This window comes from Spinacia oleracea, chromosome 4 (genome assembly GCF_020520425.1).
Source record: "Spinacia oleracea cultivar Varoflay chromosome 4, BTI_SOV_V1, whole genome shotgun sequence".
NCBI lineage: Eukaryota > Viridiplantae > Streptophyta > Magnoliopsida > Caryophyllales > Amaranthaceae > Spinacia > Spinacia oleracea.
The window spans coordinates 9,055,150-9,121,412 of NC_079490.1; the positions used below are offsets into that span (position 1 = coordinate 9,055,150).

The following is a 66,263-nucleotide window of genomic DNA, read 5'->3' on the forward strand; positions in this document are numbered from 1 at the left end:
CCCTCCCCAACCAAACGCCCCCTTAAAATTTTCTACGTACTTTTGAGAAGAATAAAATTGAGGTGAGGTCAAATTTTATACTTTGTACATAGCCACATAGGTCACATCCCTTCTTGAAATAGGCTTTGACCAAAACCATAACATTCATGACGGTTTATTATGGAATACTTGTGTTATTATTATTACCATAATTATTACTCCACACGTTCCATAATGATGTCCCAATTTTAAAGTTTGACACTGTTTACAATTGAAAAGAATCTACTAAATTATTTCCAATATATAAGCAAAAATATATTCATGTGAGGTCTAGTTTTATTAGTCACAATAAGTACTTCAATAATATTAAAATTTTATATTTTTTTCCAATGTATAAATAGAAATAAAAGTGATGCAAAGTGTGCGTAAAAAGTAGGAATTCGAACATCAGTATGGAACGGATGAAGTAGTAATGTAATATCATTACTATTCATATTATTTATTGTTCATTGTTCATTTATTATTTATAATTAATCTTTATTCTTATTCATTATTTACATGGGAAAATAAGATCCTTCAAAAAAATGCGAAATATCATTCTAAAAAAAACCACAAAAACAACGAAGAGAAGATGAAAAAGAAATTAAATAATATATCACATTACAAGAAATTGTACCATTAACGACGGAAAATCCCGTCGTTAAAGGCCATTATATTAATGGTGGGATTTTCTATCGCGAACCCATCATAAAAGGGGGCCGTCATTGATGGAAAATCTTGTCGTTAACCCGTCGTAAAACGCATTTACGACGGTGTTTTCCGTCTTTATTTGATTGTTAGCCCCGTCGCAAAAGGATTTTGTAACGAGATTTTTGACACGTCATTAGTAAGTTTTATTAATGATGCAAATTCTTGTAAAGAGAAAACTGGACATATCAGAGAGAAAGCAGGAGATGTCTGATGATCTTCTTAGCTTTGGCCACAAGATTATTCCAATGCTTGTCTATCATATGGGTGCGAGGTGCTTTTTCCCGAAAAATATCCTTTAAATTTTGGCAAATTTGCCAAAAAAGATCTTTTATAACTTAAATTTTGCGAGAAAGGACCTTATATAATTTTTTTTTTTTTTTGTGAAAACACACCTTAAAGTAATTTTTTTTGCGAGAAAGGACCTAAGAGAAGTTTCCGGCATTGACTGAGCTTTTCCGGCCATTGACTTGCACAGTTGCATGTGAGCAGCACGTGTGGCTTACGTTGGCTAAAGACACTGATTTTCCCGACTCTTGAATTTTCAAACTTGATTTTATTTCGATTTTTTTTCAACTTTAGGTTTTAAATCTTAGAATTTTGGAGGAAAATTGGGTGTGATTAGCAAAATAAAGCCACACGTGCTTCTCATGTGCAAGTCAATGGCCGGAAAAACTCAGTCAATGCCGGAAATTTACTTTTGATTGTCTTTCACAAAAAAAAATTACATTAATGTGTGATTTCACAAAAAAATAATTATATATGGTCCTTTCTCATAAAATTTGGGTTCTAAAAAGTCATTTTTAACAAATTTGCCTTAAATTTTTGATAAGGAGATATTTTTTTTCAACCGTTACTCTATGATAATAGTGCGGTAGTGCCCCATCTTCATTTTTTAACATTCTTTTTAGATTATGAGTGATACATTTTAAAAAATACTCCCTCTGTCCCGGAATACTCGACCCGGTTTTACCGGCACAGAGTTTAAGGGACTTGAAGTGACTTATTTAATTTAATAGGTAGTAGTTGATAGTGGGGTATTATTTTAATGTAGTTAGTGGGAGGTGGGTTAAGAGGTGGGGTTGGGGGAGAGTAGAGGTTGAATTTTTAATTATTTTTTGTATGGAGTAGGGGGTAGGTGGGTTAATAGGGGTGGAGTGAGAAATAATATAATATTGTTAGAATATTTCCATTTTTAGAAACAGGTCAAGTATTAAGGGACGACCCGATAAGGAAAACAGGTCAAATATTCCGGGACTGAGGGAGTAATTCATAATCAATTTGAAATTGTGTTGTTCAATTGACTAAATATAAAATTAATATCGTAGGAAGAAAATCCCTGTAAATTACACACTTTTTATGCTCACTAGAATAATGTCTTTTACTCGTATACTCTGTATATTAGGAACTACCTGTATTATATTTATGTCACCCCTAATCTAAAATTCTGGATCCACTACTGTGACGAGTCACAAAGAGAATTTTTCACATATCTTAGCTCCGCCATTAAGATATTATTAGTTTTTTTTGAGAGAAATGATATTATTAGTTCATACGAAGTACTATTTTATTCTTATTCTTTTCATCAATATTTCTAAAGTTTCCCAAAATAAGGAATATTACTTTCCAAAAGTATCAAACTAGTAATGGCAAAAGCTTACCAACTAACGAAAGCAATGTGTAAACAAAAACGCAAGGTACTACGTAAGTGCTTAAAATATGCATATTGCATGCACATTTCCGTTTCTCAGTGCTGCCTACGTACGTACGTACTAGTCTAAAGATGGCCGTGGTCCGACCCGACATGGGCTCAAAAAAAGCACGACCTGATACGAGCATTAAGTCGTGGGCCGGATCTGGGCCGCTTTTTTGTAGAAAAAAGCATGACAGATACGACCAAACATGCTAAATTTTATAAAATTAGGCTTAGGTACGACAGCCAGTGGACCCTGTTTTGAACTTTTCAGTCCCACCCAACTCGGTGGAGAGTGGGTCTGACGTGGGTCCGACCCGGCCCGATCCACAACAATCTTTATACGTACTGTATGAGTTTCTCTCGATCTCGAATTAAGTTTTGCTTTCTTAAAAAGTTAGGCTCTAATTGTATCATAATGCTATATTGATTAAATTTAATTTATGCCTATCATTTCGACTTAAGAAAAGCTTTGTATGATTTCAACTTGAAATGCTAACTCTAAAATTGTACACACTCAATTAATTCCTAGTTGTATCTTATAGGATTAACAAACTCCATATTGTCTAATGTCGCTAATTTTACTTGAAAATAAACTCTACATTGTAGGGTAATTCGTACTTAAGATGGACCTATATATTAATAATTTTAGTCATGAACACGCATGACTCGATTGAACCCAAAAATCCCACGAAGACGGCCCGAATGACTACAATTTTGATCAAATTTTAACCCGGCCCGGTCCTAGCCCATAAGCTAGGGATCATACGCATTTTAAAGTTGATGAAAGAAAGAATAACATTAACTTCAACTTATTTCTATTCACCAATCATTACATCATTAAGATAGTGGGACGTCAAAAAAAAAAAACGATAGTGGAGAAGCATGTTTTAGATGTTATCCCAAAAAAGAGGCATGGATGCTTTACAATCTTATTACATGAATCACATGCATGATTCTCCTTGTAAAATTGCACATGGGAATTTAAACGAATTATTTGAAGAATATTTACTAATTTACAGGGAATAGGAATTGATTCAATGGATCAAAATGAAGCTTCAAAAGGAACCAAAATGAGCAATTAAGTTGACCACCTCATAACCATATGATGTTGGAATGTTGACATGAGCACTAAAGAATATTAAGGGGACCAAAAATAAAGTAGAGGTGTATAAGATTAGGGTTTACTTAGATTTGTCAATTTTCATATAAATATTCTTAAATTTGGAAAGAACATATAGGCAAGGGTATAATTACACGGGCGAATTTTTGTCCGGGTTTGAGGGCCAAACTTCAACATAAAATTTGCCAGTGAATTATTAATATGTTCCCCGAGTTAAAGTGTAAGATTTACAACTTCTGTAAGTATGTGTATTAAAGTCGTTTGACAAAGTTCAAACAAAAATCAAATCCATACTCTAATTTAAAAACCAACTTCTTTATTTTCTAGCAGCTTAGTTACTCAGGCGGGCGAAAAGATGAAACTGGTTTATTTTTACGCGCTCACACGTACAAGTGTGTACATTTTGTTTGAATGACGACTATGATGACAAAAAACTGTAAACTGGCAACACGCCGCTGTGTGTCCATGCATCTATATGATAATATTGAGACATACTCCGTACTAATGCAATGTTAATACGAGTACGTACTTCATAATAAGAACAATGAACACAATTTAGATAATTGGAGACATAAAAGTCTATGTTTGCGGCATGGCATATACAAAGGAGAATGAAACATGGAATAGTTTCTGCATGGCATGAGCCAAACAAACAAGGGAACACAAGCGAAATAGCACATGCGCGGGTAGTAAGCAAAAATGTGCAACCGACCAAAATTAAAGCCACATGAGAGTATGATATGGGGGAATTGAATAACTTCCATTCTTTCATTGTTTCCTAGAAACATGCATGGTCTTTTATGGAGTATAAGTGTATAACAAATCTGTAAACACTTGTCACAAAAAAAATGTCAATTTTTTTTTCATCAATAATTAACTGCTTGTTCAAAACTTTTACGGAATAATTAACTTTCTGTAAGCAAATCCTTTTTTAATTTTTTATCACAATTAAAGTTGCTTTAATTAATACCAATTGCTTGTTGGTTTAGTGGTGATTGAGGTTGAACCTGGTGAGAAGAATCGTGTTCGATCCCCCGCAACAACAATTGGGAGGGGACTGAAACCTATCCATCTAGAACTTGCCCCGAATTCGAATTAGCCCTATTGGTGAACTGGGTGCTAACACCAAAAATAAAAATAAAAATTGCTCTAACTAATGAGATCTTGGCCTAGTGATAAAACAAGAATTTGTGTAATGTACAATAAATACGGAAAGGTCACAAATTTAAATCGCTCTTCTCATATTTGTAATGCCTTTGTTAGAATAATGCCTTGAATCAGTCGAGCCCCTTACTGCAGCGCCCCAACACGGAGACCACTTTACAGTATATGTTGTTCAGGACTAAGGTTATCTGTTTTGGGACTATTTTATAGGTTTTTCTGCATCTGTATATAGAGTACTTTATAAACTCTCTAGGTTTTAACCCAATTGTATTCTGTAATTTGTACTTCTCAAGATTAATAAAACTTTCCTCCTTTCTACGTGTGGACGTAGTTAACACATTGTTAGAGAACCACATTAAATCTCAATATTATTTATTTACGTTATTTAATATTTCTTTACTTCCAACGGCTTTTGTAGCAAGCTCGTTTAAAAAAAAAAAAAACGAAATGTATGGAGTAGTAATGTAGTATGCTTTCGACTATTTCTTTACTATTCCGTACTTTTTTTTTCTTTCTGACAGCCACTTTGACTATTTTAGTAACTCGTACGAATAGTTAATTTCGTACACTTGCCAGCCATTTTTGACTATTTTTTCTAAATAAATTGGAAAATAAAATAACGGTCACAGAATCACAAGAAACATCTATTTTAATTTTGTACGTTGGATGATTGTCCGAATGAATCACGACTTACAATCTTTCTTATGTAGATGAGTAGATCCATCATATATTCATCAAGTTTAACCAGTAGATTAGCAAATCATTTACGTATAAAATGACAACTGAGTATTATGTACTTCCTTCGTCTTTTAATATTCGCAACGTTTGTTAGTTTCACGCATGCCAATGCACAACTTTGATCATTTATATCTTAAATTCTCTTTATGCAAAAATTATAAAAAGTTGATATTTTGAAAATACACATTGAGACAAATCTAACAAGATCCCACATGACTATGTTTTATCTTATATAAAAAGCACTAAGAATAGTCAAAGTAGATTATATGAATAGTGGCAAAAGTCCAAACGTTGCGAGTATTAAAAGACGGAGGAAGTACTTTTTTCGTTTCAAAATAGTTGCAACAATTTAATTTTTGCACTATTAACATAATCAACTTTGTTTATTTTGATGATCTATACATCGGAAAAACATATCTATATGAGATCTGGTTAGATTCGTCTTAATATATATTTTGTGAAAATTATTTTTTTATAAATTTTACTTATCGATAATTAAAGATATTAATCATTCAAATTATGCATTGACAAATATGAAAAGCAAAGTGTTGCAACTAAAATGAAATTGAGGAACGAAAATGATAAAGGCCGCAACATGCGACTTTTAACCCGTGTCATAATGATGACATGTCATGCTTATATGTCATGATTTAAATTGGAAACTGTTCCGGTGTTGTAAAGATGGAAACAATGGGCTTCGAATGAAGGCCCCTTTGTATGTGTTGAAGATCTTGCTTGCTTGAATGAGTAGAGTCCGAATTCACCTGCACAAGAGCAAAGTCACTAGCCTCGGGGGTGTTTCCGAGGAAAGCCCCTCCGATGCCTAAGTAAGAATGATGCTCGGATTCTAGAGAGAAGTTCTCTAGAAGAGTAGTCTTAAGGCGATTAATTGGACGTACCTTGAGGTGTGAGCCTTGGCGGCCTATTTATAGTGTTTGCATAATAAATGCCCATAGGTCATTTATTGCTATTGGGCCTTGGGCCCTGATGGATGGCTGATTAGCCATTGGTAAGTTTGATGCTGTTTGTTTAGAGCCATTAGGCTTTGGACTTAGTGGCCCAATTGAGAATCAATTGGGAGCCCAAACAACATGCCCCCCAGACCCGGTCCATTTAGAATTAAATGGGTGGGTTTCCAGCTGTCAGAAGTCCAAAAGTTCCCTCTCTTTTTTCGAAAAGGGATGATTGGCATTGATGACAAGTGTTGGGAGTTGTATTGTGTCGTGGAGATCGTGGGTTGAGGAAGTTGATGCGCCCCCTTTCTTTTCTATAAATATTGGGTGCTTTGCTCCTTTCGAACTTTTTACTCCTTCTTTCAAACCCATTCTCTCCCAAAATTCCGGCGATCGCAGTTTTCAAGTTTCTTCAGATCTACGGAATTCAGTCAGCTTTGGACTTCGGGAACTTGTGTTGTTCGTTTTATCGGCGAATTCCGCTTCGGAAAAAGGTAATTTGTTTCTGAATTCTCCTTACTTCTTCGTTCTTCCTTCTACCCCTCAATCTAAACCCTAGACCGAGAATTCGCGACCATGGCAAAAAATAGGGGCAAAAGCAAGTTCGTCGTTGGCTCCTCTAGTGAGAGGGAGAATGTGCCTTCGGGAAGGTTACAGAAAACTTCGAGGGGTCGGCCTTCGGAGAGGCCGGTGGAGAGGCGTTCGACTGGTTGGGATGCTTCCAAAGATGATGTTGTTGGCGGGTCTAGCGTGTCTGAACGCGCAACTTCTGGTAAGAAAGATGGTTCTTCGGGTGTGCGCCGTCCTTATCCTGAGTTTCCAGTTCATTGGACTGAAGCTGATCCGCAGGGCAAGTATGCCCCGATCTTGCATGAGACCACTAAGATCGATGGTCCGTTGGAGAAATCGGTCAGTGGTGACTGGTTGGTGGAGGCGAAGCTGGGGAACTACCATCGGAGGGCCGAGGAGCTATACGGAATCCAGCACGCCTTGGGGTACTGGTGCGAGCTTCCCGATCAGGAGCGTCCTCGGGTGACTCATCCGCCGAGGGGGTTCATCTCTGTGTATACTCATCACTTGGAGAACGGTCTCCGCTTTCCCTTGGATCCATTCATTTCCGAGCTCCTGGTGTCGTACAACATCAGTTTGGCCCAACTTACACCCAAATCTATGAGGCACATCATCGGATTTAGATGGGTGTGCGATTTTGTTAACTTTCCCTGTTCTGTCGCCGTGTTTCGGGATCTCCACGATCTGTCTTTCAATCACGCTTCCAAGGGGGATGGGTATGGTTGGTGGACCATCATCAACAAAAAGTCCCGAAGAAAGGGGGAGCCGAATTACATTACGGCCTACCCTTACCTCAGCTCTGACCATAATTAGAAGACGGAGTGGTTGCTCGTTCGTGTGCCGACAGATCCGAAGCATCCCAATTTTTATCGCCCTCCGAAGTGGTTTGTGACTCCTGATCCTGATATGAGAAGCGTGGCTGCTCCGGATCGGAACCATCACCACTACGTGGATCTCCTCCAGTGGTTTTTGGCTCGGGAGGACAACTACAAACTGCCGTCTAGCTGGCTCCCGAACCTCAACTATATCTTGCGGGAGGACATTCTTGCTGTTGCCGGTCTCAGCAGGATTTTTGACAGGGGTAGGTGTCTTTCGGCTGGGACCGTGCTTCAGTGAGTTTGTCTTCTTCCTTTCTGTCTCGTTTTATTGACTTGTTTTGTGCTTTGTTTCTGCAGAGTACAGCTTTAGCTGCATTGATCCTGTGGTTTTGGGCATCTCTTTGGATCTGAAGACTATTCACGATTCGGCTCCTGATTACAAGTTCGGGAAAGAGAATCCTCGTAATCCTCGCTTGAAGGATTACGTGCTGTCTCCTTCGGGTGTCGCTCGGCTATCTGAAGTTCGAGCTGATCCGTGGGATTCTGCCTCCTCTCCCGAAGCTGTTCCAGTGAAGGTCGTGCTTCCTGATTTGAGGACAACCTCATATCCGGTGAGTGTTTCTATTTCCCGAAGCCTTTTATTTGTCTTTCTTTCTGGTTGGCCGTCGGCTAACGTCTTGGTCCTGGACCATCTTTTTAGGGTCCTGGGACTGACGCTGTGCCGCGTGCCGTTCCTTCAGTTTCATCTCCGGCTCGGATAGATATCTCTTTATCTAGGAACCGGGTATTTCCCGCTTTTTTCTTTATTTCTTCCTTTGTCTTCTTTTGCATTTATTGACTCTTGGTCTCCCCTTTTTAGGATCAAAGAAAAAGGAAGGGTAGCACTCTTTTGAGGCCTTCCGCGCATCCGAAGAAAGCGAAGGCTTCTCAGTCCTCGGAGAAGGTATTTGCTCTGACTTGGAGTTTTTTGTAGTCCGTTTTCCCCTTCTTCTTCTTTTTCCTTGAAGCTGATCTTTGAACGCCTGTTTTGTAGGAAGCGGTTTCGGAAGACATGCCTCCTCCCAAGAATCTCCTTCACTTCATGCCCTTGCCAGGGCAGAAGTTGAAGAGTGTGGTGGTTGCGGAGCCGCCGCCCGTGGATCAACCGTTGGCTGAGGAAGATACCATCCCCTCTCCGCTGAAGCCGTCAACTGCTTTAGGGATCGAGATCCAGGATATCACCAAGGTGATGGAGGCGATTGAAGCCGACCTTGTTCCTGGCTCGGTTGCCCCTATCGTGGTCGAGCAGAAGGAGGAATCTGCTGACGTTTCTCTCGAAAGAGAGAAAAGTCCAGATAAGGAGATGGTGGACCTCACCGAAGCACACATTGAGGTTCCCGAAGCTGAGAAGGAGTTCCCTTCTGCTGAGGAGGAGCAGCCCGAACAGGGTCTGACGAGGAAGAGGCGCCACTCGACCTTGGGCTCTACTTCGACCTCGGCCTTGGATAGACTGATCCACGCTGACCCTTGCTCGGATGTTCCGCTGAAACGGATCCCCGAGGAGGTAAGGGAGGCGATGGCTCGCTATGCTAGGGCTCCGGTTTTGGGGGAGAACCCCATGGCTCATGTGGGATCTTTGGTGGGTCCCGAAGCTGCTCGGGAGAATCTTCTTCGGGCCAACCCGCAGTGGAGGGTTCCTGGAGCTGAAGAGAGGAACCCAGCTATGATGGCCCAATACTATCTGAATGAGGTAAGTGTTGGATTTTCTCTTTTGAGTTCCGCTTTTGTTTATTATTTTATTTTTTTTCTACTTTTCCTCATCCTTCCTTCTCTCCCAGGCTGTTTTCTGGTCCTCGTTCGCTTCCGAGTGTAGCTCGGTTGAGGAGAGACAACTGAGGAGATATCAGGAGGCTTATGCTCGTGATATCCCTATTTTGGACCAGAAGGCTGGGTAGCTCTTCACCGAGCTGGTGGAGGTCAAGCAACTGTACCTTGTCCGAGGCTTTTGATATGAACCTTGTTAGTGCGGCTAACCTGCCGGTTAGCCTCTGCACATCTCTTTTAGTCTTCGGCTCGGGTAAATCCAATGCCGCTTGGACTTTGTCTGGGTTCGCATCGATTCTTCTTTCGCTCACCATGAATCCGAGGAACTTCCCTGACTTCACCCCGAAGACACATTTTTTTGGGTTCAGCTTCATGCTGTATTTCCTCAGATTTCCGAAGGTCTCTGCCAAGTCTTTAACATGGTCTTCCTCCTTGATGCTTTTTACGATGGAGTCATCCACATAGACCTCGACATTCCTCCCTTTCTGGTCGGCGAAGACGTGATCAACTAGCCTCTGGTAGGTGGCTCCGGCATTTTTCAAGCCGAAAGGCATCATTTTGTAGTTGAACACTCCTGCGCTTGTGATGAATGCTGTCTTTGCCCTGTCTTCGGGGTGCATGAATACTTGGTGGTAGCCTGAAAAGGCATCCATGAAGCTGAGCAGTGCATGGCCGCTGGTGGAGTCAACCAATTGATCTATCCTTGGCAGGGGATAGCAGTCTTTGGGGCAGGCTCGGTTCAGATTTGTGAAATCCACGCACATTCGCCAGGAGCCGTTCGCTTTTTTGACCATCACCGCGTTGGCCAACCATTTTGGGTACATGCATGGCTCGATGAATCCGGCCTCTTGCAATTTTTTCACCTCTTCGGCGATGGCTCTGTTTTTCTCCGAGGAGTAATTCCTTTTCTTTTGTTTGATTGGCCGAGCTTCGGCGTTGACGTCCAGCTTGTGACAAATCAGCTTCGGATTTATCCCTGGCATATCTGCTGCCGACCATGCAAAAATGTCTTTGTGATCCCTGAGTAGTTGGATCAAATCGTTTCGGAGCCCCGAGCTTAGGCCCTTGCCTATTCGGATGCTCCTGTCTGAACCTTCTTCGAGGAAGATATCCTCCATTTCCTGATCTGGTTCAGGAGACAGGGTTTCGGGGCGGGCATCGACCTCTGCGGGAGATAAGCTGCTCATGCCTGCTTTCCTCCTTTTTGCCTCACTCTGCTCTTCTGGAGCATCTTTCTCCGCCTCCGAACTGTCTCCTAATTTGGGCTTTCGGACGGCGGTGTGGCAGGTTCTTCTCGCGACCTCTTGATCACCTCTAATTCGTTCGGCGAATCCTGCATCCGAGACGTATATCATCAGCTGATGGTATGTGGAGGGGACTGCTTGCATCTTGTGGATCATGGTTCTTCCCATGATTACGTTGTATACGGAATCGCAGTCCATCACCAAAAATTCGTCCCGAAGGGTTTTCGCTGCTTGGCCTTCGCCCACTGTGACTGGCAAGGTGATCTTTCCTCGAGGGATAGCTGCGGATCCGTTGAATCCGATCAGGGGGTAACTGACTTTCGTCAATGCTTCCTCTGACTCTTCGAGGATCAGTTGCTCGAAGCAGTTCCTGAAGATGATATTGACGGCACTTCCTCCGTCAACCAACACTCGGTGTACGTTGTGGTTATTGAGGTCCATGGAAATGACTAGAGGATCGTCATGTTTGTATTGGACTCCGAAGCAATCATCGGCAGTGAAGGTCATGTTCGGGGGGTGTGGTTGGTTGTCTCCCACTGTGCTGAAGTTGACTCTATGGGTGAGAGCTCTCAGGTGTTTCTTGCTGGCTTGGCCAGACTTCTGTCCCCCGAACACCACTAGGATGTCATTCTTCTTGTGCCCTGTTGCTTCGTAGACCCTTTTCTGGGGTTGCTCGTGTTGTTTGCCACGTGCGGCCTTTTCTTTTTCCTCCCTTCGGTCTAACAAGTACTGTTTCAGGTAGCCTCGGCGAACGAGGTCCTCAATGTTGTCTTTCAGCGAGTTGCATTCTTCGGTGTGGTGACCGAAGTCATCATGAAACTCGCACCATTTGTTCTTGTTTCTCCGAGCTGGGTTGGACTTGAGCTTCCCAGGTAGTTTCCATTTTTCATCGTTTCTGTTGAGGCTAAAGATTTCTTTTCGGGGCAGAGTCAGTGGAGTGTAGTTAGTGTATCTGGGTTGAAGTTCACCCCTTCTCCCGTCTTTCTTCGGGCTCATCTCTCTAGCTCCTACTTTCTCCTTCCCTTTCCTTGAGCCGCCCTCGGGCTTGCTCTGGGTATTCTTTGTTTCTCTCGGATCCGACGATCCTTTCAATCTTGCAGCGGCTTTGTTGAACTCTTTGGTTCTGATGAACGCATCAGCCATTTGGAGCACGTCGGCTATTTTGGAGGGGTTTTTCACCGAGAGCTTATCACGGAATTTCCCTTCCTGGAGCGCGTGTTTCAAGGCGAAGATGGCCACATCTGGTTGTAAGTTTGGTATGTTTGTTGATTCCTTCATGAATCTGGCCATGAACTCTCTTAGACCTTCGTCTTTTTCTTGTTGGATCGAGGTCAGTTCTGCCGTGGTTCGCTCGGGGCGATTGTTGCTCACGAATTGTGTGCAGAATCTCTTTTTCAGCTTCTTCCAGCTTTTGATCGATCCCTTCGGCAGCGATCTAAACCATTCTCCCGCCACTCCGGTTAGCGTGGTTGGGAAATATTTACACCAACATGCATCGGAGTAGGGACTCAAGAACATTTGCTGCTCGTAGGAGATGACATGATCCCTTTGATCCGTGATTCCGCTATACGTCAGGTGTGCTGGCAGTCTTACCTTTGGTATCTCTTCCCTGATCAGCTCGTCCGAGAAAGGGGATGACGTGGGAGTCATGATTCTTTTCCCGAGTCTAGCCCTGATGCCCTCGTTCGCCGAGGTTCTGTGGTTAGAACGTTCGGGCGTACGATGGGGGCTAGGGGTTCGATCATGCCTCCTGTCTCTTCTTCTTTCTCGGCTACTGACCTCGGGTCGTTCACCAGATCTTCTTGATTCGCCTACCCCGAGTCTCGTATGGATCGAGGGTCTTAACCTTGAGTGGACCGATGGCCTCAACCTGCTGAGCACCGAGCTTCGGATCCGGGTGTTACGAGTAGTTGATTCGCTTTGGAGAGTTGTTGGAGTAGGCGATGGTTTTGCAAACCAATCTGGTTGTTGTTGTGCCCTTTTTTGGGTGTCCCACGTGCTTTCCATCCATCTCGACGTCAGGTGTGTTCCTGTCAAGGGGAGGAGCTCTCTTTCGGGTCTGGACACTTCTACACTGGGCTGCTCGTTTAGCCTTCGCCTGGTCCTCCTCTCCTCTCTGCGGTCTTTTGCCAATCCTTGCTGCTTCTCATTGAAGAGGAAGTTTTGCATGATGGTCATGGCCGCAGTGAGCTCTTCCCTAGTTGGAATCGGAGGTCCTGCGTTTGTGGCGGTCGTAGCTCTGATTGGATGTGACCTCGCCATCGATTGAGGGTGCTCCTCTTCGTCAGATTCCGAATCTGACCGCACTATCATATCGTCATCATCGTTGTTGATAACATCATTAACCATTTTGCAGAAAGAGGTGGTTAATGTCTTTCAAAAGGCTTTGAAGTGTTCTTCCCCACAGACGGCGCCAAATTGTTCCGGTGTTGTAAAGATGGAAACAATGGGCTTCGAATGAAGGCCCCTTTGTATGTATTGAAGATCTTGCTTGCTTGAATGAGTAGAGTCCGAATTCACCTGCACAAGAGCAAAGTCACTAGCCTCGGGGGTGTTTCCGAGGAAAGCCCCTCCGATGCCTAAGTAAGAATGATGCTCGGATTCTAGAGAGAAGTTCTCTAGAAGAGTAGTCTTAAGGCGATTAATTGGACGTACCTTGAGGTGTGAGCCTTGGCGGCCTATTTATAGTGTTTGCATAATAAATGCCCATAGGTCATTTATTGCTATTGGGCCTTGGGCCCTGATGGATGGCTGATTAGCCATTGGTAAGTTTGATGCTGTTTGTTTAGAGCCATTGGGCTTTGGACTTAGTGGCCCAATTGAGAATCAATTGGGAGCCCAAACAGAAACTAAAATATTTAACCTATTATACTTGTTTCAAAAAAAGGTAGGTAAATCTTAATATTCCAATTTGTTTCATTCTTTATATCAACTATCTTATTTACATATTTTCATAGTAAAAATATTGCAACGATAGTAAAAATATTTTCATGACGCATAGCATACGTGGCGCCTATATGTACCAATTAAACTCTGACACGTAAGATCGTGACAACTAACTACTATTGCAACTTGCGACCTTTATCATCACCCATTAAGAAAATACTACGTATGATAGGATAAGTTTAACCAAAAGAAGAAAGAAGTTTAACTAGACAAAACTTTAAAAATACGGAGTAGGAAACAAGAAATCTAATCATTGACAACAGACTTAGAACGCAACACATACACGTGAGCTTGGCGCACTTGTGCTCTCTCCATACAACGTGTCTCCTGTGAGACCAGTCACACCATCAACTTAATGGTGTGACAAGCGCGAAACCAATAGCGTACCTCTCCTAAAACTATATAAAAAAAAGTAACAGATCTAAACTATAAAAGTAACATACCTTAACTAAAAAAGTACATCCTCTAAAATTATATATAAAAAAGTAACATGTCTAAACTGTAGAAGTAACATACCTAAACTAAAAATGTACCTCCCCTAAAACTATTCCGTATAAGAAAAAGTAACATGTCTAAACTATAGAAGTAACATACCTAAACTAAAAAAGTACCTCATCTAAAATTATAAAAAAAAGTAACATGTCTAAACTATAGAAGTAATACATAAACTAAAAAGGTACCTCCCCTAAAACTTATCCGTATAAAAAAAAGTAACATGTCTAAACTATAGAAGTAACATACCTAAACTAAAAAGGTACCTCCCCTAATACTACCCCGTATAAAAAAAAGTAACATGTCTAAACTATAGAATTAACATACCTAAACTAAAAAAAATACCTTCTCTAAAATTACGGAGTATTAAAAAAAAAGTAACATGTCTAAACTATAGAAGTAGCATACCTAAACTAAGAAGGTATCTCCCCTAAAACTACTCCGTATAAAAAAAAGTACCATGTATAAACTATAGAAGTAATATACCTAAACTAAAAAAAAGTAACATGTCTAAACTATAGAAGTAACATACCTAAACTAAGAAGGTATCTCCCCTAAAACTACTCCGTATAAAAAAAGTAACATATATAAACTATAGAAGTAACATACCTAAACTAAAAAAAGTACCTCCTCTAAAACTATATATAAAAAAGTGACATGTCTAAATTATAGAAGTAACATACCTAAATTCGCAAGTGTGAACTGGTTTCACCATCAGTTGATGGTGAGAACAGTTTCATATAAGAATTTGGGTTCTCCATATAGTAGACTTAAGGTTTCACAAACGAGTTTAGTGATCCATTCTTAAAACAATCTTAGTACAAGAGGCCTTAAACTTAAGTGGTTTAAATCCTACGGAGTGTAATTGATCATCCTTACTGTGGAGTACAATTATTTTCAATTGTGTACCACAAAGTTTGGCACTATATAATTAATATATGCAACTAATGCACTACGGAGTATATAGTTGTCTACCACGATACTCGTGATATGTTTTTCCTTAGGCATTTTAATCATTTATTAAAATCCTCTGTCAATAATAATAGAATAAAGTGAAAGTGTAAACAATATTCTAAAATGGACATAAATTAAAAGCGTTGACATCTCTTAGAAATAGGGATAGTACAAAATTATGCACAAACAATGTTTGAACCTACTAATATACGAGTATAATTAACTACGAAGTAATTAAGTATAAAAATCCTACTTCTTATTTCTAAATAATTTAGTTAGTTTGTTAAAGAACTAGTATTATTGGCCAATTATGGCTATCATGTTTATTTTTATTTCACGAAATTAAATTTGGTAACTCAATTAATAATTTAAAATAAATCAAAGTAGTTCAACCAAAACATATAAAATTAATAAAAATACAAGTGAAGTAATACGTTGACATGAAGGCATCATAGATCACTAATGCATGCTACATTGTTGTCTTATTTCCTTTGTCCATATAATTCCAAATTTCCGAGTCCTTTTCTATATTTTTTACAATATTGTATACAAAGTAGGTACTTTATAATAATTTAATTTAACAATAATTTTGTTCATTAAATCCTCTAGGTTTTAGTTATATCTCAAAGGCTTGTTTTTTTTAGTACGTAGTGCTCTTAGCTCCCAATTCTATTCAACTTATTTTAACTTATTTCAATACAAAAATAAAAAAGTTAAGATAATCTACCATAAGTTTAGATAAGATAAGTTCTGATAAAATAAGTCGAATGAAGCAAAGCCTTAAACCTTAACTATTTTATTCACAAGTTGAATACAAGCTACTCATATAGGGGGAAAAAAATCCAATAATGCATTACAAGTGAAAATGAATAACCCGTGTTGTATTCACCTTATTTTCACTTCAGGAAAAATAAGTTAATCTTTAGATAAATTTGGAAAAGATAAGTTCGAGAAAAATAAGGTTTGCACAAATACAATTATGACTCAAATTTAAGTTCTAATAAACTCGGGTAAGCTTAGATAAGTGCAGATATGTTTAAATAAGATAAGTTCAAAAACAATATGTGAAAATTAGGTGAATAGAAAGTACCATAAATCGACACACGTGTTCAAAGAGGATGGACGATATTGCTACATGTAATCCGCAATACATTCATCATTTATACATGACACAAGTTTATAACTACACGTATTGGAAAATCTCACTATTATACAAAGTAATGTACAACCTATAAGCAATTAACTAGAATATGATATTCCCGCCAAAAAAAACTAATTATGATAATGACATAGAATTGCAAAAACTATTTCGTCGTTATTGATAGTGTCGGTAATAACTGTCTTAATAACTGAATTATTGTAAACACTGTATCGATATGATATGAAAAAGACCAGGTAATAAGCATGATTTAACAACACATATTCTTTATTTAAATATTGTATACCGGAGTAAAAGTTAACTCAAAATGCTTAAAAGTTAAGCTTATATATGTAAAAGTTATCTACTTCTCAGTGATAATTTTTTTCATTTTAGTAAAACTTATTTCTTCAAAATCACTAACAATGTATAAAATTAATCATTTAACCGTTTTACATATTTATCTATCAATTTTTTTACTAATATAAAAGTTAATCAAAACTAGATTAAAGTTACAAAAAAAAAGGTTAAAGTTATCTTGGTGTACAATAAATTTATTGTACACCTTGTGCGCGCAAGACCTTTTGATTTAACAATTAATCAAACATTTTACAACCCATGATTTTACGTGGGATTCACGGTCAAGTCACATCACAATAAAACTAACTAAATTAATAATTGAATGAATATAATATAATATTCCAAAAAAGATTGTCGAAAGATTTGCCTTTTAAGAATCAACTCATGTGCACCTGTGTGAGTTGTGTATTTGTGACCCTTTTATTTGCTACATCTACATTACATGTAAGATATTAATGTTTTTGTTCATTTATGTGAAATGCCCCCATAATATGGGAAGGACAATTATATGGTCACTTAGCTCGACCCACCCTTAGTTCTAAGGCCCAAACAGTTCTTGGTAGTTGTTTATCCATGATTTATGATTTTCAAGAGAATGTAATAATTCATCCGTTCCAAAAATATCGCACAATGTTAATTTTTATGCTATTCACGGTGTGTCTTTGACCATCTTTTGTAATATATACGTAAAAAAAATGTAATCATCTATGTTCTTATTAATTCGTATCGATATATACTTTCTAAATTTTTTTTTTGTAATTCTTACTTGTGCATAATTCGAGAAATAACGAGTCAAAGTTGTGTGTTGGAAAGTGTGAAGTCAAACATGGTGCAATAGTTAAGGAACGGAGAAAGTAACTTGTTTGATCGGTCACGAGAAGCGTATTTTAGTTACTCTCATTTCTATCAGATAAGTAACTTCCTCCCTTTGTGTAGGAGATAGAGTATAAAATAAACATTTCAAGTTTTTACCCATTTCGAGGGTGGAAAACAATTGCCCAAAATTTGAAAACAACTTTCCTTTTGAAAATAGGAGTGCCACATTTCCACTTTAATCTCTTGCATTTCCTTTTCTCTCCTCTCATTCGCACCTCTATGTTTTTTTCTTTATAATTTTTCTTGTAAGGAAACAAACAAAAAAAATCTATTTATCTTTGAAAATATTTTCCGTTGAAACAAAGGAAGCCTAAATCCATTATTTTACTTCAGAACTCTCCATAACAAATCCAAACTTACTCCTGAAAAACTTTCGAGTAAACAAGGCAACAGGAATACAGAGGACACTGTTCCAAATACAGGTTGCTGATATCTGAGCAGCAATCTGCCTCCCACTTTTTCTTTAATCTCGCAAGTTGCAAACAAGGCAACATAAATACAGGACTATGAGCTAAACATTCAACAGGAATACAGGATTATATAATGAAAACAGTTTTGGAATGTCCATAATATTATAATTTCGAATTACAAATTTGTAAGTAAATTTGGATAGAGCACAAAATCTACATGCCACGGTTTGGGCAAGCATTTGCAAAATGAGATGGATCACCACAGCTAAAGCATCTTCTTCCGGATACAGGTTCACCTGTTGCTGAAACAAAAGTCGTATCATTTCCACGGCCACCACCACCACCACCACGGCGACCCCTGCCTCGGCCACCCCGTCTTCCAGATGTAGCATTTGAGCCTCTTGCATTGGTATGCGAAGCATTCTGTCCTACACCGCCATCATTAATCGTATCCTCCCATCTGGTTTTAGACAATGAAAAACATGTAGGTAAATGCATAGAGCTGGATAGCTGGCTTTGACAACTAAATTATACTCAATCAATTACCTAATCTAATCTAACCTAACCTAACCTAATAACCTCTACTGGTGGTATGATGTTCAGTACTAGGTCAGCAAAGAGAAATTATTGGTGCAATTAAGATTTGCAGTAAAAAAAAATCGGTTAGTGGGTTCAGCGGCTTCAGCCTTCTGTTTTCTTTTTAAAAAAAAGCTCCTATGCTCCATTTCCTTTGATTAAAAAACCCGTGTTGTAGATAGTGATTTGCGTTCTTGTAAATATCTGATTTGTATTAACTAATCACTAATCCACATTCCAAAATAAGGGTCTGAATAAAGACTATTCCATTCATAATAGGGACAAAGCTCCGATAAACTCTTGGCGGGAGTCTCACTTAAGGCATCGTGGTAATAGAAACAAGAAGCTGGTTTTCTAGCCAACTTAAAGCCACTGTCACCTGATGGCGGGTTAGTACATGTTCCAATAACTTACATTTTCAAAGGCTTTTTTAGTTTTACACATGAGGAAGCACCATCACATCCATACTATCCCCAGACCGACAGACCCCAAGCATTTAACATTACTTTCAAGGAAAGAAATTTATGGGGAGAAAGCAAGTGCATAACCTCAATAATTTTAAAACTTGATGAAACAAAAAAAAAAAAAGCGAAAAGCACAGATGAAGATTCAGCACATACACAAAAAATCTGCACTCCTGAGATTGACATGAATAAAATTGTCTGCCCCTATTGTTTGCAGTATTTGCTGTTCGCAATTCGCAAGGTTCTCCACACGAATTGCATGGTACTGATGACCCACCTGCAACAATAGAACATCTAAAGTCAAGGAACAGTTATGTTCAGCATATCCATTAGTGAAAGTTGGTTCGATGAAAATTCAGGACACCAAAATATAAGCACAAAACTACCCCTTTTGACGGAGATTTTCTCCCCTAAACAATGTCGAGAACAGTACATAGAGGGAAGAAAAGAAGTATGAAAACTACATAGAAGCAACATAATAGAATTCCAAAACCACATACACCAGAAGAAAAAAAATAAAAAATTCCACATGAGCAGATGCATGGGTCCAGAAAGAAGCCAAAAAGTAGACTTTTAATAGCAACCACACAGCTTCTCCTTTTAATTGCACTAGTTATCCAGAAAGAAGAGAACGCTATGTCTACCAAAAATTATGAGACATGCCGTAACTTTTCAGTTAAAGACTACATGTAAAATTTGGGTGGCAACAAAAAATCATGATCAGTCAGCCTTAAAAGCTCGAAGGGGAATTGAATAGTAATACAATCACCATACCGTTTGTGTGATTTGTTGCTCGAGACCTAGCACGCCCAGATGTTGAAACTTGAGAAGGGCAGCCATTTGAACTATGTCCTGTCTGTCTACAGTGGGAGCAGACACCTCGCTGCACATTACTTGCCGGATTTCTTCCAGAAGTTGTGGTTGGAGCTTGTCTTCCCGAAGTTGTGGTTGGAGCTTGTCTTCCCGAAGTTGTGGTTGGAGCTTGTCCCCGCACTGAAGCTATTTGGAGGGGAAACAGTCAGATAACCAGAAAACATATGTTCGGTACTTGAAGAGGGGAGGAATTGTTTAATAAGACATATGGGAAAACATATATCCATTTTGTGTAATAAGACATTCCTGCAAGCAAGAACACAAAACAAAGGATTTCCAGGGGATTGAAAAATGGAGGTTAAAAAACAAGCAAGCAAGAATGAACTATTAATCCAATTTAATTGAGTAAGTTTTCATTGCAATACTTGATAGCTATAATAGTCAAATTATTTGAGCAAGATTTATGAAGCCTTATTCTGGCAACAACAGGATGTCTCCGTTACTTGAAGACCTCAAGGCTCAATACAAGGATGGGACAAACCACATCAAACAATAGAGCATCACATTGTAGAAAAACCTTCAGACAATCTTAGTCTTAGGAAGAACACTACACCTAAACTAATAAAACATTCAGACATGACACCTACCTCAAGTACCAATCGCTATACAAGCAAGAGCCTGACAGTTCAATCACTTGCTATCCCCTTTCCCAGCCTCGTAATTGGGATTCGATTGCAGTATTTATTTCTTTTGGAAAAAAGAGCTTGACTGTAGGCGCTTCCTACTAGAGTTGACTGATTTTTTCTCCCTCTCCCCCCCCCCCCCCCCAAAAAAAAAAAGAGCAAAAAAGGGTCTCCAAAACAACCTAACAGATAGCAATATAAAGATACACATCATACCAGATGTTCCAGGAGGATTGCGAGGACCAGTTCCACATATCTCTGTTAACTGTCTGAGTGTGTCATCACATCCACCAATGCAACCTGAGAGGATATCCAGAATTAGTACACAGAACAGTTCACAAAAAGTCTCTTAATAATTCTAGTTTATTGTTGATTTGTATAATATATCAGTAACTGTGATTTTGGACGAGCGGATGTGAAGCGAGGGGAGGGAGAGCAAGACATATATTTCCGCTTGTTTGAATAATAATTAGGTTGGATTAAAGGGGAGAGGGAAGGAAATATTAGAGATATATATTCCTTCCCTTTTTTTATAAACCAAATCCTTTAAACGTTAAGATATTTGGAAGGAAAAGATACCCCTTCCCTTCCCCTCCCTCTCTTCTTTTGTGTTATTCTCCCCCCCCCCCCCCCCCTCCCCTCCCCCCTGAAAAATTGCCCTCCAAATAAATGATTTCTGTCAATGTACACCCTTTTTCTGAAAGTAGTACAGGTTTGTATTTCCCTAAGCTTTACGGGATGAGGGGGGGGGGGGGGGGGGATAACAGAGAACAATATATTGCAAAATGATCTTGGCATAAAAAAGTACCTAAGTGGTCCACACTATAATTTGGAGGAATTTCCAATCTTCGAAACTTGAACTGAATCAAGAACACTGGACCTGGATGCAATTTGTGATTAATGCAGAAAAGAGATCAGCAATACACTAAACATTTGGGTGAACATATCCCATTAAAAAAATCATAACAAGGATCAATAAGTCTACACGATCTTCTAATTGGTTATACATATCTACACAATCAAATTTTATAAGAACCTGGAGAGCACACGTTGCATGTATTAGAGGTCACAGCTGCTTCTGATATAGACCCAGGTAGCCAAACAACTTTTCTGCACTGCAAATAGCAGAAATTTCAATCAGCATTTGCCAGAATCAAAATCTTCATATTGGGCAAGTATAGCAACCAGAAAATTTCATGAAAGATCAAGATACATAGTAGGCTTTGGCACAAACGTTAAGGGTATAATATAGGTCGGGAATGACATGTTTAGATAAAATATTATAAAATGTATAGTGAAACATGTGAACTCTTTGGAGGGAAGGAGGGGGTTGGGAAGAGGGGGGAATCAGATGAGTTTTGTGCCCAAAGGGTACTTTTGGAAATTAAAAGGGTAAAACCCATAGATATCATGTTAAGGAAGTGTAAACGACATTAGGGGAAGTGAAATGATATTTGCAACAGTGACAAAGTACCCGCAATTAACATCCTTACTCGTATACTTTGTCAATTCCAGGCCTCAAGTTCACTAAATGGAAATATCATAGTACAAAACATATCTACCTGAGGATAGCCCAAGCACCCAACCATGAATTTTCCATCCTGCAGAAAAGGAATAAATCTGTGAAAAAACAAATATTTTACTCTTTAAAACTGGAATTTTCAGTTGTGCACTCTATAGTCTATACTATCAAGAAAGCATCTATAGTGAACACTGAACAGCGGTCTAAGTGATTCTATAGATGCAGTGGAGCTCTGATCGGATCATCATGTCAGAGTCACAGACGCGTTGACATCATCTTGATAATCACATTGATGGTTGTGGGAAGCATCAAATACAAATCCAGTCAAGTGGAACAATGCAATGCTCGTATCTTTTAGATTCATTCCTAATGTGTGAGAATAATATGCATGCACATTTTGAACTCTTTTTAAAAAAAAATGCATATCTTGATGAAGGACTGTTAACTTGTCTAGTACATGAACTCTCATTCAAATATCAAAACCTTTTTAAATGATTCAGTGGAACACTACAAAGAAGAAGATAAAGCACACTGACATAGAAAGAAGAATAAACTATAAGGACAAACTATGCCCGAAGAGACAATAATTCATTGATTTCTCACCTGTCTGCGTCTCAGCACCATATCAGCCTGTTGGCAAAGACCACAGCGGCGAACAACACCACCTATTGTTTGCTGCTCCTCTGCACCAGTCCTATTAGTTCTACAGAAAAATATATCAATCAAAGCAAGGAGACTAATATTCATCTTGTTATAACAGAAGCAAGAAAGATTATAAATAACGTAAAAGATAGAGAACACAGAGATTTAACGTGGTTCACTAACGATGTGTTAGCTATGTCCACAGGCAGAGGAGAGGACAGTTTTATTGATCTTGAGGAACAGATTACAGAATACTACTAGGTAGCGAGATCCCCGTGCTGGGGCGTTGCAGTAAAGGGGTATTCAAGGCATATTCTAACACATCTTAACATAGTGCACTTCACGATTCATCTATAATATAAAATGCTAAGTGTTCTTTTTCTTTACATAGATAAAGTATAACCAACTTTTTGGTATAGAGATAATACCTATCAAAAAATATTCCCATGGCTTCAAAGAGTTTAACTTTGTTCAGCCTAGCCTGCAAATTCCCACAAAGAAGCACCGAAAAATCAAACCATAAAGAAAAGAAGTCATATTAACATGAATCACAAATAGCAAAATGTTATACAAATACAGCAAAAGCATACAGAGACCTTTGTACTGTTTTCTTTAAGGTCACACCGTCACAGACACTTACATCTAAAAAGCAAGCTTTCATTTCCTGCAAACAAGAAGCCAGAATATCAGCTTTTCTCTTGGTCCCTAAGCTAACAGCCTTCATATCATCCTCCATCTTGGATCTGAGATAAGGTTTCCAGAGCTCATAACTGAAAATAAAAACACAAGAAACAGGGATGATCAATTTAAGAGTAGAAGTTTAGGGTCTGGGAAACCATGCAAGAAATGCATTTTGACATTTCGTAATTATTGAGCTTTGGTATCAACCTTTACGGTCCACTTAGTAAGGTAATAAATGATGATAATGATAATGTATTTATATGACATTTTGAAAGGAAATTCTCATGGGAAAGCCCATGGTAATAGATGGTAATGGAAATTTATGAAGATAAAACGATATTTGGGGATGGACAAGTGTTTTCATGGACATTAACATGAGAATCTATACTATTATTAAAACTCAAAGGCAATGCAGGACATCCTTTCATGTGTCACCATGACTTGGCAAGTGACATGGCGCAACACCACATCATGCACACGCATTATTTAGTATGTCTCTCATAAAAAATATGTTAGTTTCAATGCTAGGACGCATGACCTCCCACTCGTAATGTAAAGTAAAACTTCAATGCACAAATACACACTCTCTCCGTTCCCTGTTTTTTCCTTGAGGGAAAGTATTACATAATGAGATTCTGCTTTTGTAATGATTGAAGGAATGCAAGTACATCAAAAAACAATAAAGTAAGGTAGTCGGGGAAATGAAGAGATAAAGTGGGTGGAGAACCATAAAATAAGAATATGTGGGTAAGTTAGTGAATAAAAGAGGGATAAGGTGGTTATTATGAGTTTGGGGAAATGGTAGTTTAGGGATAAATATTTGCCAAAAATGGAATAGATTTCAAACGGGAAGCACATAAAGAACCACCAAATCGTGAAACGGAAAGAACTTTGTGTAACGAAAGGAGTATTTGAGTAACAATCAATTATACAAATATTTATTTATTTATTCTTCATTAACTTTTTCCTTGCATAAAGATGTTAAAAAAAAAGGGTTAAATACACTTTTTTAGCTAACCAATTGTGTTTCTTTTTCCAAAAAATATACATTGACTTTGTAATTCAATGTACAATAATTAATATTTTAAGAAATATCTTATGATTTATAAGTGAAGTACAATACAAAATATCAACTTTTATACAATTCAAGTAAATTACTCAAAAATTTAGTTTACTAATTTTTGGTTAACTAATAGTTATTCTGAAATTATATACCATAATAAAAAAATATATTTCACTTAATTAAATAAATAAAAAATAATCTCCAAATACATGTATGTAACGGTCCGGGCCAATAACTAGTTTCCTTACAAAACAAAAATAATTTCATGACGAGTACCACTATTTATTACCGCCTACCAAAAGGTATGTATGAGCTTAAGAGCTAAATTGCTAGGTAAGACCAACTACAACCAAACCTAAAACATGTAAGGGACATCATTTAAGGAGTCAAGCCAAGGCAACCCATGAAACCTCATTTTTGCAAATACTGCAATGAAATAGCAAGGGAGTCAAACAATGTTTCAAGCATGAAATTATTTATTAGAGCTTCTACATCACCAGTTAAACTGTTAGAGACCCACCATGCTTGTTCTCAAGAATTGCTGCCAATTAAACTCTGATCTAACCCACCACCCTGATTTCCCTCCTTTAAGCACCTCTGGTAGCACAAATATGGCCAAGTAAACAATAGTAACATGTAATCAGGAGACTAATGGACAGTGGAGAAAGTGAAAGTGGGTGGCGATACAGGAGTGGAGAAAGTGGTTGCATAGTCGTAGCCTCGTAGGTGATAATGTTTGGTGAATTTCTTTTAATTCCCCGATCAAGGGGTTTCAAACTTAAGTATGGAGTGGGAATGAAGAATCGTGAATCTTCTGTTTAAAAGAGTCCAAGTGAGCTAGTAGGTAAATGAATTTACCCTGGAATCAAAATGACTTACCCCATGTCATCATATCCCATAACCAAAGATTCGCCCTGAAATAAAAAAGAAGTCCAACATAATCAAAAGGTTGAATATCAAAGAACTTGTCAAAAGATTATTAGCTGCCTCATAATAATCCTCATTCCACATGCAAAATTAATATCTCGGTTGGTAACAGGGAAAAATATTGAATAAATAAAAAAGCATGCATCGAATGATGAGCAGAAGTTGGTAGACACCTTTATGTCTCATCTTTTCTTTCAGTAAATTTCTTCCTTCACTACTTCTGAATAACTCAAAACTCATTACTATACGAGGGGGACAAACGCCGTGTAGAAAGAGGGATAAAAGAGAAACAGATATACCAATAAAGAAAACAAACCAAAGCAACAGGCTAACACACTAGTCAAATTAAACACCGAGATTCATCACCAACAACACAAGTTTAGAAAGGAAATACATACAAGAAAATGCCTGGGAAAGTTTACGTAAAAATCAAACAAGGCATTGAATGAACTGCACTGGAAGAGGAATGGATATTGGATTATTGGGTGCTAACACCGTTAAATTACAATTTGCAATATATTACGGAGCTTATGAATTTATGATAATACACATAGCATCACCAATCTCTCACACACCATCATCAGTAGCCATAGTATCCGACAATCCGTTCAAAACGTTACCCAAATCCCAGTACAGTATAAATAACAGCTAATTTCTAAAACCAGCTGCCAAAAAAATCCCAAACTCACCTGTGGCGTGAAGGGGAAGTCTTAGACAACAACAGTGAGCGTCCAAAACCATCTTTATTGGTAGCGATTAGTTTGTTATTGTAGCGAGCAGTACCAATAAAGATTTTGGGAGTACCAATAAGACAAAAGTTTATTTTATAGTGAATAGTAGTGTATTGGTAGGACCAAGAACATACAAATTTATATCAATAACATACTAAATTTGTACCAATAAGGTTGTTAGCGTCTTAAAATGGACGATCTCTGTTCTTGATTTAGCCAACCTATGGCGTGAAAAGAGTCAATTATTCTACAGAAACATCAAGCATTATAAGCGTTGAGCATGAAGTACTATAAGATCTAAAAAAATAAGCAAAAAACACCACCTTTCCCTCTTAATCTAGACACATTCTAATTCAAGAACAACAAGATCAGTCTTGACAGCATTGGGAGTAACTGTGTTTTGCATACAACTAGTGCAGAGGAAAGTGAAAGTAAACAAAAAAGTAAAAGGTCAAGCAACCATTTTAATAACAAAAGATAAGGTAAAGATGACTTACAAGATTAGTTGGTGAAAAACGAGTATTTGCATCTTTCGTAGCATAGAAACGATCTAACAGCTTCTTGATGTGGTCATGCATGGTTGCATCAGTACCGATTCCTGCCTACATGAAGGCCATGATGCATCATCAATGATTTAAGAATATACAGGCAGTGTGACACATTAATGATTAACAAGTATTTAAGATATTTTCAGCATTGACTCTCACATACTTTGTCCATGCAACTCAGCAAATCAGCTTCACTTAAGAGTGGCGGTGGTCTGGTCACTCCCGAGTCTAAAGTCAATGTAGTTGGAGCAAACTGCAAAAGAAAGTCTCAAATAATTAGGTTGAAACCATTGCTTAATACCACCAGTTGCCTAAACGGAGGATAGACAATTAACAACATTATCTGTATGATTGTTATGAAACTGACCGAGTTGCTTATCATTAAATGACAAACAGCAACAGTTAGAAAGCACCGAATATGACCTAGAACAATTCTGCGGTCCAATATTCCAACATCTGTCCCAAGATAATTTTCACAGTTTCTAATCTGGTTTATTTTAAGATGTTGTAATACTTAGGTATCTTAACAATGAACATTTTACATGCTCCTCAAGTGTTTAACTTTTAACTATAATTGAATCACATGTTACACCGTATTTGACTGACCTAGACATGGCTCGTAGGTCAGTCAAATTAGGTTCAGGTAGAGTGCACTTCAACACTAGATATATACTAGGTTAGTACTCGTGAGATGCAGGATTTTAACCCAAAAGATAAAATAAAATAAAATCTTCTTATTAAAATATTATGAACTAACTGGTTTGCAACAAATCATACACCTTAATAAAAGAGGGTTTTGGGAAGAGAAAAGTGACCATTTCATTCCTTTTAAAACAAATAGTTCCTAGTCTTGAGATTTGGAAGGACGGAAAAATGAAGGGGAAAAGAATAAGATATGTCACAAGCAGTTTTGTCGGGAAACTTTTTCATAAGAAAATCAGAAAATGACACATTTACAAAGATGGTGTCGGCGCTTTTTACTTTAGTTATCATTATACGTAGTAGATGGTAACCAAGAGCTTGAGGAAACCCAAAAGGCTGGAAGCATATTATATTTCCCAAACCCTTGCTTGATGTTTGTCGTTCCATCTAAACAATAAACAACACTCCTGTTAGCAACAACAAGATGAAAGACAGATGTCTAACAGAGGTATGGGACTGTAAGAGGAGATAAAGTTGAAACAAGAGAAATTATGTATTCTATGTTATTACTCTCTCCGTCCTAGGATACTCTTGACGCTTACCATAGGCATAGCACGTGATTTTTGGAGATAAGTTGTTGACTATCAATTGCTATTTTATTGAAAAGATAGATATGATAGGAGTTGGTGGGGTATTTTATTTATTGGGTGATAGAGAGCAAGGAACTCTAACTTAATAGTGGGAAGAAAGAAGTATTAAAATATTAGTGGGGACATTCCCAAGATACAAGCGTAAAGAGTATTCCTGGACAAATGAAAAAGGAAAGTCTAAAGAGTATTCCAGGACAAATGAAAAAGGAAAGTCTAAAGAGTATTCCAGGACAAATGAAAAAGGAAAGTCTAAAGAGTATTGGAGTAGTATACTGAACATTCAAAATATCTCTAAAAGATAATTTTTCTATATTTTACTGCATATTAAGTTTCAATTATCCATAGCAATTCCTGTGTTGCACATTAGTTGCCTTTGGATTAAGAAACTATCACAAGCAACTTTTTGCAGTTATAGTTGTAAGCTTGACCAATTTAAATCCCAGTGTGACACACCTAACTATAAACCTAGCATGAGCTTAAACTACATTACTTTGTGTCTCTCAAATGAGATTTTTCTATGCAAGCGTATTTCTCCCTCCGTTCCTTAATGTTCTTCCCGGTTGGAATCGGGGAGGGGATTAAGAAAATGGAATCTTGGTATGATTGAGTGTAAGAGTAATGATTAGGTGTAAGAGATTTTACTTTTTGGAATAAATGAAAGAGAGAATAATAAAGAAAGGAAAGAGAGGTATTTTTTAAAATACTCATAAAATAAGGTGGGTGAATGAATTGGGGGTTGTGAATGAATTAAATAATGTGTGGGGAAATCAATGGGAATAATTGGGTAGGTGGATGGAATGAAGGTAGGATATGGTAGAAAATTAAATTGTAGAATGAGGGTATTTTGGGAAAAAAATATGGCCAAAAATAGTATAGATTCCAATTGGGAAGAACATTTAGGAACGCCAAAAATAGAAACGGGAAGAACATTTAGGAACGGAGGGAGTAGTACAGTACCATACCTAGAGAAAATAGAGCATGATCAAAAAAAAAATATTAGAGAATGGTAAATGTGTCTTCTGTAAATCGATATAATATATTACCATCTTATACATCTCTAGATTCTCTACCCTTGGAGCTCCCCAGTAGCATCTCGTCTCAAAGCATTTTTCAAACAATCAGTTATGAAGATAAAGATAGAAGATAAAGCCAATCCCATTGCTGAAGGTCTCATGAGACACCAAAGCAACTTAGTTTTTTCAATGACTAGTGAGTCAGTGACTCAAATCAGTAATATACAAGCATCTGTCAATCAAACAAAGTCTGTCTAATCCGATATACAAGCATCGCCTTTCACTTCATACTATTATAAGAAATTCCCATCAGAAAAGATCTTGAACTCAGATAATAATATTCAAACCTCTAGAGTTTCTTTCAAAAGGTTCAACTTACAATAACCCTTCTCATTCCTCTCCCTAATCATAAATAGATCAAGCTATCTCTTGGCAAGGGCCTTAAGCATTTATGGTGCTTGATAACAGCTCCCTAAATATGGCAATGACCACTTGCCTCACAAGATGATCCTCCTTGGGAATCATTATGACAAACACACAATTAAAACATACTTTTGCGACCACACAATAATATGGAATTGCTAAATTTCTTCATAATTTTTTTCTTAATAGTGATCAACAAACTAACTTGAATGCAAATTAAAGGCATCTAGCTCCAACCTTGCTCCTACACGGTAGAGACAAAACATTTCAAACTTCATCCTCTAGAAAAGGCCGCTCATGGTGTCCATTTTTTCTAGGATAATGCATCCAAGCCTTTTAACAACATCCTAAAGAGTTTTTCATGAAAGGCGCCCGAGGCCCCAACTCTTTAAAATGCTTCCTTTCCTCGGCTTCTATAACCCACCAACACCAAAGAAAATTATCAAGCATAACCCCATAACCATAATACATGTTTCTCCGCTGGAGGGCTGTATTCAATCCCCATCAAGATTTTAAAGCTCTATTCCCATCAAGATTTTAAAGCTCTATTCCAAAATAATTAGGACTCAATAAAAAAAAATCATCAGTCTCCATCCACAGCTTCCTATTCCAACTTGGAGTGCATCTCATTAGTGAAATTCAATATTTCATCATTTTGTCTATAAGCTGGAGGGCTGTAAACAATGCTGCAAATGTAATGATGATCAAACAATCATTCAAAGTTAATGCCACTCAGGCATCTTAAGTTCTTAACACTTTCACAAAGAGACACAAAAAATTTAGTTCATGACAAAGCAGGAAGACTTTGAGATGCATCTGGTGGAAAACTGGAAATTGGTGAACACACCTGTTGTCCTAACATATAAGTTGGAATAAAAGATCCTCCCCAAGTATCAAAACGGTAGACATCCAAATAATTCTTCTGCAAAGCAAGAAGCATGAGTTAGAAATAAAAGAGAATGTTACAGTCAGAATAACATTCAAATAACATATCCGGAGCTTCATATCAGATTCCAACTATCTACCAAAATTAACATTGAAAGACTAGAGAAAATATATTGCCTGTACGCAAAACTAGGATTGTTGTTTGTATTGAGACTATTGACCAATAAATCTATATTCTGGAATATAAAAGATCAGCGGCATAGAGACTGCGCATGATGCAAACATGTCCACCTCCCCCAACCAAATCAGCAACAGTCCAGTGTGCTCAATATAACTTTAAACTAGTATGTGGAATCTCTAACCCTGATATACATTATTGGAACTCCAAAAAAACGGTCACTGTAAGTAACCAGACCCAACACAGAAAGTCAATTTTTCTCTTGCATAACCTCTCTCTTATCACATGATTTATACAAATGTAAAGCATAACAATTCACCGAAGTTTCCCTGAAATCTTTAAAGTCCCAAGTCAATAAGTGATGACTAAAAAGGTAATTTATAACAGCAACGTGGAAAGAGTTTGTTAACTAATCACCGTCACCCTGTAAGAGTACTAATCTGGGATTCTGGGCTTCCAGTAACATCAAAAGGAAAGAGGCACCAATATTCATTTTTATTAACTGAGTAAGGACTAACCAAACTGAGATTTGCAACAATAACAGCATTCAAAACTGCCTAGAGTTGTGGCTTTCTCTTCTCGCTAGTAACTAGAAAGCCAGCAAGTGAAGCTCATACTGTAATGAAATATTCTTGGCCCAAGATACAAAGCTTACTTACCTATGGTTCTATACCTAGAATTTTTAACAAAGAATGAAAACTACAAACTTACAGCAAGTATCACTCTTCCACATGCAGAAAACAATTCACCAGCAATATCAATTTCTACCGTAGTTTCAGCGCTCACAGCTGGCTGTGAGACACACGCCAGGAAATGGCGAACAACCAGCTCGTATACTTTCTGCAACCAAAGGAGCACACAGACAACAGAAAAAATATAAGGAAATATTAAGCTTCAAAGTGACACTTTATATGAGGTGAGTGTAAATTTCACATAAAATTCATATTATAGATAAAAGTGAAAAGAACAAGTTTTAGAATTTGTGCATGCAAATTTTGATGAGACTACTAATACAATTTTCGAACAACAGAGGGTTATATTTGAGCACTAACATGGTGGTCCTGGCTCCATCCAGACTCTCCAGCAGAAAACTTTGTTGGATGAATGGGTGGATGAGCTTTGTCATCATGGCCCCCATTACCTGGATTTCTCCAAAGATCTGCTTCAGGATCCATTAATCGCTGTGCATAGGGACCCCATACTGGATGTGCTTGTTGTTCTTGCGCAATTGCCTAAAATTTGAAGGTTCTAATCAGTAATCACTTCATCAACCAAACCAAAAGAACAGAAAGCAGAGAAAGAAAAGGCAATAGTAGGTTGGTGCATGTAAAGAAGTCGAGCTTTTGTGAGAAGCGAATGATTAATAAAAAGATAGACCAGAGTTACCAACACGCAGATCAGTCCTAGCCGAGAAAGAGTCAGTCTCAGTTCGAGGATAACTAATAAAACCAGATTGGTATAGCTCTTCTGCCACCTGCGCAAAAAGGGAAATTGTGATTCTGTAGAAAGTAGAACCCAGTATCCAGTCTCTAATCAAGCACACACTATTTACTTCTTTGCCATGGTATTCTAGGGAAAAAATGGAGGTCAGCAAAAAGTATACAGCTTAAGTAACTCATTGGAGATCATATTCAAATATCAAATGCAAATGTCTTCATACTTGATGTAGTGGACATGATAAAGATTATTGGAAATAAGCTAGTTGTGAAAGAAGTCCTCAACACTAACACAAAGATAAACAAATTAAGGCCAATACTCAACTATGGCATAACTGTAACACAGACTAAAAGAGATCTTGAAAAGTAAATTTTAGATTATTTCTCCCCTTAAAAAAACTATCCTTCAAAAAATTCAGGCATTGCTATAAGATATCTGAACTTTGCTAAATTGCTTCTCTAATCTTAAAAAAACTATCCTTCAAAAAATTCCAGGCATTGCTATAAGATATCTGAACTTTGCAAAATTGCTTCTCTAATCTCACATATTAGTAGGATTAAGACCTATATCTAATTTGATGAAGCAGTACCGAGTTCTTGGTCATACATACCTTCATGGTGTGCTCTGAACTCAATCTGAAGTATCGTGAAGCACGCTTTTCCAGCTCAATTGTACTTAATGGGTAAGGCGGATACTTGAGTTTTTCCTGTTGTCTAACCATTGTAACCTGTATAACATTTTGTGAATAAAAAACTCTTGAAACTGTTAAAAGAAACTTAATCCTTAACATCTTATTATGAAAGCTAATGAAGATCAATTTTACTCACAGTAGCTGTCGGTTCCTCAACACACATCTCGTAGATGGTGACTGCACAAGTATAGTCAAACATATGACCACGCCTGTGAAAAAAGTTAAAGTTTGAACCTTTGACAGTTATAAATTTTACAGAGGATGACAATACTAGAGTGATGCTAACATATTTTACATCCAACTGAAATTAGCAGTTCCTTCCTCTGAGTTGTGAGAACAATTGATAGTCCAAAACTCCTCCGGCTCATGCGCTTGTATTTCCCAATACCTTTCCACAATAAATCCCAGTGTTGGAAACTACAAATGACAAGAGAACTATCAAGTGAATAACTTAAAAAGAGAGGGAGAGCAGGAGAGAGAGAAAAAGGGACACGCATAAATGCAAAACGATACAGGGAAATAAGGATGAATCGGTACAGCAATCAGAAGGCGATACCTGACATGGACCATAACTTAGAATAAGATTTCTGTCCTCGGTAGCAAAATCGAAGTGGAAAGCATCTTTAAGAAGCATTGTCTGAAACCTAGTAAAAGAAGCTCCAATACGTAGATCTATCTCCTGCAGAAGCAACAAGAACTACTCAGTAGCCCCTAAAAGGGTATACAGTGAAGCTACAAGCATAGGAAAGTTTTGGAACACTGAAGGGAATGATCTAAATTCAGAGGGGGAGAGGGGAGTCCAGCCTACAACCACATCTGGCAGGCAAATCTGTTATTAGACTATTCACTATGTATGTCCTAATGTATTGGAAACACTTGATAATCTTTGTACAACACCATGTATTACACAATACAAAAAGAAGAATAGAGCATTTGGAAACTTTTATGAGATAAGTTCACAAAAAGTTCAAGTTCCAAAAAAAATGCGTAACGAAACATGCCTGCCTTGCATCTACAGCCTCGGAAAACGATTGATTAGGTCGATCAAGGTTCTGTACTGCTTCGTGGATATCCCTGGTAACTCCAAGGTAACAATCTGTTAATTTAAACCCCATAGTAGAACAGAACACAGAAAGAAATGGATTATAAAGGTTCAAACCTGTCAATCAGCGCAGAAAAGCGAGCCCTCCATGTGTTCATATTGCGGTTAGCTTCTGTGCAGACCTCTATTACCTCATATGCAATGTTTTCTCCTTCTCTATCACAATCGAGCCACAGTATGAGCCACTGGCAGCTTCTAGCTTCTTGCTGCAGTGTTCTCTTGATGTCCAGCTTGTCCTAAATTGTGAGTTAAGAGCAGTTGAGATCGCTATCATTATGTAACAGTGTTTCATAAGGAGAATTATTGAAGCATGAGTTTCCTTAGAGCAAAAAAAGGCAGGAAACCTCTCACTATGACATAACCAACTAAAATTATGCATCTCGCTTATTACTGTCAGCAAGTTATTGGTTGGACAGTGAAACTGAAAACCAAAACAAGGGCAGAAACAGCATTCCTATAACTCGTTCAAACACACATTGGTGTAAAGTGCAAACACTAGGAAATCTTCCTTTTGACATTGAAAATTCCACATGTTTAATGGGATAAGGAAAGATCACTGTGTTACCCTCCTTTTCGTTGTTTCCTACCTAACACATCGACGTATACAAGCAAAAGGACTACTTTAAGCAGGGGTGAAATAGGAGGAGGCCTGTGGAGGCCATGGGCGTCCTGTACCATACTGAAAGGCAATAAGTGAAATATACTTAACTATGTTATCACAATTTCAATATACTGTGGCAGATCTTTCCTGCTTCCTAAAAACATTACTGGAACAGATTGCATCTTTCATCTGATTAGAATTAGAGTGGAAGGAATAAAAAAGGTAGAATGATGGGGAAGCACACTCAATTAATGAACCATCGAACGTGATTTCACAATGACTTATAGCCCATATTTCTACATAGTATGGGTAACTAGAGCCATCTGGATACCTAGATGTTGAGGTGAACTAATGGTGCAATCACCATTCTTCGTGTGAATTTTGGGAAAACAGGAACACAGGGCTGATATAGTAATCACGGTACAAGGCTAGGTCATATGTGACTAAAAACTAGTTAGAACCCAAACAAGAAATGGTGGTTAGTACTCCGTATGTAGTTGTGAATGCATTAAAGGCTTTATTACTCTCCACAAGCGAGCCATAACTCCCATAAGCAGAAGCAGAGCTACATGGAGGCTACCAGCATTCCATAAGCTTGGCACCCCCCCCTCAGGTTCATGGTTCTTGTTTTAATGGACTTGTTAACATGTAAGAGTAAACGAAACAAATCATATATCAGCCTTCACCCATCCTAAGTGGTCTCAAATACCACCCTCCAAACTTTTACCATCTAAGCTAGTTGTATTCATGCTACTTTGCAAAATGCTAATCAAAACAAGTTAACCAAGGGCTCGTTCAAAAACTAGTTTCTTGTTTATGTTGCCAATTTTCAAAATCAACACGATAAGCATAGGTACAACTCGCATGAGTATTGTTTAAGTTAATCACACAACATACATCATTTAACTTTAAAAAACATAAAACAATAAACTGAAAAATGACAGTTATGTTGAATTGGAGGATTGAAGGGGCAAACCTGAGGAACAGTTTTCCGAACGGGAGCTTGGTAGAGTTCACTAGGATCACAAGAGTGCCATTTTCGATACCGGTCGTCGAACTCGAGCTCCATTAGATGTCCGGTGACGGAAGTGAAGAGCATGTGAATAGGCTGACCTCGAATTGTGTAGTCGAACTCGAAGATTTTGTTGTATCTAGACCTTCCTTCTCTTACCCTAGCTTGATTCCTCGACAAAATTCCGGAAACGGCTTTTGCCACTGACGGCTTTTCTGCTACGTTTAGCGCCCTGATTTGGCGGTTTCCGGCCATTAGAGTTGCCGGAGTCCGGTTTAGGGTTTTGTAGGAGAGAGAAAATAGAAGTGATTTTGGATTTTTAATGGAGTGTTTTGTTTAAGGAGCTCTCTTTGATTTTCCCGCCTTTTGCCTTTTGCCTTTTGCCTTTTGTGTTGTTTGGCGTCAATTTTTAGGGTGGTTATATGGTTAGGCTAAGTTCATTTCATCTTGTTTTTGTATAAACGTTTTCTTTGATTTTTTTTTTTTTTTTTGGTTTAGGCTTTTATTCGACTTATTTTGGGCAACATAAGTTAAGATAAATTTAGTGAATTTCAAAAAATTAAGTTTTTTCAGATATTTTAACACATAAATAAGTTCAGATAATATAAGTTCAGACAAGATAGGTCAAATAGAACGAAACCTTAGTTTGATTTAGCTTTTTCGAATGGTCTAATCTTGTTTAGACATTTCTTTTTTAGCCTGATTTTTACAAAAATAAATACTATGTATTAAGCAATAAGCATAAAATGAATAGAACATAACCTAAGTTTGTCAATCAAAAATTAATTAGAAACTCAGATGATGGTGTAAAAAATTAAAAGTTTCTTTACCACCCTTCATTGAATAAATAAAATCAGCAATGATTGTCTCTATTATTAACTTGAGTATAGTGATAATATTTTAAGAGAGAACAAAAAAAAGCACCTTTTTATGTAGAGGTGGATATTTTTCTTTGTGCAAGTCTTCTTTGAGATTGTCATACTCATAAAATTGTTGATATCAACATTAAAAAAATATAACTATACGCAAATTAATCATAACTATTTGACTAAAAAGTAGGAGTATAATTATTTGAACATGACTATTTGGTGACAATAATGTGTAGTTATTTAATTAGGAAGTAGAATCACAGTTGTATCAAATAATTATGTTTTGTGTTAAATAGTTACAGTACACAAGTAAAGATGTAAAGTAGGTCTTATACTGTACATTATACAGTCACAGGGATTGAGTTGTATACACATTTATATTTATGAATACTCCGTATATTTTATGGTATCATGTATAATTTATTTCCTACTTATTTTCAGTAATTTGTATATATTTGCCCTGACCCGAATTACTTGCCTCATTTTGATTGGGCATGCTTGTCAATGCACAACTTTGACCACCAATATCTTTAATTGCATATTACAAAAACTTATAAAGTTTTAACATTATGAAAATATATATTAAGATGAAGTCAATAGTATATTATATACCAACGTTTGTTTTCGTTTACTATAAATAAAATATGGTGAAAGTGAATTGTGTGAATAATGCAAAAAGTCAAACTGGTGCAAGTAATTTGGGGCGGAGAGAGTATGAAATTACTTTTATATGAATATATATTGTTTTTTTTTTTATGTAAATGAGGAACATGTCGCGTGTATATAGACTATAGTATTTGTTATATATGATTGCGCACAACATTTTGTCAAATAATCAATTTTACAATGGGCCACTGATTAAAGGGAACCGAACAACCAAACATACTTAAACTAATCTAACATACAAAGGCAAACACACAACGTTGAACTACATTCATAAAATGTAGATTCATTGGATTTAGGAGACAAAGATTGTATTGAACTTAATGATTTGAGAATAGTATAATTCCAAATAAATTACATTTCCTAGCTTGAAACGACCAATAAAGTTAACTCCGAAAGATGAAAGGGGGAGAAAGAGAGAAAATGGTTGCGTTCACTTTAACTACTCCATATGTGACATATTATCAAATTAAAACACTAAGTCGGGTTCGTGCCGACCCATTTATTTAATCGGATTAAAAATCTCAACCCAAACCAAACTATTTTCAATTTAAATGCGAATATCACGTCGAGTCATCTTTTACCGACTCTACCCTTCTCCCCTCAGCCACCACACCAACACGAACTCACCAGCTCTCCACAAATATTCCATCCCAGAAAATGATTGGAGTGACTAATATTATGGTAAGCAAGCCCAAACAAAAACAATGTGACACTTCGAATCTTAATCTACCTAAACCTTTGATGGTAGATTAGGTATTTAGGTGTCATGGTCTAAAGCCTAAACCCATCTTTCTTTCGGACCCACTTAGCCAGCCTTCTTGCTCAAGCTCCCAAAAGATTTCAACATTGGCTGGCTCAGAAGTCACACCACTTGAAAAGGCTAAACAAAAATTTCCACCCAAAAAAACAGGAGAGAGAAAAATGGTGTTAGAAAAGGGATTACAAGACAAGGAGGGATGACCATTTCAAGGCCAAAAGTGGACTAATTTCTGTTGACTGTCCATCTTCTTCATTTGGAAATTGGAATAGTAGTATTACTATTAGTTAACGTCTAAAAGAGGTTACCTTTCCTTCACACAATTGGTTCTTCCCTAATTTCATGGGGGGTACATTATTGTTTCAAGGTGTATAAATCTCTCATTTTCCCTATGATATTTTGCATGTATTATGAATTAGAGTATTAATTTGAGCCAAAGTTGCAATCTTTTCTGAAATGGGTGATCAAGATTGGAGTTTTTGAGGTAAATTCTATTCGAATTGGATATAATTTTTTTGCTGTTGTTGTTTTGGGTATGATGGATTGATTACTGAAGAATCCCTCTTTGAAATGTTGCTATACTATACATAGACAAATAGTTAATTAGTGCTCATTCTTTCACTGTTGCTTGCCCAAATGGGTGTTTTGATGCAAGAATAGGGTAAATTGGGAGAAACCCATTTCAATTTTAGATTAGAATATTCTATTTTTGGGCATTTTGAGTTAAGAAGAAGGGGAAATTGTTGATGGGTATTCATTTCTGAGCTTATATGTTGGTCATTGGTAGTTGCTTGAATAGAGAAATTTCTTTGTGGGCATTTCATTCATATTTGCTGGTTGTTTGAGGAGAGATACTCAGATTATAGGATAAACCCAAGATTTCGGTATTAGTCAATAGCAAACTGTTATGTCAACTGGAGTTTGTGGCTCTAGTTTGCTAGTAGATCTACCTGATGATATTCTTGCTATCATTGGGAAGTCTCTTTCAGCAAGGGACATTTGCTACCTTGGCCTGTGTTGTAGGAGTCTTAATTCCCTTGCAGCCTCAGATAAGATATGGCTAACTCAGTGTGAAATTGTTGGGGTTGTACCCACCAAAGATCTTTTTGAGTGGCGAAAGGCAGTTCTATCGTATAAATCCCTTTGCAGGTTTCTTATTAGTGTGAAGCCATTGTTAGGGATTTGGGTTCACCAAAACCCGGAACTTGGGAATGTTGTTTATGTCATGCCTGGTTTTGTTTCCGTAGTTGGTTGTCGGATTATCCCACAAGAGCTAGGTCCTTTAGGTATGGAGGATGGTCCTATTCTTTGGGCACCTGTCTTTGAGGTGATATGTGATAATAATGGGCTAACCATGTTTATTTTACATGGAAGAGATAAGGATGGTGATTATATCTATCCTGGTTCAGTTAAGTCAGTTGAGAAGACTTGTAATGTATTACTGCTTGAAGTTGAGCCTATAAAAGGGAAAAAGAGGGGTAATTTGGTGCACAGTGAAAGCTTTGGTACCCATTCAGACGATGAAATTGGTAGTAAGAAGGCTTATAGATCAGAAAGTAGGGTTTCAAAATCACAGAGGTTTGCTGAACCAAGTGTGATAACGGTGCCTTTCAGTAAGTTATCATTTGGAGACAGGAGGAAATTACTTGAAATTGTTACCAGCCAAGTCCGAATGCAAGTTCCTGATTCAGCTTCTGCACCGCTGTTTCCTTGTTTGAGGAGTGATGAACACAATTTTCAGAAAGACATAGTGCACTTAATTGAACGGCGAGCAATGTTAATTAAAATGCATGGGTATGGAAAGGATTACATTGATTGGAATGATAGTTGTGAACTACCTTATCTTCCAAATCAGATTGATCTGAGTGAAATAAAGAAGACTCTTGACCGTTCAAGTGGCTTCCGCAATTCCCTTAGTGGAGATGACACTCGCACACAATGTGCAAAGAAGAAAACACTTGGTGACTATGTGAGGGATTGTACTCGACAAATGCTTAGGAGATCTAGCTCAATGAATAGTAGCCGTGGAATTAGGAAGAATTGTTCTTCTAGCAGTGAGAACAAGCATGCTCAACTTCATGATTTCCTAAGTTCAGGAGATACAATAGGACTAACATTACATGCATCAACCATGAAGTTATCTTCATATCGAGCATGGCCGAATATGCACGATAGTCGATTTGCTTTGTACAAGTTGCCTATTCGAGTACCTGTAGTTGGTCAAGACTATGCTGGGTTGTGGGGAGGAACTTTTGGGTGGCCTCCTGGAAAGCCTACTGAAGACAAACCAGGAAAGGCTCTATTCTTTCTTGTTCTTTCCTACTATGAAGAGTCACCAGGGCAAAAACTACTTATTGCTACCAAAATATTAGAAGGCACACATTATGTTTTGCATCCAAATGGTTCTGCTATGTTTATTGTGAATGTTAATGAACCTTCAGATGAGCCGTTCCCTTGGGATTGTGGTGCAGATGCGGTTCCTCTTACTGTTAAGCAATCTTTTTCTGGTGAAGGTATTGCTAATGGTTATGGGTTTAGATATCCTGGCTCAAAGCCTGGTTCACTTTTTGTTCTCCAAGATGGAATGCTTGCTTTTATCTGGAAAGAAACAGGGGCTGTTTTGACATTGCAGAGGCTTAAATTGGAAGAGCTTTTAAAGAAAGGTGAGGGGATACCTGCTCTTCCGCCTATCACCAACTTTTCATACTTAACAAAGTCCTATTCAAATGTGTTTGCTGGCTTTGCCAACACGACAACATCCTTTACGTCACCAAGGTACGCCTACGTAAATAATTATATGCTAAACTTGCATATGAATATATGATCTGCTTACTGATAAACCTCTAGTTGTAGAACTTCATTCTGTATACTTCTTAACACATCTTTATTCGTGCCGAAGCTAGTAGATCATGTTTTGCAAACTTATAGTTTTCTTTCTTGAAAAATTGTTTCCTAATGACTTCTGCTGTCCATTATTGAATCTGTTGTGAATATATTTATGTTGGAAAAAGCAAAACCAATTTAGGAGATTCCACAAAGGACTCATCAAGTTGAACTGTCTCTATGCAAAAGAAGAGTTGAGCCGTGGGCAACAAAAGAAATAATCTATCGCCCTGCGGGTGTTGGATTTATGTGTTTTCTTCTATTGTTTTGGTGTGTTTCACCAGTTATATTCAATTGCTATGCAACATAAGATTACGGGTGAAGTAAGGGCGCGTTCTATTCACCTGATTTTCGTTTATGTTTTCTGAACTTAACGGAACCTATTTTAGTTATAAATTGTACTTGGTCAACCCTTATTTTTCCCTTACCTGAATTTATTTTTCCTGAAATAGGCGAACAGAACAAATCCTAAATACTTCCTCCGTCTTTTAATACTCGCAACGTTTGTTAGTTTCACGCATGCCAATGTACAACTTTGATCATTTATATCTTAAATTCTCTTTATGCAAAAATTATAAAAAGTTGATATTTTGAAAATACACATTGAGACGAATCTAACAAGATCTCACATGACTATGTTTTATCTTATATAAAAAACACTACGAATAGTCAAAGTAGATTATATGAATAGTGGCAAAAGTCCAAACGTTGCGAGTATTAAAAGACGGAGGAAGTAGCAAATATGGTTGTATCACACTTATCAACCTTAAGGTTAATGTTAGCACTTGTAGCTCCTAGTAAATGTCCTTGATTTAGGTTCGTGGTGTCTCTCGATAGGAGCCAATTTCCCATGGTGGGTTCTGGTGGTCGTCTGCTTGAAGTGATAAGGATGCATTACTGATAGAGTAAGAGCAGCCTGAACTCCTGAAGCAAGATACAGGGAAGTCCAAGTTGTAGTTCAGGGGTTTGTTAGTAATAATGTCGGGCGTGGAATAATTGTTAAGGAACCATGATTTTTTCTTTTCATGATTCTGGATCTTGTGTGTTAAACCTTGGATGGTCTGAAGCAATATTGAGGGTCCATACGTCAGATGAAGTGACAAGTTTATTGTGTCAATTGAAGTGTTCATCTTTTGAATGCCATTTCTGTACTAGAGTGGAGTACCAACCTGGTTTTGCATAGTTGGATAACACCCACAAAGCCTCAGTAACCCCTGCTTTGAAGTATATATATTACCCAGTTACCCACCATTTCCTGTTTTCCACACTTCATTGTTGAGTTTCCAGGAATTCTTACTTTACTAATTGTAAATAGCACTAAAAATTCTACTATAGTTCTAGTTCTGGTTTCATCGCCCTTTTAGCAGACTAGCAGAGAAACTTGGGAGTTTTTCTTGGTAAAAAATTACATCAGAAGCACCTAAGATACATTTTCATATCCACTCGTCAAAATTGAATGAGCATGCTTTGAAGGAAAGTGAGTAGATAATCAAAGCGCCCCTGTTTGTGTGATATTTGTTAAATTTTGAGAATAGTTTCCAGGAGAATGGGAACGGAACAAGAAAAGAGGCAGAGGAAGGTGGGGAAATTCAGGATGTTAGTTAGATAGGACATATGATGCATTTTTGATCTGGTACAAATTTTTGTAGTTTTGACTTTTCAGGACTGAAGATTGGTCACTGATTATGTCGCATCCAAGCTAAAAGGGGTGGTGGTGTTTGGAATTCTTGACAAAATCAATCAGAATTCGGAATTTGTCATCTTACTCGCCATAGCACAAATTTTAGTATATGGGACCCTGTTTTAAATTTAAATAAATGGGGATGGGGGACATGTGTTTCTCAGGAATAATATGTTTGTTGAAACTAAATTCGTTTGGTAAACCATAAACAGGAGACCAGCCAGCCGAACCAAACCGCTTGATTCAGTGTCAAACTGCAAGAATAATATGTTGGAGGATTGTAGTAGTGAACCAAACCACTTACTGAATGTATTAGCCACTAGGATAAGTGAGGTCAATGCTATAATAGCACAAGGCTTGTACCGTTGTGCATTGTAGTGTATTTATCAGTCAATTTGGGTAACCCGAAAGTTTAGGAAACAGTAAAAACCACAACGGAACCAAAACCAAAAACATACATTAACCAAAGTTTTTGGTTCGGTACAGTTTAGGTTTCTCGGTATCAGGGTATTTTGCAGTCCTAATTTCTCGGTCTCTATCTCACGTTGCCTTGCTCCCTTGGACTCCTTCTATATGGTGGGTCATGTTTCAGGGTATATAGTTCAAATCCAAAGAACATATATTAAAATATTTCATTTATACGCGTACATTGAAATCATTCTCCATGTTCATTAGGTGCTCAATGAATGTTCGTTAGCTCACTGTGCACCCGGATGTATAATCCAAATTGCGAGTGTTTGCACCTGCTATTGCATGGTTTCTTCTCATGCTCTACAATAGTGATTTCATCTGTTGTTATAAGAAAACTTCACTGATATTTCGACTTCTTCCTCTATCTGCAGGAGAAACCGTTTGTAGGCCGGACGCATTGAAGTCCATGTACAGAACACAAGTTCTACTACCATTACGTTGGTACAGCAGATATGGCTTGAAGCTTTGAAGCTCTTAGCAGCCGTATCTCAATACTTAGCTTCTTCTCATAATTTTTTATGAAAACATATTATTAATAAAAAGAGTGATTTATACTGAATTGTGTAAAAGTTAGGGTAATAGTAATACTACTTATTCAATAAGAATTCTGAAATGTATACATGAACGTCAAATCGACAACAATGCTTAGATACTTATAGTTCTGTATGATGAAATCAAAAATTTAAGCACAGAATATAGGTGAGTTTATACTTCCATATCTCTTTCTGATCTATTCTTAAACTTGCAGATGCTGGATTTTTAACAGCTGTATGTTAATCTGTTCTTGTTTGCTGCTACGACTCTACGAGTACTCTGTATATTTAACAGTGAACTAGAAACACTTTCCTCCATTGTTAGAGGAGCTTTTCAAAGTTTCTTCCTTTGATTTTTGTTGACTTACAATAATTTTGCTGATTAAAATAATTTTAAAGATTAAATTCTTATTTTTGTTGATTGATTTTTTTAAAAAAATTGTTTTAAAACTTACTATTTCGTCTTTTGTAGTTCTTAATTCCTATTACCTCCGAAAAATTATACTTCAAAAGTTGACATTTAAAAACTATATCGAAATGAATCTAACAAAATGCCATGATTTTGATGTAATAGCGAGAATTTAATGCCATAGTTTTCGTACTTTTTAGGATTGGAGGTACTGTAGTATTTTGATTGAAATTGTTTTTTTCTGCATTGAAATTTAGTTTTACCTATTGGAGTTTGTAGAATACATAACATTTTTTTATGAATGCTTATGTAATTGAAAGTTCAACAACTTGAGCTCCTTATCCTCGTGTCGCACAAGTCCTCAACGCCGTATCAAGCATAAATTTACAGCTTACTTTGCATATACTTGGTCCACGAGAATATTAGTGAGGCCTAAAACAATTTTCGCTAACAACCATTTTACTTATCGTATGCATTAAAAATATCATAAATGCCACATCATCATTTTTATCCTGAAAAAGTCAAAGGTTGACTTATATTCATTAAACAAATAAACTGGTTAATTTGGGTTTTACACAAACATGTCCAATTTAATCAAATGACGTTAATGAATTTGGGTCATTTAAATGGATCTAGGTAAAGAGGCTCATTTATTTTTATCAAAGGGAAAACCCTAAACCCAGGAGAATGATATAATAAGCTTTCTCCAAGTCATTTGCCTGACACACTGAACGTTGTATACAAAATCTATTACTCTCCAGAAAACCCTAAGACTGCTTCTAAGCACACAAGTCGACATCAAAACCCGGTGGAAGAAGAACAACAAGCGCAAGTGTAGTTCTACCTACATACGACGCCCTTGAAGAGATCAAACCCGTTGGCCCTCACTCAAGACGTCTTATCAAACAATCTTAGTCGGTCGTGGAGATCGAATCAGTGGATTAAAGCTTTAGAGATTGTACCAGAATTTCATAAACTAATAAAAATACTTTGTTCACATATTTTGAGTTCGTTACTTTTGCAGATTTTAAATTTGTGTTTACAAATTTGGCACGCTCGGTGGGACAACTCTACCACTCATCTCCTTCTCCACAAGAAAATCAGTTTACCAACAAAGATGGCTGCTAAACAAACCGCTTCCCTATCCGATGCTGAGAAGGCCGCCATGATGAAACAAAGGGCGGTGGAACTTGCTGAGATGATGAAAGGACGTGATGATGGTATACGTACTAGAGGAATGAAGAATGCTGAATTGAACATGGCCACTTCAAGTGTACGATCGACGCCTATCACCACTAAGACAAGGAAGAAAATCCATGTATGTGCCTCCTCTGACGTGTCCCCAAGTCCGTATTACCGCAAGTCCGCAACATCCTTGTGTTCGGGTCATTTCCTGCTGAAGGTGGACAGTTTTTCATGCCCGGTGAAGAGGATAAGCGTCCTCACCAAAAGCCTGACAAGTTGGTCATCCACACTAGTCCGTTGTTCAATCCGTTCCATGTGAAAAGCGATGTAGAGAGTAGTACTGGGTCATCCCCAACACCACCCTCCAAAGTATCAGACTTTGAAGAGCCGATCCAGTCCTCACAAACCAACGTTGCGGCGGTGATGGTAATTGAATCCAAGACTGTTGAAGAGAGCTTGCTGAGATAAAGGGAATGATCGTGAAGCTCGTGAAGGATGGCAAGGAGAAGGATGCAGAATTCCAGAAGCAAAATGAGAAGATTTCCTCTTTAACTAAGAAACTCGAGAAACGTCCGGAAGATGGTACTGACGAGGAGTACGACGACTCTGAAGGGAGTACGGCTTCGGAACCCACCAAAAAGGGAGGAAAACATGATGACTCGTTCACCATAAAGAAGATACAAGATATCATAACAAATACGGTGAAAAATCACATCGTCGGAGAGTCCGGCCCTAGCCACCTATATGAAAAGCCGTATACCAAGAGGATTGATCATTTAAGGATGCCCGTTGGTTATCAACCCCCAAAGCTCCAGAAGTTCGATGGAAAGGGGAACCCTAAGCAGCACATAGCCCATTTCATCGAAACGTGTGTAGGGGGTGATTTTTCGTATCCTTTTTTGTATGTGCCCCTACGGCTTTTGAAATTTTGAAATTTTGAAATTCGAAGGAGTCGCCACCAAACAAGTTTAAGGGTCTAATTTGGAAAGACCTTAGTATGACTCTTTTTGGATAAGGCATTGAATCTTGAAACCGAACGTGTGAGATTCGGGTACGGGAACGGACCGCTTATTTTTGGCAAACTTGAAAAGTACGTTCAAGCACAAGACAAGGATAGTTTTCGTGAAATCCTAATAATGACACTATGTTGGTCGAATCATGCATTTTAGAGCATTGTATTTGCTACTTGTACGTGGTCACTTTGCTTTAAAGTTAATTAAGGGAACCTAAGGCCGGTTTGTCCAAAAATGATCTTTGTTAAGCGTGATGTAACCTTTTTGTATATTGATGTATTTAGCATGTTAGGTGATGAAAGCAATAAACACGTAAAGCATCATCACAATTGAAATGCGTACAAAACCACATCACCTTAAAAAAAGGTGAGTAAAGAGTGCGGAAATTGAAATAGCAAGCATATGAAATAAAGGTGCGATATTGTAAGTGCGTTATTGAAATTGCGATATTGAAAGTGCGATATTGAAAGTGCGGTATTGAAAGTGCGGTATTGAAAGTGCGATATTGAAATGCGATATTGAAATTGTATTATTGTACTTGAGATCCGGACGCCAAACACCTACTTAATAATAAGTGTGTCCGACACAGATTCTATTCTCTAAAATCTCAACTTTAGATGAGTTACTCATCATAAAGCATCCTTGATTTTGATTATTGAAATAGAACTTGAATATTGAACTTAGGAGGTTTGGTTCTTAAAAATTAGACCTTTTAATGTTAAAAAGCTTCACCATTAATATACTCCATAACTTGAAATTGATTCTAGTTTAAGGAGAAGTTGATCTCACTTAAACATCATTGAATATTGAAAAATAGAACTTGTATTTGAACATAGGAAATTGAATGTTCATGTGTTCTAGTTTGGGAAAAGGTTTGCACTTTTCCAAACATCCTTGAACTTTTGAAAAGGTTTGTATTTTGTAAAATAGTATGATGATTGTTGTAAAGGAGAAACCTTTCAAGCATGAAAGTTCTTCACTTTACTAATCCTTTTTAAAAATAAAGCTTGAATCTTGCATATTGATATTGAAAATGTGCTTAGAAAATCATTTGGGAGGAGTTTCAAGAGTGAAAACCTCCCAAAGATTGCACTTTTGAACACTTTTCCTAGTTTATCATGAGTGTGCACTCAAATGAAAACATCATAGGAATTGAATATTGAATTTAGAAAGGTAGAAAAGTAGAGAATATCATGATAATTTGATTAGGGATTCAGATTTACCTATTTAGGATTAGGTTAGATTTCCGATTTATACTCCCAATTGCTTTGATATTTTAGAGAATTGTAGTGGAAATTGAAAGTTTGAACCTTGAATTTTGTATTGGAATTTGAGAGGAAAAATCTAAATTACGACGTTGTATTGAATTCTTCCCCCCCCCCCCCACATTTGGGGTGAAAATGGGGGTTTAAATAGGAGATTATTCGGCTAAACGCCAAGACACGTCAGCGCCTAGCGCTGGTGGCGTGTCCCATAAGCCGCCAAACAAGGACGATGATGTCGTCCTTTTCTTTTGTATTGTAGCTTTGTACCTTGTACGAATGTGTACTAATTTTGGCACGTAGCTTTGCTTGAGGTTAAGGCATTTTGCGAGAAAAACACTCCTTTTTTGTGCTCGGTTTTTGTATTTTGGACTCGGTTTTACGGGCGGGGCCCGACATGCTCGGTTTTATGGGTCGCCGCTCGATTTTGGATTGCTTAATGGCATTTGTACGGGAAACAACCTTGTAAAACCAATGGGGAGGTCCATTGGGTGAGATTGTGTTTGGATTTTGATTTTTGGAAGTTGAATTTTGTATCGAGTTCCGGAATGGGAACAGGCTCAGGAATCGGACTTTGGATTTTGGATTTTGGAACATATATTATCAATTGGGACTTCCGCACGGAGTTGTACCAACCACATAGCAAGGATAATGGTACAACGTGCACCAATGTTGGCACGTCAGGACATCTGCTCGTCAAACAGTTTGTCTGTTCTCTCAATGACATAGCATTCAACTAGTACACAGACCTTCCCTCAGAAGTCATTGACAGTTGGGCACAAATGGAGGAAGAATTTAAGGTTAGGTTTTACAGCACACGGCGTGTTGTTAGCATGATCGAGTTAACGAATACGACACAATGGGAAGATGAGCCAATCGTAGATTACATCAATTGATGGCGCACTTTAAGCTTAGAATGGAAGGATCGTCTTTCAGAGACCTCCACTATCGCGATGTGCATTCAAGGTATGAACTGGGACTTACTGTACATTTTGCAGGGCATAAAACCAAGGTCCTTTCAAGATTTGGCGACTCGTGCTCATGACATGGAGATCAGTATCACTAACAATCGCAGAGGAAGTTCTTCAAATTTCAAAAAGGAAAAGAAGGACTTCAAGAAGCCGAAAAAGTATGCGAAAGCTTCAACCAAAGAGTCATTTGTTGTTGCCACTACCTCAGCCCCTGTGAAGATTTCCGCGAAGCCTAAGACTGAGCAGAAGAAAGGGTCATGTTTTCAAAGGACGCTCTAAGAGATAATACCACATTGAAGGAACTTCAAGCAAAGAAGAACCCATTTCCAGATTCAGACTTGGCCGGCATGTTGGACGATTTGTTGGAGAAGAAGGTCATAAGCTTGCATGAATCCAAATGCCCTGATCAAATGGGAAGGACGTCTGACCCAAATTTCTGTCCATACCATCGAATAGTGAGCCATCCTATTGAAAATTGCATCACTCTCAAGGAGAAAATCATTCAACTTTCCACGGAAGGAAGGATTGTGCTAGACCAAGATGAAACGGAGGAATCCCATCATGTTTTAATCATCAAGTTCGGAAGTTTAGAACCTATTTTGATAATAGATCCTATCAAGAATGTTGAGTCCACCCCTCTACCTCACAAGGAAGATGAAGAAGGATGGACATTGGTGACAAGGAGAAAGAAGAGAAAGCAAATGAAGCCTGTAGTACCTCCTTCTGCATACCAAAAGCAACATCGAAGAAAGAAGGAATCTGAAAGTCCAAGTGGGACAAGAAATAAAGGTCTCCTGAAGAAAAAGAACACCATGCGCAACAGTTTTCCAACATGAGAAATATGGGAATACATCACGTTAAATGATTTCTTTCCTCATGAATACTTTGGCGAAGTTTATGTCAACACCGTAACCCGTAGCATGGCGGAAGAAGAAAAGAAGGAGGAGAAAAGTCAAGTAAGGCCTAAACCATGAGAGAGATCCTGAAAGAGATGCAAAGATCCTTGCGTTGTTAGGTACAGTCCCTTCTCGAATGGGTTGGCGCCAAGATTTTTCCCTTCCCGAAGAAATGAGGTTCGCCCTAGCACGTGCCATAGAAAAACCTACACAATCTACATCGAAGGAAAATATTGAGTAAGGGTTCTATGAAAATCACCCCGAGTGTTGTGCTGCATGCAGCGCGGCCTTGGCATTCACAAATGAAGATCTCATGTTGGGTTAGAAGCCTCATAACATGCCTCTCTTTGTGTGTGGATACATTCGCAAGAAAAAGATCAATCGCATCCTTATAGACCGAGGTTTTGCAGTGAACATCATTCCTAAGTCCAATATGACGAAGTTGGGAATCACAGAAAATGAGTTGACCGAAAGCCGATTGATGATCCAAGGATTCAATCTAGGAGGACAACGAGCCATCTGTATGATACGAGTTGATATGACTGTCGGAGAAATGACCTGCAAAAACAATTTTCCATGTCATTGGTTCAAATACTTTATATCGTCTATTGCTTGGCCGACCTTGGATGCATGAAAACGGAGTAGTGGCCTCAACTTTGCATCAATTCTTCAAGTATTACAGAAATGGTGAAATAAAGGTGAATGTTGATGTGAAGCTATTCTCTGAAGCCGAGTCTCATTTTTCCGACGCAAAATTCTCTGGCAGCCAAGGAGAGCCTGTTGAAGTAATGCCCACGAAAATTGCATCAACTGGAAAAGTTATGATGAAGAAGCTTCAACCACCGGTCACAGAAGAGAAGCCTTCACAGAATGTTCTGGAGCTGACACGTGAAAAAGTTGATGAGAAGAAAAGCAGGGGGGTTCCTTCACAAAGAGTTGAAGAAGATCCCAAACCGGCGGTCCTAGTGCTACATTACATTCCTATGTCGCGTCGCAAAGAAGGTCAATCTCCATTTGTAAAATGCGGAGCAAGAACAACTTCAAATCAAGTCAAAGACATGCCGCAAGAATTTGATAAAAGCATGACACTGTCGGTCTATAAGATCAGTGATCCGAAGATATTGACTTCTCCCACTCCTAACTCCACGAAGTCACTAGAAACACCTAGTGCAAGAAAAGATGGTTTTGACCCAGTTTCTTACAAGTTAACGAAAAATTCTGGTTATGATTTCTCGAACCCATAACCCATGGGAAAACTCGTTGAAGAGAAGTCATACGGCCTCAACAAAACTCAACAGAAACTCCAGCAATAAGGAGAACGTGTGTGGGTGAAAAAGGTTGGTTTGGGATTCACGAAATCTAAGCCATGCAATTGTCATTTCGCCAGTCCAGAAGGAATCAGCCTTTGATAGGATCCATGTGTCTTCAACTAAAGCACGGTGCTCCGTATTTGACAGGCTCGAAGGTCCAGTAAACTCTCAAATGCCAAGTGGAGTCTTTGATAGATTGGGAGATCAGTCCGGGAAAGCAGATAAGAGCCCGAACACAAAGGAAGTCTTCACGAGATTGGGAAAAATCACTTGCAAACCCACCAACTGTCAATCACAAAAGCCTAAGAAGGAAGTTTTCAGTCGCCTTAGGAAGAGGAACGTTTCACTTAAGCCGCAGTGGAGGCAGAAGAACACTGCATAAAAAATGAAAGATAAATTCGAACTGGAAAATGATGTCAGAAGCAACGTAGCTTCTAGAATGAAACGCCTCGCGGTACTGAAAGTGAAGATAGGGGATTCTCTTTGTGTAAAAGGCCACACTATGGTTCTCACCAATCAAAAGCGTTGTGCAAGCCAGAAACGTGATGTTGATGAAGATATGGCAGCCACCTTCTATCATATCACCGCTTATGAAAATGTAGACTTGGAGGAGGAGATGGAAACAACAGAAGCACAAAAAACTCTTGATGACGGGGTTCAGACCACAGTTGATGACCTGAAGAAGTTGAATCTTGGTGACTCGGATTATCTGCATCCAATCTATGTTTCTTATTTGCTCACTCGGGAAGAAGAAAAGGGATACTTAGAACTACTCACAGAGTACAAAGATGTGTTCGCTTGGAGTTACAGGGAAATGTCGGGTCTTGACCCCAAAGTAGCGGTTCACGTTTGGCAGTAAGGAAAGGGGTTTCAGCAAAGAAGCAACCTTAACGACGCTTCCGACCTTAACTAATTCCAGAAATTGAAGCTAAAGTCAACAAATTCATCGACGATGGCTTCATTCGTGAAGTGAAGTATCCTACTTGGATAGCAAACATTGTTCCTGTGAGGAAGAAAAATGGCCAGTTGCGTGTCTCTGTAGATTTTAGAAACCTGAACGAAGCATGTCCTAAAGATGATTTCCCTTTGCCTGTCACAAAGATAATGATTGATGCAACAACCGGACACGAAGCAGTATCCTTCATGGATTTCACTGCGGGATATAATCAAGTCCTCATGGCGCTTGAAGATCAAGAAGCAACTGCCTTTCGTACGCTAAAGGGTATATTTTCCTACAAGGTAATGCCATTTGGTTTGAAAAATGCAGGCGCAACTTATCAAAGAGCCATGCAGAAAATTTTCGAGGACATGATGCATAAACCGTTGAATGTTATGTTGATGACCTTGTTGTCAAATCAAAGAAGAGGCGCGAACATTTTCTTTATCTCCGTGAGGTATTCGAGAAGTTGCGTAGGTATCAATTGAAGATGAATCCTTTGAAGTGTGCATTCTCTTTAAGCTCCGAAAAGTTCCTAGGTTGTGAGACACAGATGAATTGAAATTGACCAGTCCCGAAGATTGTAGCAGTCCAAAACATGCCCGAGCCAAAGAACCTCAAGGAATTGCGTGGACTACAAGGAAGACATGCATATATTAGAAGCTTCATTTCGAATCTTGCCAGGTGGTGTCATCCTTTTAGTCATCTTATGAATAAGGGAGCTCCATTCGAATGGGATGATTCATGCCGTAATTTTTTTGAAAGTATCAAGTAGTACCTCCCAAATCCGCTTGTCTTGGGGGAACCAGTTCAAGGGAAGCCGCTTATTCTCTACATCTCTGCTCATGAAAGGTTGTTGAGGCATTGTGTGCTCATGAAAATCATTAATGAAAGGAAACTTCTCTTTACTACCTCAGTCGTACGTTGGTTGGCACAGAATTGAATTACTTGCCCATCGAGAAAGTGTGTAGCTTTGATATTTGCAATCCAGAAGTTGAAGCATTACATGCAAGCACATATAGTGAAGGTAATTTCCAAAGCTGGCCCCATAAAGTACATCTTGTCAAGGCCAGTAATATCCAGACGACTTGCTACATGGGCTATGCTCATAAGTCAACATGATATAGTGTACGTACCTCAAAAGGAGATTAAGGGACAAGCTTTGGCTGATTTCCTAGCTGCACATCCGATTCCATCACATTGAGAGATTCCTGACGATCTACCCGGAGAAGAAGTATTCTACATTGATGTCCTACCTCCATGGGAAATGTATTTCGATGAAGCAGCTCGACAAGACGGTGCGGGAGCAGGGGTCATCCTTGTATCACCGGAGAAACATGTCTTCACATACTCATTTACCCTTACCAACTTATGCTCGAGCAATGTTGCTGATATCAAGATCTCGTACTAGGACTTCAAATATCAAAGGAAATGAAAATCTAGGACCTTGATGTACGGTGATTCCAAGATGGTGATCCATCAACTCCTCGACAATTATGATGTCAAGAAAGATGATTTGATTCCTTATCATAGGCAAGCTTCACAATTGCTGGAAAAATTTGAGAGCGTCCGGTTGCAACATGTTCCTGTTAGGTTATGATTCATATGACAAAACATAAATCATGCGGAAAAACCATAAAGCCAGGAAAGCATATTATTTACACATAATCATTTAGCATAGTTTAGATGCATACACTTTGTTGCGTGCCCTCCCTAGCTGCGCCCGAACCGAACAAGAACAAGTCTTTAGGACTCCAAGTGTCGTCCCTCCGTAGATAGTCCACAGCACGTCCGGATCCGCCTTAAGCTTGACCAACTAGGATCGCCCTTAAGGTACTTAGAATTTTCGGCTATTGTAGGCAATTATATGACTGAATTTTTGCTCTCAAAAATCACTTTGAATACTTGAATACTCGATCTAAATTATGAGCCATTAACTCATATTTATAGACCATGGAATAAGTAATCGAATCCTACTAGGATACGAATTAATTAAATTAGAATCCTAGTAGAATTCTTATTTAATTAATTTATCTTTTAGGATTAGGAATTTTAATCATTAAACAAATCCTATACTCTTTAGGTTTCGTATGTGAACACAAACTCTACACGAGCATGACCCGCAAGCGTGCAGGCCATGCCCGCGCACAGCCCACACGGCCGCTCGGCCCACGCGAGCTACAAGCCCACGCGAGCTGCAGCAATGCTCGCAGCCCGTTGCTGCGCACGCTGCGCGCGCTGCCATGGCCTGCTGGGCCTGGCCTTGCGCTGGGCCTGGCGTGGCCTTGGCTGTTCGTGTGGCGCGCTTGGCTTGCTGGGCGATGGCCTGGCTTCGTGCTGGGCCCTCGTCCGGCAGGCCTCGTCCGATGCTTATTCGTATGATACGCTTCCGATTAAATTCCCGGTTCCGGAATTCATTTCCGATACGAACAATATTTAATATTTCCGATTCCGGAATTAATTTCCGTTTCGAACAAATATTTAATATTTCCGTTTCCGGAATTATTTTCCGATTCCGATAATATTTCCGATTCTGACAATATTTCCGTTTCCGGCAATATTTCCGATTCCGGCAATATTTCCATTTCCGATAATATTTTCCGATACGTACCATGTTTCCGTTTCCGGCAACATCTACGACTTGGATAATATTTATATTTCCGATACGATCCATATTTCCGTTTCCGGCAATATCATCGTTTCCGGAGTATTCATTTCTTGCCTGTGACGATCTCAGCTCCCACTGAAACCAAGATCCGTCGATTCCGAATATCCATAGATGGAGTATTTAATGCCATTAAATACTTGATCCGTTTACGTACTATTTGTGTGACCCTACGGGTTCAGTCAAGAGTAAGCTGTGGATTAATATCATTAATTCCACTTGAACTGAAGCGGCCTCTAGCTAGGCATTCAGCTCACTTGATCTCACTGAATTATTAACTTGTTAATTAATACTGAACCGCATTTATTAGACTTAACATAGAATGCATACTTGGACCAAGGGCATTATTTCCTTCAGTCTCCCACTTGTCCTTAGGGACAAGTGTGCATTTCCTAATTCCTTTGTCGCTCGATGCTTGCTCTTGAACATAAGGTAAGAGTTGTCATCCTTATTATGTCCAGAGGTGTTCCTCGATTTCAGAGTTCAACTGATCAAATAGACAGATAATCATAGCCTATGATTCATCCGAGCACGGCCATGCATTTCACAGTTTCTAGCTCTCTGAGTGGCCTTGTACAACTTTTAAGCATCTCATCCCGATTTATGGGAGGACAATTCCAATCTTGCGATCTTGAGATTAGACTTCGTTTGATAGGTGATTACCTGAGCGTTGCCTTTATAGCCTCCTTTTACGGTGCGACGGTTGGTCAACGTCAAAGCAACCAGTTCTCAAACAAGTAATCTCAAATCACTCAGGTATTGAGGATTTAGTGTCTAATAATTTTAATGAAATTTACTTATGACAGATTTTCATCTCTTACAGTAAAGTTTCATAGGTCTTGTCCGATACTAGTCTTCCCAAAGTAAGTATCTATGCAAATGATTATGACATTGCCATGTCCACATAGTTCAAGAAACAGAACTACTAGTCATCTTGCATTCTAATCGTCTAACGTTTTCTATGCGTCCAATTTTATAGAAAACCCGACTAGGGACCATTTTCAACCTTTGACATTCAAGTTCACTTGATAGACATTTCTTAGTCACAGGACTGGTCCTGACAGTCTATCTTGAATATATCTTCAAATTTGAAGGGACTCATCATTTAATACTAAACCAAGATTAAATGGAATATGAAAATACATTTCATAGATGATAAATGTTCAACCCCAATGTTTTATAACCATGGACCTCAAACCCATCTTTAAAACATTTCATGGAATTCAAAGCTATGCTTGATTTCCAGTGCTACATCGTGAGTGTTGCTTCTCACTTGTTGCATAGGTTTAGTTATCACGCTTTGCCAATATTAACATCATTTTCATCGAATGATTTTCGAGATATGATGATAAGATCTTTTGAGTTTGTTTATTATGTGATCTAGTCTTTCTTACTTCGATAGTGGTTCTACGCATTTTGCAATGAAGAACCATCAAGTCAGCAGACATATGATCTCACCCAAGTTCATTGAAGAACTCTTTAACATAAACAACCCTGTTTTATTGCTTCTTAGGCAATAAGTTCTTTCACTTCAACTGTATAGGTTGCTAGTGATGCTTTGTTTGGATTTACTTATCCAAGCAGTTCACAGATATGTGGAAGACTTTCCATCTGTATCTTAGAACATAGAAATTAATATTTAATTTCCCACGCAACAACTCATGGTCTCCAATCCATGTTGCCATTTCAAAACACGATGCTCAATAGCTCGTCCTTGCCAATGGTTAACTCCAAAGGGATCTTGCTTGATCCTTTGCCAGTGTTTCTGCGTGTAGCATCAATATTTAGCATATCTTTATTTCCTTGAATCAAGAACTATTCCTATGTACCTTTTCAAGTACCATAAGTATTCTTGATCTCAATCTAGTTGATCTTCACTTAGATCAATAGAGATTGGTATATGTTCGTCATGCCTAAAGTCATACGATACGTTTTTGGCGATCCTCATATTATATCATTCATGATAAATTCTTTTGCAGAATAATTCCCAATTGAATTCTATTCATGTAACTTTAGCTCATCTAGTTTCAGTAGATACTAAATCCAGCTAAATTCTTTGACATATAATATAGGTTAAGAATCTTACTTAGATCCTTTAGTAAATGCTTATACATAGTTCAAACATTCTTTATTTAGATTTATTCACATGGGTCGAATATCTCCAATGGAGTATTTCGTGTTTGATTTAGTAAATGCCATTGCTTAATCTAAAACATTAATATAAGATCTTTGTAAATAGATCTTAATACCCAGTATATACTAAGTTTCGCCTTGGTCCATCATTGATGAATAATTTCAAATCTAAGTCATTAGCATTTGAATGTTATTTCACAATAGAGAGATATGTGTGTGATACACACAGGACCAATTAAGTTTTACGGCTCCCACTAAACTTCTTATATATCTATAAGAATCATGTATATTTTATGAAACTAAAATACTTATTAGCTTCACTAAAATACAATTCCAATTCCCAATTGCTTGCTTAAATCTGTACTTAGATTTTATAAGCTAGCTTGCCTTTTTCAAGCATTTATTTGGATCCACAAATCCTATGACATACCATGTACATAGTTTATTCCAACATTTGACTGAGGAAGATGTTTTGTCATCCAATTGCCATATGTACCAATATGCAATCATTGCTTGAATTATAGACTTAAGCATTACGATTTTGCATGAGGTTTCAACTCAATCCACATCGTGAATTTGCTTGTAACCTTTAGCAACTAATCTAGCTTTGTGTGTGAACACAATTTCATGTTTGATGGTTTTTATCCTTAAAACAAACTTGCAACCATGTGAAACTATTCTTGCAAATCAACAAAATTTCAATTTTGTCATCAAAATATTGAGTATGTTTTATGGCCTCTAACCATTTAAAACATTTGAGTTTATATATGGCCTCTAACCATTTTAGGGAATCTGGGTTTCGTCATAGCTTTCTTACAGGTCACAAACTCATTAATAGTTTGACTGCAAGTTGTAGGTTTCTTTACTATCTAATAGAAGAATTGCATAGCTTCAGTGACCTGAACTCCATGTTTCTTCACTATCTAATAGAAGAATCTCATAGTTTCAGTGATTTGAACTCTATGCCTACTTGGGTATAGAACATCAAACAATAGAATATCAATAGCGACTTGAAAGTCCTTTGAATATTCTGTTCTCCTTGAAGTACTTGTAAAGTCTTCTAAGAGATGTCTATTCTTTAAAGCCACTTCTAAAGAATAAATTCAGATTTTCTGAAGCACTTCGAAAAGACTCCGGAATGTCCGTTTATGTTTGTTGTTCGCCTCGAAGACTTTCGAGGTCTATTTTCTCCCACTTGTCATTTTGGAAACGAATCTCCAAAAGGACATTATTTCGAGCAAACAAACATTATGTTCTCAAAAATTCGTGGTAGAAACAATACCATTGTGTCTCATTTGAATAAATCATAATGAAACATATATCTATACTTGGGCCTTAGTTTGTCGAATGACAAACACTAAGCTCCCACTGAGTTTTGCAACTCTCTAGATATATTTTATGAAAAGTTATTCTGAAATTACTTTTCAATAGCTTTGACGAATTTGGTTTAGTTTGGTGGTAGTTGAGCATTTTGTTTTAGAAATTATAGGAAAAGTCTTTATGATTCATCATTAATCGAATCAAGTACTAATTGACTTCGATTATTCCAACTAAGATATGCCATATCTTATGGACCTAGATTGTGAAATTACAACACACAATCATTGATGATCATATTTGGTCTCAAGTAATCATCAACATGATCTAACCTAGATCTTTATGATTTCTTGCCAAGTGGATTTTATACTTCTGAATCTTTGAACTAGCCAAACAGATTCAACTTATATCACATTTGAGTAAATAAACCTATATTCACTCAAATCCATGTGAAATAATAAAGTCATAAAATCTGTAACACCCCGACAATTCCCATTTTCTAAAATAACCCTTTTTAAATATAACTGTAGGGAATTATCAAAGTATTATCGCCCGTGTGAAAACGTAACGGCTTATTCAGAATTTTGCAGCGGAAAACATAAAACTAACTTTTAGGTTCATAAATAATCTTATTACATATTAGGTCCGAAACCAATTAACTGAAATAAGGAAATACGAATAGTACGACAAATTTCAAATTTAAGTTAACAAACCAAATCACTTAATAAAGAAAATATAACTACAAGCTCTCTAATCCCGATCCCAATGATGCATCATCTTCAAACCTGTAGATGGGCAACGCTTATTGATCCTTAGAGACTGCTCACCAAAGATGGGTCATCACAGGATCAATAAGGCATAGCCATGATCAACACACACAAACAAAGCACGTAATCAGCAAAGCTGAGTACTACATACTAAAACAATAATAATCCTAATATGATACTATGAACGGACAACCCTAACATGATACTAATGAACATAAACAAGGGCAGACAAAATATGATAATTTGACGACCATACTTAACTAGACTAGGCTAGACTGGACTGGACTTTTATAACAATAATATTATTTTAATTGAAATAGACAATGGACCGAGTTTTCTAGCTAGATGCTTCACTAAGGAAGACGAGGTACGGGCGCGACTCCGTAACCTCAATGACCTGCGATATCGAGGAACGTTTGAATAAAAATAGGACACGGTGATCAATCCGGTCCGAATTAAAGGCCATGGGCTACCACCATGAACCCCAACTCATGTTTGTCCGTCACTTTAGACGTGCACAGTCTAAAGCTATTGCTACTCAGTTTCACTTTACATGATTTACAAATTGACACCCTGTTATGACTCAACAATCACATAAGGCATACAATCCACATTTATTTACAACTGTTTTTATCTTGGAATTAAGTAAGTGATCACAAGGCATCAAACAAGACTCATTCCAATTAACTCCAATCCTTCCTTTAATACTGATCAACCCTGTATATGGGCATAAGGTTTCAACTTACTAAATGAGGTCCTCGGCCCTCATAAAGTAGTGAAAAAGCTAAAAGGGAACAACAATCCACTGATCTGAATTATATACAAAGTAATCTAGTGTTCCCAATCAAACATGTTTGTATCAACCATCCATACTAACATGCTATAATCCTCAAAATGCAATATAGGTTCAATATGTCCAACCAACAGTATTAAACATGCAATATTCAACCTGACTACATTCATCAACGATATCAACATAACCAAGTTCATCAACAATTCAACATGGTTTCAACAATTAGCACACATTCCAAGCACACAGGTATGTACGTACCTTGTGTAAACAAACCGATAGGCCACTTTAACACTTTCAAAAGTCGCCTAAAGAGAATTCTCCGCCTAAACAACCAACAAGTAATCTCAATCAATTTCTAATCATTGACAACCATAATAAAGCATTCTAAATGCATCCTAAATAGATTTAGAACTTTCCCCAATATCAAAACTTGAACATTTGCTTTCCTAGCATCATAATTATTGAACCAGTGATTGAAATTCGTTGAAAACTTTTGCAAACATCGTACTTTAAATTTTCAGCAATATTAATTCATTTAAAAGCTTCACCAAGGTCAATCTACGTTCCTAGTATCTCAAAACAACCAATTCAATAATTCATACTCAACCTATCATGATTAAAAATCATAAAAACCTTGAATTTCATACTTTAAACCATCAAAACCAATCTTTCAATGTCATTAGATAATCTGAAAATCAATAACTTTATTATACAATTCATATAATCTTAAATTTATAATTTACATCACAAAACCCATAGCTTTAATTCAAGAAAACATAATTCAAACTAATAAATCATGATTAAGCCCTAACTTAATTTTAATTAATCAAAACTGAAAATTAATTCGTTTTTAATCTCAACATCAAATCTGAAAATCATATCCACCATAAAAATTATAATTTAATTTAAGAACATAATCTAAATTAACAAGCTTTAATTTAGAATAATTAGTTACTTAGGGTTTAAGAAAGTAACCAATTCAATAAGGAGGAAAGAGGGAGAGCTGGCGGACGGAGGTGGCTCGCGGTAGGGCTGTGCACGGCGGCGCGACCTGGCGGCGGCTGTGCGACTCGGGCTGCTGCGACACACGAAGGGGTTAAGGTGGCTCGAAAAAACAGAGGGAAAGAAAGAGAGAAGACGAAAAAGAAGGATGAAGAGGAGGGTGTTACCGTGCTGGGCGGCGGCTGAGGCGTGCTGCGGCGGCGGCTCGGCGACGGCGTGGAGGGAGAGAGGACGGCTGTGCGTTGGTGCGTGAGATTGGAGGAAGGATGGAGGGTTTCCTCTTTCTTTGGTTTCACGTGAGTATGGAGGGGAGAGAGAGAAGGGCTTGATTTGTTTTACGTGAATTAGAAAAGAGAAGGGAGTATGGTTTTGGGGTTTTGTTGGTTTGGGCTTTGCCCAATTGGGCTAGGAGTAGAATTTAGAATTTAGGATTTGCTTTCTAATTTCAATAGAACGTGATTTCAAAATCCGAATTCGTTTTAACGTAAAATTCAAAAATCAATTTTGATTTCATAAATCATTTAAAATATTCAAAATGTAATAACATAATTATATTTTAATTACATATTCATTTCTAAAATTCGTAAATTACATTTAAATATATTAAATATACGTTAAAATATATAAATAAAATATAATAAAATTACGGGGGATTACAATATACCCCTCTTAAAAGAAGTTTCGTCCCGAAACTTGACACGGAAATTCACATATCTTTCCAAACTTTTCAACTTATTCTTATTGTAGAAGTACTTTGTGCCACTCTTGTGCACTCTTTTGCCAAATGAGCGTTACTTGCAATACTCAAGAACACATTTTCTTATGCGGAGGATCTATTTACTTGCATCAACATGTAAAGGTTGCTAGAAATAAGCATAAAATGCATAAAATATCATAAAAATAGGTAAAAAGCGCGAATTTCTATCGCATTCTACCCCCTTAAAGAAAACGAGTTACGCCCTCGTAATTCACCTCAGAAAATAACTCTGGATACTTGATCTTCATTTCAGCTTCGGCTTCCCACGTTGCCTCTTCGTACTCGTGGTTCGACCAAAGCACTTTCAATATGCTTACGTCCTTATTGCGTGTACTACGCACTTTTCTATCAAGGATTTTCACAGGCCTTTCTTCGTATGTGAGGCTACTATCAATCTGGATTCTCTCAGGCTCTAAGATATGACGCTCATCAGGGATATAGCGCTTTAGTTGGGAAATGTGAAACACGTCGTGCATCTTTTCGAACTCCATTGGCAAGGCTAACTTGTATGCTACTTTCCCTATTCGTTGCAGAATCTCATATGGGCCTACGTACTTGGCACTTAGCTTGCCCTTTTTCCCAAATCTCATCACACCCTTGGTTGGTGATACTTTCAGGAACACTTTATCACCTACTGCAAATTCATCATCTCTTCTTTTCAAATCAGCATAACTCTTTTGCCTATCCTGGGCAGCTTGAATTCTAGCTTGAATCATATTTACATTCCTGACAGTCTCCTCAATGAATTCCGTTCCCAAGACTATATTCTCACTGAAATCATTCTAGCAGGTGGGACTTCTACACTTTCTCCCATATAGTGCCTCAAAAGGTGTCATCTTAATGCTTGCATGGTAGCTATTGTTGTATGAAAATTCGATCAAGTCTAGATGGTCTTCCCAACTACCCTTAAAGTCAATCGCACAAGCCCTCAACATATCTTCCATAGTCTGGTTAGTTCTCTCAGTCTGACCATCGGTTGCAGGGTGGAAAGCAGTGCTCATTTTCAAAGTTGTCCCACGGTTCAACTGGACCTTTTGCCAAAATTTCGAGAGGAATCTTGAATCACGGTCTGAGATAATATCGGTTGGGACCCCATGCAACCTCACTACATGCTTAATGTAAGTCTTTGCGAGCTGTTTCTTTTTCCATGTCTCTTTAATTGGAATAAACAAGGCTGATTTTGTTAGACGGTCCACAATAACCCAAATGGTATCATTTCCGTTCTTTGATCTAGGCAAGGCAGTAACAAAATCCATAGAAATGGAATCCCACTTCCATCCAGGAACTTCTAAAGGTTGAACTTTCCCCATGGGTCTTTTGTGGTCTATTTTGACTTTCTGACAGGTTAGGCATCTAGACACAAACTCGGCAACTTCCCGTTTCATATTAGGCCACCAATAGATTTGCTTCAGGTCTTTGTACAACTTGTCACCCCCAGGGTGCACAGAATATGGAGTATTATGCCCCTCATCCATAAGACGTCTCTTGAGTTCTTCACACTTTTGTGGTACACACCATCTCCCTTTGAACCTCAAACTACCATCCTCATGAATCTTGAAATCCACTTCCTTCCCTTGACCCATCTTTTCTTTGATCTTCCCTAAGTACTCATCCCCAGCTTGACTTTCTCTAATCTCCTCGAATATAGACAACCCCAACGATAATGCACTCAGTTTTGATTTGGTTTCCCCAGGATTTACTATTTCCAGGCTAAGTCTCTGCATGTCTCAACACAACTCTTCAGGCACTACCAAGACATTCATACTATGGCTAGATTTCCTACTCAATGCATCGGCAACCACGTTTGCTTTCCCCTCATGGTACTGGATGTTCAAATCATAGTCCTTGATCAACTCTAACCATCTTCTTTGTCTCATGTTGAGATCTTTCTGGGTGAAAATGTATTTTAGGCTTTTGTGGTCTGTGAAGATCTTACATGTTGCCCCATAGAGGTAATGTCTCCAAATTTTCAAAGCGAAAACAATCGCAGCTAGCTCTAGATCGTGGGTAGGGTAATTAGCCTCATATGGTTTCAATTGACGCGACGCATACGCAATCACCTTCCCATTTTGCTGTAATACACACCCCAACCCATTCTTCGACGCATCACTATATACCTCAAACCCTTCATTCCCATCAGGCAAGGTTAAAACAGGTGCTGAGGTTAAACGCTCTTTGAGAATTTGGAAGGCTTCCTCACATTTTTCGCTCCACTCAAGTTTTGATTCTTTCTTCATCAAGTTGGTCATGGGTCTTGCTATCTTTGAGAAATCTCTCACAAATCTCCTATAATACCCAGCTAGACCTAAGAAACTCCGAATATCAGACACATTCTTCGGAGTAGGCCACTCACTCACAGCTTGAATCTTGGCAGGATCCACAGAGACTCCTTCCTTTGACACATAATGCCCCAAAAATGCTACCTTTTCCAGACGGAACTCACACTTAGAGAACTTTGCATACAACTGGTTCTTCCTAAGCGTCTCTAAGATAACCCTCAAATGTTCATCATGTTCCTTTTCATTCCTCGAATAGATCAGAATATCATCAATGAATACCACCACAAACTTATCTAGGAACTCATGGAAAATTCTATTCATCAGATCCATAAATATGGCGGGTGCATTGGTTAACCCAAAAGGCATTATTGTAAACTCATAATGGCCATAACGAGTCCTAAATGCAGTCTTAGGAATGTCTTTTTCAGCTACCCTCAATTGGTGATATCCCGAACGCAAATCAATCTTTGAGAATACACTTGCCCCGTTCAACTGGTCAAACAGGTCATCTATCCTAGGCAAAGGATATTTGTTTTTTATTGTTACGTTGTTCAACTCCCTATAATCAATACATAGCCGCATACTCCCATCTTTCTTTTTGACAAACAATACTGGAGCTCCCCACGGTGATGCACTAGGCCTAATGTACCCCTTGTCGAACAAGTCCTGCAATTGTGTCTTTAACTCACTCATTTCTGGGGGTGCCATCCTATAAGGTGCTTTGGATATAGGTGCGGTTCCGGGATTTAACTCTATGGTAAATTCAAGGGTTCTAGCCGGTGGCATACCCGGAATCTCATCCGGAAATACATCTACAAATTCTCTTACGATTGGGACATCCTCTATCTTTACCCCAACTTTCTTACTCACATCTTGGACACTACAGAAAAATAGTTCACACCCTTTATTGACCAGTTTCCTCACTTGTAATGCGGAGATCACCCCAAAGTTCCTAGACTTCCCAAAACGTCTATATGATATTGATTTCCCAGTAGGGTTCTTTAGGCTTACTTTCTGAATCTCGCAATCTATCCTGGCCGTGTATAAGCTTAGCCAATCCATCCCCAGAATCACATCTAGGTCCCCCAAACTAAATTCTATCAAATTAGATGGAAAAGTGCAATCTTTTATCTTCAAAGGCAAGTTCTTAAATAATTTCGTACACCTTATTGTTGCACCATTAGGCATACTAACAGGTAAATCAATTGCCTCAAAATCTACTAACTTCAAATTTTTAACAATAGAGGTCGAAATAAAAGAATATGTTGCCCCTGAATCAAACAATGTTTTAACAGGTAAGGAGTTGATAGAGAAAGTACCCGAAACTACGTCTGCAGAACGTTCAGCTTCATTTCTACTCATTACGAACAGCTTTCCGGGAGCCTTGTTGTTATTGTTGTTTCCATTGGCAGGTTTGTTTTGGTTTCCCTGGTTATTTGGTGCCCCAGCAGGCTTCGAACCTTGGTTCCCCGAATGGTTAAACCCTGGTTTCCCTTGGTTACTACTCCCACTTCCATTCTGCTCTCTCTTCTGCTTTGTAAAGCATTCATACTCTCTATGCCCCTTCTTACGACAGTAGTTGCAAGTTACCAATTCCCCCTTACAGTCCTTCCCAGGGTAATTGTTGTTGCACATCTTACAGTGATGCACTCTGTTAGGCTGGTTTTTGTTGGTGTAGTTATTCCCCTGGTTATTTCTTCCCTGAAAGTTACCATTGCCATTACCATTTCCATTTCTATTCCTTTTGAAGTTCCCCTGACTTCCCCCAGCATTAAACTCTTTCCTTTTATCCCCAACAACAATATTCTTTTTGTCTCTCCTGGTTTGCAGGCCATAAATATGAGCAGCTCTTCCATACACAATGTCTAAGGACGTAAAGGTTTCCCGCCTAATCCCAGTTGGATCTCATCGGTTAACCCCTGCTCAAACCTCTGAGCCTTTAGTTCCTCAGTAGCTACCACCTCAGGTGCAAACCTCGACAAAGCTATAAACTTACTGTAGTATTCAGCAATGGTCATATTCCCCATCCTAAGGTTGATAAACTCCTGGGCTTTCTGCTTCCTCATAAAAGGAGGATAAAACTTCCCCCTCAAAGCAACAATAAAAGAATCCCAATTGAATCCCTCAGCAGCACTTAGTCTAGTCCCATTTTCCCTCCACCAAAGGTCGGCCTCATCTTTCAGGTAGAGGACAGCTTGGCCTACTTTCATATGCTCAGGACAGTTTACTGCCCCAAATAGTTTCTCAAACTCCCTGACCCAGTTTTCAAGGAAGATGGGGTCTGCCTGCCCCTTAAAGTATGGTGGCTTAACTTTCGCAAGCCTTTCAAACATGTCCCCTGCAGAATCGGGGCGCTCAGTTCTTTCCTGGGTTAGTTTTTCCGCCAAGAGGCGAATAGCAGCAGCTAGGTCACTATTATTGGCCATCCTAGAGCGCGACCTGAAATTAATATACTCTAATTCAGGTTCAAAACTTTACTTACATTATCCTCTAGCAATGCAATATCACATCAACATTCAAAATGCACACGAAATGAACAATCATGCAAAACATTCAACTGAGAGACAAGGAATAACTTCAATCATCACGAATAATAAGTTAGAATAAAAGAAGAAAACATTCCCCTTGCGTGCCCGTAAAACTTTGATCCTTTAGATAGTCAATAATCTAACTTTTATTCCTCAGAAGAATGTCAATAACAATCCTAAATATTAACACACACCTGTTCTCAAAATAAAGTAAAAAGGTTCTACGATATAAAAATAAACTATGGTTGGGCGGATTGTCCAACATTTTTCTCACACACCACTAAATATGTAAGCAAAGCTAAAGGGAAACATCATCAGACTTGTCCTTTGATTCGCTATAACCTTCTAGGGTGAATAACTCATATTTAAGTTCATCATCATCATCCATATCAAAATAATAAGCTTCCTTTCTTGGCCTAGAAGATCTTCGTAGACCTTGAAGTTGATGATTAGCTTCCTCTGGCTCAGGCTCAGGTTCAGGTTCATGTTCAGGCTCGAGTTCAGGCTCAAACTCAAACTCAGGCTCAACCTCCAATTCATGCTCGAACTCAAACTCAAATTCATGTTCGAACTCAAACCCAAATTCATGCTCAAACTCAGGCTCCGAATCGCTTTCAGGTCTCAAAACAGCTTGATAAATATCGACCCTAGTTTGCCCTCTAGCACGATCAAATTCACGAAGGGCTTCATCATCACTATCAGGTTCTCCTGCTCTTAAAACTTGACGCAGAACAAGTTCATGGCTGGTGTAACTGTTAATGTCAGACTCGTAATCCATTTCATTTTCATCATCGCTTAGAACAATAGGGTTAGAATTGCTCCCTATTCTATTTCCTTGTATGCCAGACATGATTAGTGATCTATAACAATTAAACATAGTTTCTATG

The 66,263-nt window shown here is 38.1% G+C and overlaps 2 protein-coding genes across 3 annotated transcripts; one reads left to right on the forward strand and one right to left on the reverse strand.

The window, feature by feature from the left end:
* Positions 1–18,006: 18,006 nt before the first annotated feature.
* LOC110794365 (DNA topoisomerase 3-alpha) lies at positions 18,007–35,678 on the reverse strand. 2 transcript variants are annotated; one of them, XM_021999343.2, is made up of 24 exons: positions 35,257–35,678; positions 33,737–33,915; positions 33,579–33,651; positions 33,134–33,256; positions 32,873–32,994; positions 32,714–32,786; positions 32,497–32,613; positions 31,840–31,923; positions 31,502–31,681; positions 31,161–31,289; positions 30,234–30,308; positions 26,822–26,911; positions 26,608–26,712; positions 25,332–25,366; positions 23,349–23,478; positions 23,137–23,189; positions 22,670–22,769; positions 22,107–22,145; positions 21,581–21,659; positions 21,353–21,424; positions 20,761–20,844; positions 19,823–20,047; positions 19,205–19,325; positions 18,007–18,468 (listed from the first exon to the last, which is right to left on the reverse strand). In XM_021999343.2, the coding sequence occupies exons 1-24, from the start codon at positions 35,545–35,547 to the stop codon at positions 18,222–18,224; spliced, it is 2,826 nt and encodes a 941-aa protein (XP_021855035.1). In that variant the 5' UTR covers positions 35,548–35,678; the 3' UTR covers positions 18,007–18,221. The 2 variants fall into 2 exon arrangements, with proteins under 2 accessions (XP_021855035.1, XP_021855036.1); XM_021999344.2 differs by having other exon boundaries at positions 22,670–22,760; positions 35,257–35,670.
* Positions 35,679–37,582: 1,904 nt separating this feature from the next.
* On the forward strand, positions 37,583–43,337 carry LOC110794366 (F-box protein At5g39450). Its single transcript, XM_021999345.2, has 2 exons — positions 37,583–40,359; positions 42,991–43,337. The coding sequence occupies exons 1-2, from the start codon at positions 38,492–38,494 to the stop codon at positions 43,004–43,006; spliced, it is 1,884 nt and encodes a 627-aa protein (XP_021855037.1). The 5' UTR covers positions 37,583–38,491; the 3' UTR covers positions 43,007–43,337.
* The last annotated feature ends 22,926 nt before the right edge of the window (positions 43,338–66,263 follow it).

Bases quoted from the DNA above. Each gene is read 5' to 3' on its own strand.
- LOC110794365 (XM_021999343.2), bottom strand. From the start codon at position 35,547: ATGGCCGGAAACCGCCAAATCAGGGCGCTAAACGTAGCAGAAAAGCCG. The intron at 26,912-30,233 runs GTGTGTTCACCA...TTTCTTTTGCAG, and splicing joins CTTATATGTTAGGACAACAG to TTTGCTCCAACTACATTGAC. The intron at 26,713-26,821 runs GTATGTGAGAGT...GCCTTCATGTAG, and splicing joins TGCTGAGTTGCATGGACAAA to GCAGGAATCGGTACTGATGC.
- LOC110794366 (XM_021999345.2), top strand. From the start codon at position 38,492: ATGTCAACTGGAGTTTGTGGCTCTAGTTTGCTAGTAGATCTACCTGAT.